General features: G+C 37.6%; 1 protein-coding gene across 1 annotated transcript; it reads right to left on the reverse strand.

Moving 5' to 3' along the window:
- Positions 1–9,719: 9,719 nt before the first annotated feature.
- Positions 9,720–50,945, reverse strand: PCSK1 (proprotein convertase subtilisin/kexin type 1). The gene is made up of 14 exons (XM_047072609.1): positions 50,766–50,945; positions 47,809–47,913; positions 44,369–44,479; positions 42,266–42,412; positions 40,905–40,981; positions 35,364–35,452; positions 32,256–32,428; positions 30,990–31,202; positions 28,381–28,481; positions 18,595–18,828; positions 15,476–15,633; positions 14,011–14,144; positions 12,310–12,471; positions 9,720–10,097 (listed from the first exon to the last, which is right to left on the reverse strand). Exons 1-14 carry the CDS (start codon positions 50,943–50,945, stop codon positions 9,720–9,722), a joined length of 2,262 nt encoding a protein of 753 aa, XP_046928565.1.
- Positions 50,946–72,089: the final 21,144 nt, after the last annotated feature.

Consider the following 72,089-nt stretch of genomic DNA (forward strand, 5'->3'; position numbering starts at 1 on the left):
GAGCATTTCTTGCAGAATAGTTTGTCCCCAAGACTCATTTGGGACATTGCAGTAAAAGAAAAAAGCCAAAAAGTGAATTAGGCAGCAAATTGGCATGAAGCTACAGAGGCAGGTTAGAGCTAAAACTTCTAGGGCTTTCAAGCCAGGCTAATTTTGGTCTTTTCCTGAGTACAGTGGTTTTTAAAGAAGAGAGTGATGTGATAGGACACAGTTTAGAAACATCACAGTATGAAAGTGAGAACTTTGTTGAAAGAAGATGGTAGTGTGGACCAGGATGGTGACATTGGTGATGGAGACAAGTGGGTAGATTAAAACTAGAGTTTATATACTTGGTGACTTAGATTAGGAAGATGAAGAGGAGGCAGATCCAGGTGTTATGAGACCTGAAGCTTATGGAACTAGGGAGCTCCTCCAGAAATCAATTTATTACATAAGGGAAGGTGTCTGGATATCTGGTTAGATCCAGGACAATGAGGTCTGGATGAAGAAGAGAGACTTCCTTCTTTGCATCTCTTTTTAAAAAGGAGCAATACTTCTTCTAGAATCTTCCCCAGCACTCACTCTCAAATGTAGGAAATTAGGTACAAAAATAGATAACTACTTTCTAATTCAGAGACTCTCTGTGGTAGCAAGAAAACAATTTAGGTAAATTCATTATCATCTGCAAGTCAAGAAGGAAAGCCATATGTATGAACTACTAACATGTTGTAACTATTGTCCAAAAAGATATTTTGAAATACTAATTTATGCTCAGACACAGAGATAAACTGAGCTTAATTGGGACAGTGGCCACTCTATCTAGTATGGACACGAGTGACTGGTAGATTCCCTCTTTTTCCCCACATCTCAGTAGTCTTCCCTCAAAAAGATGGGTTCAGCTATCCTCCTGTATTGGTTGATAGACTCTGACTCATTTCTTTGCCAACACTTGGCACCTGTTTTCTGTCAGCTGACTGGCACTGCAGCACTTTGCACTGAGGGAGGAGAAGGCATGAGCTGTAAGCTTTCAGAAGAGATCAGGCACGAGGTGATCATAAGCCTAACTTCTGATAAAACCCAGAATCAAGTTGGGAAATGATTAACTGGAGAGAGCTGGAAAATAATGCCTCCCCAGAAAAAAAGATTCTGTTTGGAGAAATTCATCCACATCTTGAACAGTCACAATTCATACTAGTATACTAAAAGGACGTCTGGAAAATACAATGAAAAAATATGAAAATATCAATTTTTAAGTCAGTGTTTTACAAATGTATGTGACTAGGGAATCCTTTTTCAATATACACACTCACACATTCACACATGCATACCCCACTGATCAATATGTTAAAGAACATACTTTGGGGAAAAAAAAGGCAAACTGGAATCAGCACAGAAAGACCAAGGAATGGGAAGAGAAATAAAATGGTTCAACATAGTAGAAACTCAGACTTTGTGCCCAGAATGTAATGTCCCAATTCTCAATATGGTTTGGCAGCTCTGGGTCTGTATAAATTCATATGAGGTTGATTTTTTATTCAAAGGATGTCTGAGCTGTCGAGCTGGCCTATTGCTCCCCTAAGAAGAGTTTTGGTTTATTTCAAGATGGGTCACAGAGTGATGACTGACAAGGACAACTCCTTCTATCACTTTTAAATTTATTAGAGTTTCCAAAATTTGAAGGAAAGAAGCAATATAAAATCTATCTAATTGTTTCTGGAAGCATGAGATTGCCTTTTAAGGCATCAACTTAAAAAAATATTTTTTTAAACAATTTAGATTTAAAGTTAAAAAGTGAAACAGTTTGGCATAGTGAAAATACAGGGTCAGACCGATCAGTTTTAAAATCCTGGCCTAGTTGTGTGACTTTGGGCAGGTGACATAACCTCTCTGAATCTCAGTTTCTTTCTTTTTTTTTTTTTTTTTCTCAACGTTTATTTATTTTTGGGACAGAGAGAGACAGAGCATGAACGGGGGAGGGGCAGAGAGAGAGGGAGACACAGAATCGGAAACAGGCTCCAGGCTCTGAGCCATCAGCCCAGAGCCTGACGCGGGGCTCGAACTCACGGACCGCGAGATCGTGACCTGGCTGAAGTCGGACGCTTAACCGACTGCGCCACCCAGGCGCCCCTGAATCTCAGTTTCAAGAGATTCAAGTAAAAATATTTCACTTGCAGAATAATGCAAACTTTAGAAATAATATATCCTCTTTTCATGAATTAACTCATCCCTCTGAAAACATAGGATATATGTATTTAATATATTGTAGTAATAATGTAGTAATAATAAAAGCTATTTCTCATTTCGAATAGTAGAGAAAAGTCAGTAGTATAAGATACACAGTACTCATTTGATTTTCATACTATAAATATCTTTTAAAATGTTAAGTCACCTTTTCATCTTGCTAATATTAGGTATATAACCTGGATTCTGGAATAACTGCTAGATTAAAATTTCAACTCCACCCCTTAGTATCTGTGTGATCTTGAACAAACTACATCACCTCTCACTGCCTCAACTTTCTCTCTACAAAATAAGGACAATTATTTATCTTCTATTTGTTTTATAATTCTTTTTTTTTTTTTAACGTTTATTTATTTTTGAGACAGAGAGAGACAGAGCATGAACAGGGGAGGGGCAGAGAGAGAGGGAGACACAGAATCTGAAACCGGCTCCAGGCTCTGAGCTGTCAGCACAGAGCCTGACGCGGGGCTCGAACTCACGGACCGCGAGATCGTGACCTGGCTGAAGTCGGACGCTTAACCGACTGCGCCACCCAGGTGCCCCTATTTGTTTTATAATTCTAAGAGAGTGCAGTTAGAAAATGTACTCACTGTACTGTGAATATAGTTAAGGACTCATTGATTTTCATTTTTGTTAATATCAGTACTTCTCAATGATTTTTAAATTTTTATATTCGAAAACTAGTACTCCAACTGATACACAAAAGAAGATTGGGCATAAGACAAAATTAAACAAATGATTTCCTTTTCCTGATACCTCCTTTCTCTTGTCACTTCTGGCTTTCCGTGGCCCCTCATGACTACTCTTTTAGTCTCAACTGTCACTTTGAGAACTCCCTTGTCATTGCAGTCTGGTCTACATTGACTACAATTAAATGGTTTTCATTGTGACCTTAGGAGCAGAAAGTTCACATTGGAATGGCAGTTCCCCAGGCAACACCATCTTGACCAGTGACAATTTATGGTATTTCTCTCTTTTTCATGGATTCTAATATTGTCTTCTTTATTGAATTTATAGATAAGAGCTACATATTTGAATCTATTTGGCTCTAAAGTCCATTTTCTTTTCATGACACCACAATACTAATAAGAGCAGTAGTCTCACTAATAAAAATGAACATTTATTGAACATTTACTAGTACAGCAACTGCACTAAATTATCTGCATTATTTTACTTAATCCTAATACCAAGCCTGTATGTGGTAGACTTCATTGTTATAGATGAGGAAATAAGGCCTAAAGATGTGAAATAACCTGCTCAAAGGCACACACGTAGGAGATGGTAGAACCAGGATTCAGCTTGACTTGTGGCTGACTGCAGAGCCCACACCCCTAGCCACTTTGTGTTGTTACATTGTCAGACTTTTTTTTTTTTTTTTTTTTTGCCCTTTAATGATTGGAACAACATCATTTACGGCAACTAATTGATAAGCTTAAGGCTTATGGCCTTTTGCTTTGTGTAAGTGCAAATCACATCATAACAAAGTGGCAGCATATTTGGGGCCATTCATGCATGTTTAGTAGATACAGAATGACTGGAGCCAGGGAGTGAATGTTCAGATAAACAAAATGAGCTTGACCCACCTGTGAGAACTCTGTGGTAAAAGATAACGTCTTACATGTGGGTTTTCTTCATTCTGGTTCCCTCTGACATGAGAACTTGAAAAAGCCCATGAATTTCTCTTTCACTGCAAGTCCCTCTTAAAAATTTCAGCTAAAAAATTGTACTATCCAAGAAGCATTCCAAAATAAACTTCCAAACAAACTGGCACACTACTGTGGAACATCCAAGTGACACTCATTGCTGTAAACTGAAAATTGTGCATGAAATAGGGAGAGCACTAGACCCTCTCTAAGTACAAGTTTTGGGCTGGGTCCTGGTGGTATCCGGACAAGGAGAAATGATGATACAAGAAGTAACTGTAAAGGATTTAAGGCAAAGCCTAGAGGTTATTTTGCTCACTTCTAAACATCATCTAGATGTTTAGAACTCTAGATGTTTAGTCACTGGGACTCCTAGGGACAGGGATAAAGGAACCAAAGGTGGAAGGGAACAATCATGACCACGCTGCAGGAACAAATCTGGGAATGTTTCCCCTGCCTTCTTCCATGAATAAGAACTCCTTCTGAACTTATGTCCCCCTCCCCAGGTAAATATTCACGAAGATACTTACAATACGGGCTTAGGTGGAAGTGGTGGGTATGTGGGTATAGAGGAGAGTAAAAGTGCTTTGTGGAGTTCCAGAAATAACACATATTGTGGAAATAATGTGTGGAAATAACACACATTGTAGAAGTTGGGCATAGAAACCAGGAAAGTGATTTCTGCTTCTCTCTACATGCCTTAAGAATGGTAGACACAAAAATTATAGTCACTTCCTTGTCCTACATTGAGGATAGAGTAATGCTTTCATAATATCTATGTGTAGCAATGGACAGGCAATATAAACTGTTTGTATAAATACAGATTGCAAGCCAAAACTCAGGTGAGCAAAAATTACTTCTTTTTTTTTTTTTTGTAACAGAACTGTGTTCTATTAAGAGTTCCCTTTCTAATAAATAGTGTGAACTTGATGTAAGCCAATCAAGTTTTCTTCTCTTGTCCTAGGGTTGCATCTAACTTTGGAGAGAAGATAATATTAAGTATTGAGGCACTGGATTGGGTAGGGATGGGGGAGTAAGGGGAGCCTACGTGTCTGTTCTGAATTATCTTCTGCCAATGCCATTATCAGCTGAAACATCAGTTCTAGTCTTTGGGAAGCCCTGAGCTGATCAGTATTATTCCATGCTACTCTCAAGTATGTGTGAGTCACTTCTGCTCTCCACTATTACCTGCAAAATAAATTACCTGTACAAAAGTCATTCATGATCTCAGCTCTGATTTCAGGAGGAACTAAGCTGAGACTTACCTTTAAAAATGAAACTTTCAAAGCTTGGGCAAGGCCTTTTTCAGCTATGGAATCAGCATTAAGAGGTGTATGATTTAATACTGCCTCTTTGTGTGTGTGTGTGTGTGTGTGTGTGTGTGTGTGTGTGTGTGTGCTCTAGGCTCAAGAAGGCACAATTTTAAAGGGATGGTACTGATAGCGGAATGAATAAATGGAATTTTTATTGTATTAGTCAGTTTTGTTGCACGTAAGGCTGCATAACAAACTATCTCAGGACTCAGTTGCTTAGAAGTATTTATTCTCATTCTCCTAACTGCCATGGTAACAGTTCAGCTTCTTTAGGTAGTCCTCATCTGGTCAGCTCTGTTTCATGCTGTGAGTTGGCTCGATTTGGATCCAGAATGTAGATCTGCTCCATATATATTTGTTCTGGAAACAGGTTGAAGAGGCAGTAGTTCCCTGAGGCACACTCTTCTCATTGCACTAGATGACCGAAAAGCAAAAGCCAGGCCAAATTGTATAAGCACGCTGAAGGTCTTTGCTTGTATCATGTCCACTGGCCAAAACAAATCACAGGGTCAAGCTTAACATAGATGGCCCAGGAAACTACCCTTGGCCCACAGGGGCAAGAAGATGGAGCAACACACATGGCAGAAGTTTGGCATAGAAACCAGGAAAGTGATTTCTGCTTCCCTCCACATACATGCCTTGAGAATGCTGGACCAAAAACTGTCGTCATCATCATCATCATGTGTATTAGTACTGTATCCTTACAAAATTATGAGGCAGTTAGGAAAACATTACTCTTCTTTCTTAGGGATTGAAATTGTAGTTAAGAATTAATGTTTATCTCAGTGTGTATTTGGATTTGGATTTGGATTTGTAGCCTATACATGGATAATCTAATAGTTACCAAATGAGCATTCAAAAGTAACCAGAGAGCTATCTTCAGCCCTCCTGGTGGGTAGACTTTAAAGATTGCTGGACTTTGAGGACAAAAGCCAGTTAGAACAGTTCTTCTGGAATTCTGGAAAAATTATTTTATTTTGAATTAATATTTGTAACTCAGAAGAAAGGAATGGAGTCTGGGGGAAAACCACCTCCTGGAAAGAAGACAGATTCTGAAGTGGCTGGGTGGCCATTCCAGGGATGGAGGTTTGAAGCAAGAGAGGAATGTGGGCCTGAAGATGGGAGATTAAACTTGGAAGTTGGGAACTTCTGATAAGTGGCCTCTGGTGGACGGGGGGTGGTTAATGTGGAGCTACTGTATCTGGCCTATAAAAAAGTCATTTTTGATGAAGTGTTGAAGTCCTTTCTCTCACACATAGTAAATCCCTTTGGTTTGTGCTTTGCTTTTTTTCCTCAACTCTTCAGTGAAGACTCAGTCAAATAACTTGGGATGTTGTCAAAACAAGTAAGAGAGGTACCTGGGTGGCTCAGTCGGTTGGGTGTCCGACTTCGGCTCAGGTCATGATCTCACTGCTCGTGGTTTTGAGCCTGCGACGGTCTCTGTGCTGACAGCTCAGAGACTGGAGCCTGCTTCAGATTCTGTGACCCTCTCTGCCCCTCCCATGCTTGTGCTCTGTCTCTCTCTGTATCTCAAAAATGAGTAAGTGTTAAAAAAATCTTTTTAATGAAAAAATAGTAAGAAACTGAGCTATGAAGGAAAATGAAACATACCTGTTGAAGTAAATTCTTAAATTGACTTTGAGAAAGTCCATTTGTCTCAAAAGGAATTAGCTTTTTTTTTCTAAAAGGAATTATCTTCTTAATGTACATCTTCAATTTTTCTTTTTTATAGTTCATTTTAGAAACATAGAGAAGGAGATTTTATTTTTGTTGGAAACATGAGCTTTTTTTCCTTTTTAACTTAGTGAGAAACCATTTATTCTTCAGATGTATAAGCATATTTTACATATTCTGGTTAATACAAGTGTATAATTTGGGAGTTCCCTTAAAAATGCTAAGACCACGCATGTTAAACACATTGTATTAGGCTATTAGACAAATGTCACTTTTAATATCATAACACATACATATTATACGTTTATTTTCACTGACAGAGGAACATGCCTTTCAAAAATATTTTATTGGATGAAACTTTCTTATTCTCAGGAAAGTTTTGGTTCTTTAATATAATTTATTATGCTTTTTAAAATTCTGATAAAAGCATTGGTACATTATAAATACCTGTAAAGAAAATATAGTTTAAAATTCTGAGGGAAATATTATATAAGTTTCCTCTTTTACGTTTTCACAAAAATCCACAGGCACTAAGAAAGACTGACAAAAATATTCTATGTCTGAACAATATATTCCAGGTTGGAAACATTCAAACGTGACTTTATTTAAATATTAAAGCTTCTCTAGAGTGAACCTTTGGCTACAATCCAATGAGTGGGTTGGGGGTTTCAACCAGGAAAAGATATTATTAGAAGGATTAAAAAAAAAAAAAAGCTTAATGCAATTAGCATGAGAGTAGGAAAGGGGAAAGGATGAGGTTTTGTTTATGACTATGTATTGGCCTCTCTGGGCCTTAGCTTTGTTTTTTAGTTGAAAACTTATCTAATAACTCGTTGGTCCTTTTTGGCTTTAATACTTTTTGATCTACTTCAATTTTCAAAGTCTGTCCAATACTCTATATTGAACAACATGTGAAACTTCCAAGGATAGTGTGATACTGGAGTTCTTTTAGGAGAACATCCTTGAAGCATCATGGTGATTGCTCTGCACATACTTTTATTCTGCACAAATGCAAACTGTAGACGAGGAGGTGAAACATCGTCTTATTCACTACACTTCAAACCATAGCAAGTGACAGACTCTAGTGTTCTCTTCCCAGTCTAGTTCAATGTAGTTAACCTCCTGGTCCAGTTCATGTGTGACATTGTGAAGTTCAAACTTTAAGAAAGAATTACAAACAGCAGACTCAGTGGGAGAATGCCTGCATCGTAGGTGACTGGAGCTTTTGTGAGCACATAGAGAATGGGAATCCAGAGGTTGTCCATTAATGAGTTAGTGTAAATGAGAATCCAGGGAAGGTGAGATTAAATGAATATGTCAAACTGGATTTCAGAGGTACTTTCAGGGGTCTAAACTATCATTTCCCCTCACCTATAAATTAACTAGATCATGGCAAGTTCTCATTATGATTGATTATCACACAGATCCTACCTGGAAGAAGTAGAGGACTTTTTTTTTTTCCTTAATGCATTTATACTTTTTGTAAGTTTGTTTAGTGCAGCAGTGGGAAAAATCAAATGCTTTTTGGGTGTTGACCAGTGAGGTAGCCACTTTAAGCAACATGGAGCAGGGTACCTCAGGGACCTGGTACTCAAATCTATCTGGGCAGCTGCTGTTCAGCTCTAGCCAACTGTTGCCAGGAAGGGAAATGCGTCTGAGAATCAAGCTTTATGTGAAATTTCATATTTTTAATAACCACTCATATGTTTAAATCATTTGATGTGCCAAAGGAAATCTACCTGAGGGACAAATGTGGCCCATGGACTGCCAGCTTGTGGCCTCTTGAACTGAATATTGGAAGCAATTTGGTAAGATTTTGGATACTATCAGCTGTAAGACTGGGGAAGAGCCTTTAGTGGCAAGGAATGAACACTCAGTTTTAAGGATCCAGAAAAACCTGTTCTAATGAATACAATTTAAAAACAAACAAAACCTACCTTTGGCTCTCCCCATTATAAATATTTTCCTATTTACATTGGTTCCTGGTGTTATGAGTGGTTTCCTGTGATTATTGTGAAAAAATATGACAAGGGATTTGCCAAATCCCGAGTGTAAGTTTATTCTAAGTAGTATAATTACTTCTCTCAGTATTCAGATTGTGGTCGAGGAAGGAGATAGGTAATGAAAATATAAGGGGAAATAGGGAAAGGCCGGAGCACGCACCTTAAGTCCTAGTCACCTTTAGGTCCACAGAGGCCTCTGCGTAGCACACCAAACAAAGAAAAATGTTCTAAAACTGCTCAAACCAGATAACACAAATTTTGAGAATTGTTTCTGGATCTAAATTACTCAGTTTCTCTCCCAAATGACGAAATCGCCATTTCCTGAATGAGTCGTACTTTGGGGTAGAAAAGCCAAGGGTATGGGTCTAATCGGGAACTCTTTCAATAGAAACTTTCCAAACTTATCTATGGCATCACAGTTCAAAGAACCATGTGGCAAAGACAAGGGGCAAGTTGTAGGAACAGTTTTCTTCCCTCTCATTCTTTGCAGATTTACTTCTTCAAATTAATATGTTACCCAGGCGATGGCATTTCTTTTGAGAAATGAAATCGTGGCTCAAGGAGGCATTCTAATGTGGTATGAGGACCACCAATGAAATGAACTGTGGCTCCAGAAAGAACAAAGCATCTCACTTGTGCAAGCAGGGAATATGTGTTTTGAAAGAGTCATTATCAATTCAGAAAGTTGGATTTTCTACTTGAGCTCATCCCTTTCAAACGCCCAGTCGGGCGAGCAAAAGCAAAAGTACCACAAAGGATATCATAAGCATAAGAATCAATGGCAAAAACAACCACTTCAGACACAGGCAAAATCTAAGGGGAAGGAAGAAGCATGAATATTTCCAACTCAGGACTCCACACTTATTTTAATTTTCTTCCCTCAGAATGTCCACCAGAGCTTGCAACAGCCGGTCATCTCTGTGCTTATAAGGTTTCGTGTTATAGAAAACATCAACATAGTCGTTATATAGACTGTCCTCGGACTCTTTAAGCTGGGAAGGCTTGTTCAACTTTTCCAGGGCTTCATAGAAAGTTTCATAAGGGATGTTGAGCTTTGCACTTGGAGGCTTCTTTGGTGATTGCTTTGGGGGTGAGTTTTTGTTGAAAGCACTTTGAAGGAGTCTCAGCATCGCCTCGGATGGGGCTGCCTCTGCCAGCTCATTCCTCCTGTCCCCTGTACTGTCGCCACTAGGGCTCTTTGACATGAGGGGGTTCTTTTTCGGGTTCTCTTGTGTGGGCTGCTCCTAAAACATAGAACACCACCGACAAAAGGAAGAAGATTCATTATTTAGAACCTGGCAAGCCAGCTGCAACACATGTCCACTGCACACTGTTGAAGAAACCCTTTGAGAAGCAGAGACAGCATGAGGCTTAGAGACATACTAACTTGGGCTTCAGTCCTCATTTTTGCATTTACTCATGTTCTCCTGGCACCTGTTTAATTTCCCTGAACTTCACTTGTAAAATGAGAACAAGAGTCTTTCATTTCTGGTGGTTCTGAAGACTGAATGGGATCATGTGTATGTATTCATACCTTATTGGCCTGCTGTACTTGTCAGCCTTCTATAGTAGAATTCATTTTAGGGAATTTAATAATTTTGAATTCCTTAATTTTAATTTTAATTTTAATGAAAGAAAACATTTTTTTAAATAATACAGTTTCATCCTATGGAAAGTAAACAGTTTACCATTCCCACTGTCTTTCCTCCCTGCCCATGTTTTGGGAAGAAATTGATATTAAAATATTTAATAACTCATACAGAAGACACCAGCAATGCTTCGTGTGAATGAAGTTTCCTGGAGGCCCCTTGTTCTGTCATCAGCTACCCTTTCAGCCACTGAGTTTGTTTTGTTTTGTTCTGTTTTATTTCATTTCATTTTATTTCATTTTTTATTTTTTTATTTTGAGGGGGGTGGTTACAGAGAGAGAGGGAGTGAGAGAATCCCAAGCAGGTTCCAAGGTGTTAGCACAGAGTCCAACGCAGGGCTCTATCCTACGAACCTTGGATCATGACCTGAGTGGAAAGCAAGAGTTGGATGGGTGGCTCAGTTTGTTAACCCATGTGCCCCTCAGCCCCTGAGTTTTATAAAGGGGTCTTGGGAGAGACCAGGGTGATAAGCCACGTGGGGTGGAACTGGAGATATCAGAGAAGCAGCTCTTTGTCAACCAGTGTGGAAGTAACTCAACTTTTTAACAACTGTAGGGTCTGATTCATACCCCTTAAGGAATCTTGGAGGGAGAAATACCCATAAAGTCAACTTGCCTCTGGGACTGTGAAGAAAAGGCCTCTGGGGTGGGGGCCCCTAGGGGGCGGGGGTAAGCTGCTTTGCAGAATGTAAATGGAACCAGAATCTGAGCTGAGGACTTCATACAACTAGTTTATAAGTTTCTTAAATAATTACATCTTTATATCTCCCAAAATACCCATCACTGAGCCAGACTTCATGAAAGGTCATTCTGGAAATTCTGATTACCTACCTACTACATCTGAGGCACTATGCTAGATGCTGGGGGATTAAGAGATAAACAAAATGTGGTGTCTGCCCACTGTCTGATAAGAGAGAAGCCAGCAGCCTCAGTAGGCTGAGTCTCAGTAGGAACAGGAATGACTGACTAGCTATCCTATGAAATTTTCTCAGAGAAATTGAGACTGGGATTCAGTGGCTTCCCTTAGAGCTGCCAAAAGTGTCAGTTAAGGAATTAGTAAAGAGAAGCCTACAGGATTTGGTCACTTGAGCCTTGGTTTTCTTTCTGGAAAATGGACATGCTAAATGTCTGTCTTCTCTAGGTTACAGGGATTATTGGTTAAATGAGACAATGTAAAAAATACTTGTAAAGTATGTGTGATACAGACATTAGGCATATGTGATCATGCATAAAGATAGCTCTTTTTTTAGGGGTGCCTAGGTGGCTCATTCAGTTAAGCGTCCAACATTGGCTCAAATCATGATCTTGTAGTTCGTGGGTTCCAGCCCTGCGTTGGGCTTTGTGCTGACAGCTCAGAGACTGGATCCTGCTTTGGATTCTGTGTCTCCCTCTATCTCTGCCCCTCCCCTGTTCATACTCACTCACTCAGTGACTCTCTCTCTCTCTCTATCAAAAATAAATAAGCTTTAATTTTTTTAATTTTTAAAAAGATAGCTCTCTTTATAATTTGATATGTCCTACATTTTGATACATGTAAGTTGATATGTTATAAATTCTCATGTTAGAGAATTTCATACCTTCGAATTCATCAACTTTAATCTCTAAATTCTGGACAAAAGAATAAACTTAAATAATATGAGGGTTTTATTTAATGGCAAACAGTTTGGCACTCTCATTCCCTTTTCTCCCCACTCATGTTTGACTTTCTCTCTGTCTGAAAATTAGATACAGCTCTACTCACTACATTGTCTACTACAGTTCAAAGAAAGATGTGCCAAGAATGCTCAAGAGAACAGAGCCACACAGACCTCCCCCGGATCCACCATCTTCTCCACCCCTCTTCTGTCATTCTGAACGGTGTTGTAGGATGTGTACACACGAGGCTGTTTCATGTGTTCTGGCTGAGAAGAGGTCCCATGAAAAATCAACTTCCAGTTGACAATTCTTCCTTCATTTTGCATTCTTCCAGACTACGGATAAGCATACACATAAGTTTAGGGTGTATTCTGAGAAATTTCAAACTCCTTAAAAGTATCTGTAAAATCTATTAAAAATTCTGTACATGCCATGTGTAGAGCACTATGTACAAAGAAGTAAATCATTGGATTCACTGTTGTCATGAAAATGGACAGTTTATAGGTTCAAGGATTTAAAGACTGATTATTTGCTTCATTTAATTAAAAAAGCAAAACTCTTTACATGAATGTTCTTTTCTATTCTGTTCTTGGAAAGTTGACTTTACTTTCCATAAATAGAATTATATTTAGTAATTATCAGCTTGTAGAAACATTCCAATGGAGAAAAAGCCTCTTTGGAGTATTATAAATAGACTTCAGTATTAATCAGCACTTAAAAACTGTAGATTTATGGGAAGAGTAATAATTTTCAGAGGCTCAACAGTTATGCCAAAAATAATGTGCTGAAATCTAAAAATATCTAAAAAGAATATGAAAGTGTAGGCTCAGATTTTACAGACTTGATATAAAATAGTCTTATCTTGGTAAACAGATTTTTCTTAGTTTTTTAAAGATGAAATTGAGTTAAAGAACAGAGGACAAGTTCAAGAATAGAACTACTTCCTAAGAACATTTTCTTGCTCTCCCTATGAGAGCAGGAATTTTTACAGATTCTGGTTCTAAATCATAATTTTTGCAGTCTGTAGGGGAAAGCTATTTTCAGAGAGAAAAATGTAACAATGACTATAGAATTTGTATTAATTTAATGGAAATCCTTAGGAATTTAAAATAATTTCTTTTAAAAGAGTTATCTAGACTTTCAAATCCGATGCTGCTGAACAGTTCTATCTTGGGAGAACTCAGACCTGAAACACTGTTTGTATATGTGCTCAACCTGTAGAAAATGCTGGAGAAATGATGCAAAAGTAGATAATTCAGCTGTATTTAGCTTTTTGCTCAGACACTCCTTACTCTATTTTTGTTATCATGAGTTACAATTTTAGAAAGATATCAAAGAGTGTTAGTAAACAGAGTGAAAGAGAAGTGAGAAATGCTTTTCAGTTTGTTTCATAACTGAAGCAAAACAAAACAAAAAAGTCATATTAAATAAGATTTCTTGTGTAACAAGTCAATAGCCACTATAGTAAGAAGTGGTAAGAGTTTCTTCATGTGACCCCAGCAGAATGTCATAGCAAGGCTGGTATAGCATTTAACTGTCTTTGTAAATAGAGGTAATTCTGGTGTCTGAGTAGGTCATATGGCTGGCGGCATTCTGACATTGGAACACTTGGATTTGTCACGTAGTCTGTAACATTATTAATACATCTTTTTTTTTCTTTATTATGGTATGGCTTATTTATTTAATTATTTATTTAGTCATTCAGTCTATAAAGCCAAGTGGGCAGGGATTGAAACATTACACCTTTTCCTTACTTTTACTAGAGAGTGACCTGAATGCCTTAGGACCTTGATTAATGATGATACCAATCTTAAAAGTACTTGAAAATGTTTAAAAGTGAGCCTGTGTTTCTATATCTTTTCATTCACACTTACCATATCCGTAATTCGCAAGGTCCAGGTGCCTATGGGATTCTCTCCCCATGTGTGAACAGACATGAAGTCCCAATTCTTGAAACCATTAGGAGATGTATCCCGTTCTCTTTCAGCCAACAGTACAGTGCTGGTGCCTATTTTCAAGAGACAAATACAAATTAATGAATGTTCTAAATGTACTGAGAGTAGGATACACTTTAGCAACTAATAAATGAAAATGAAAACTGGGAGAGAGTTGCCCTCCTAATTTTCCCTTTTTTGTATAAGATCAGGATAGAAACATTATAAAAAAAATGTTTTTACTCATAGAAATTAGCATATTGCCTGGCATATAATAAGTTCTCAGTTAATATTTTGGTAAAATAATAATGAGTATATTGATTAAGTTTTTTTTTTTTTTTGAATAAGGAGAACTCATAGAACTACATTTACAAACTATGGATTCAGAGACCTAAAATACATTTTAGTGGAACTATCATTTTGAAATTTAAGAGGAAGTCTTGAAAATTTATTTGGTGCCTGTGCCTATAATCTAGTGTAGGCATAAAAAAATAAAGCTATATTAATTTCATAATGTCTTGTCATCTAAAAACTAGTAGTGGGATTTAACTCTAAAATTTCAAATCCAAGTTCTCTGTAGATCTAGATGAAAGGGTCAAGTGATCTGTAGGGCCATCAATGAGAAAGCATTCCACTCATATTCAGGCCAACTCCAAAATAGCTAGAAAGCATGACTCCAAATCAACAGTGTCTATAGTCCAAACCTCTAAGAAGTTTATATCCTGGAAGGAGATGACAGAGGGAGCTCATCTTTCCTCATAACTCACCTATAGAAATTGAATTTAGTCTAGTGAATCCTACTAAAAAATGAAAGAGTATTAGGATAGCATTTCCTGGTTGGATTAAAGTTTATGGTTTACAACCTCTTCCCTATCCATGATCTCATCTGAGTTAGTACTTTCTCAGGAAAGGGCAATTGCCTATACATTCTATCATATGACCTTTGCAATGCCATCATGGAATATTTGTTAGTCTTCTCAATATTCTTTCATGGGTCACAAGTCCTAGTTTTTTGGTTGATTCCTTATATGTGTCTGATATATTTGTCAGCTTTATTAATTATCAGAGTAACTTTCACTAATATGTTGCCTAAGAGAAATGAATGATAGATCAGTGACCTGGGAAAATGAGCACAGTTTGAAAATGTGTAACTCCATAAAGTTTTATTAATTGGTATTATTTGAATAGACCTCATTCTCTACTTATCTAAGAACCAGTAGGAATGAGTTGGCAGAGTTCTGATGCCAAAAAAATTAAAAAATAAGCATATTTTCTTAAGTCCTGAAAACATCTATTGGGAAACTCAGCCCTATAAAAAAATCATTGATTTAAAATCATTCAATATACTCTTTAAAATTTAACTAAATGATTTAGAATAAATTTTTGAAGTTTTTAAAAAGTTTACCAGCAGCAGAAGTGAGTGTAACATGAAGGTCTCCTCTTCGGGAATATTCAATAGTTGCTTCAAATTGCACATGTTCCAGGGACTTGATGGCATTTTCTTGTTCTTCACAAGCTCTTGTTGGAATTTCAATGATAACTTCTCCATTACCTTTCAGGGCTCTAAATACATTTTGAACAAAATCACTGGATAAAGTACATCTCTTCTTCTTTGTATTTTATGCAAATACATACACATCAGTCTTGACTAGATACTCAGCTAAGCTTGTTGTCTCTCCCTGTTATGAGTAGAACAAAATTCAGGAGTAGCTAGAAATAATGTGTAGAAAATGGTAAGGTTTTTACAGAAATGTAAAAAAATTCTACAATTTTTATGCATCATAAAAGACCACAAATAGCTAAAGTAACCCTGAGAAAGAACAAAGTTGAAGGCATTCCACTTCCTCATTTCAAAATATATTTCAAAACTATAGTAATGAAAATAGTATGGTACTGGCATAAAGACAGACATATAGACCAGTATAACAGAATAGAGAACTTAGAAATAAACCCAAGATTATATGGTCAACTGATCTTCAACAAGGATGCCAAGAATAGTCAATGGGGAAAGAGCAGTCTGTTCAGGAAAGTGTGCTGGGAGAACTGGATATCCATAGGCAAAGTAATAAAATTGGACCCATATCTAACATCATACACAAAAACCAACTCCAAATGGAGTAAACACCATAAGACGTGCAATTGTAAGTCTGGAAGAAAACATAGGAAGAAACTTCATGACATTGGTCTTGGCAGTGATTTAATGGTTATGACACCTAAAGCACAGGCAACCAAAACAAAAGTAAGCAAGTGGGAATACATCAAGCTAAAAATCTTCCGCATAGCAAAGGGAACCATCAACGAAATGAAAATACAACCTAAAAAATGGGAGAAAATATTGCAAACCGTATATCTGATAAAGGGTTAACCTATAAAAATATAAGGAAATTCCTACAGCTCAATAACCAAAAAATAATAATAATAATTAATAACCTGATTAAAAAGTGAGCCAAGTACTTATATAGATATTTTTCGAAAAAGACCTATAAATGACCAGCAGGCATATGAAAAAAATTTCACCTTTGCTAATCATCAAGAAAATGCAAATCCAGACACCTGTCAGGATGGCTGTTAACAAAAAAGCAAAAGACAACAAGTATTGAAGAAGGTGTGGAGAAATGTGAACCCTTGCATAATTGGTGGGAATACAAATGGTGCAGTCACTATGGAAAACAGCATAAAGTTTTCTCAAAACATTAAAAATAGAACTATCAAATGATCCAGCAATCCCACTTCTGGATATTTATCCAAAATAACTGAAAACAGGATCTTGAAGAGATCTCATGTTCTTTTTAGCACTATTCCTAATAACCAAGATGTGGAAACAACCTAGATGTCTATCAACAGATGGAAGGTTAAATAAAATGTGGTAAAAACACATATAATCTTTAAAAAGAAAAGATAGGGGCGCCTGGGTGGCGCAGTCGGTTAAGCGTCCGACTTCAGCCAGGTCACGATCTCGCGGTCCGGGAGTTCGAGCCCCGCGTCGGGCTCTGGGCTGATGGCTCAGAGCCTGGAGCCTGTTTCCGATTCTGTGTCTCCCTCTCTCTCTGCCCCTCCCCCGTTCATGCTCTGTCTCTCTCTCTCCCAAAAATAAATAAACGTTGAAAAAAAAAATTTAGAAAAATAAAAAGAAAAGATATTCTACTATATGCAACAATATGGATAAGCACTGAAGATATTATGGTAAGCGAAATAAACAAGTCACAGAGAAATAAATACTGCATAAAATTCTACTTAAATGAAGTATCTAAAATAGTCAAATTCATAGATTCAAAAAGTGGAATTGTGGTTGCCTGGGGCTAGGGGAAAATGGAGTTGCTAATCAATGGGCATGTAAGTTACACAAGATGCATAAGTTCTAGAGATCAGTTGTGCAACAATTGTACTTAGAATCAACAATAATGTATTGTATACTTAAAAGTTAAAGAGGGTAGGTCTCATGGTAAGAGTTCTTACTACAATAAAACAAAATAGAAAAGAAAAGAAAAAATTTGGTGAGGAACAGAGATACAAGAATATAGTGCTATTTGCTGTGGAATAGAATTTAGGCAGGTTTGCCTTGGACCCATCAAAAAGTGGTCCATTACTGAAATGGGCCTTCTTAAGAAATGATATTATCTCCATAATGAATGTTCCCCAAGGCTCCCACTCTCAGATTTTTTTCTGTGAGTGGGTCTTTTTTTTTTTTTTTAGTTTTGAAATGTATGATTTACTTATTTTTTAAAGTTTATTTTTGAGAGAGAGAGCACAAGTGAGTGAAGGGCAGAGAGAGAGGGAAAGAGAGAGAATCCCACACAGGCTACACGGAGCCTGAAGCAGGGCTCAAGCTCACCCGGAAGTGGGGCTAGAACTCACCTGGTGTGGGACTCGAACTCACAGCCAGTGAGATCATGACCTGGGCTCAAGTCAGATGCTTAACTGACTGAGCTACCCAGCCACCCCAATGAGCAGATCTTTAATATAATCATGGTTTCCTTGAAAGAATCAACAAAATAGTTATACCAGATTCTGCTTCTCTGGCCAGATCTGGTAGGCTGGATGTGTTCTTATGTAAAAGCAGCATGGTAAACGATCATTGATGAAAAAAAAAAAAAAATCATGAATCACATAGGACTATAGCGTGAAGAGAGGCTCTTCTGGAAATGGGTTTTGGATAATATTGGTTGGTAAGTATTACATATAATCAATTCTAAGATACATTTTTAAAAAATACTTTAACATCTTTGACTTTGGGATTAATCTTAAAACTAATAGCTAGTAGTAGTTTAATTGGCAATGAGTTTTCTTAGTGATATATAAAACAATGAATATAGATAGGCTAGGAAAGGAAAATGGAAATATGCTAAGTTGACTTGCAGATTTCCGATCTTTCGATGATTCCCATGGGCCAACAGGGAACTATGGCAAATGCTCTCTCCATCTACTTCAGAGGGTAGGTGAGAAAAAAATTAGGCAGAGTGACAAACATCATAATCAAATAGTGCCATGGGCACACATTTGTTTAAAATTCCTGCAGATACTTACCTGGGCTCAAATTCATTGTCCTTTACAACACACTCTTTCTTCTCAGGCACACTGGTCCAGGTCCTGGGATCAGCTAAATCCACCAGAGCTTTGGCATTTAGCAACCCAAATCCAAATCGACTATTCACCATCAAGCCTGCTCCATTCTTTTTCCATCCAGGGTTATTGGCCAGTGGGTCATACTCAGAGGTCCAGACAACCAAGTGCTGCATGTCTCGCCATGTAAGATTTGGACTGGAGGGGAAATGACCCAAAATATTTTTCAGGGACAAAAAATGATGTATCCTTGAAAAAGTAAAACAAGTATCTTCTTGTTTTACTTGTAAGTAAAACAAGTAAAAAAAGTAAAAACAAGCATCTTCTATTTATAGATAATGAAGTCCTTTTTGCAACTATACTTTTATTGGTGTATTTCTTTTGGTGTATCTTTTCATTTGGAATTTAAAATACAGTACTGAAAGTTTCTCTCCATACCATATAAATTAAGCTCCTATTATAAGTAAAATTTGGGTTTCAATATGGTAGAAATATGTAATTTTGTCCCCAATTTTTACTGGAACAAAAATTTTAAATGACAAAACTTCCTTTGTGTCTCTGTTTTCTGCTGTCTATTCACAGCCTTGGCACTTTCCACATTATGCACTCACAGATGAGGCTTTGACTTCCTTCTTAGGAAGACTCAGATTTTAAAGACATAGCTTGGCTCCATAGTCTTAAATATCTTGCCTCTTTTCTTTATATATCAATGTTAAGAATACACTTATCTTGATGAGCACTGAGTCGAATATGGGTTTGTTGATTCACTATATTTTACACCTGGAACTCATCTAACACTGTATGTTAACTACACTGGAATTAAAATTTAAAACAAATTGTCAAACTCTTAGCTACTTGACATCACTCTTGCAAGACACTATGCTGAATACTGTGGAGATATCAAAGGAGGTGATTCTTATCTTTACACAATCCAGCAAAAGAACTAAGCTTTTCTATAACTGTAATGTACCTGTTGAATACTTTATTCATGGCATCATGTGTTATAGGAATTTAGAGAAGGAAGAGCTCTGGGGATGGAAAGATCTAGGAAAGCTTTGCTAGGAGGAAATATTTTATCTGAACTTTGAAGTTTGGGTAGAATGTCAAGAAGTGAAGAGATAGAAAAGGGATGAGGCAACAGAACAAAACCTACAAGGGTGAAAGTATAGGATGTGACCAGAATACAGTGAGGTGTTGGTTTTCTGGAGCAGGGAAGAGGTGATAGGGTACTGAGCTGGATGGTGAGGACCTTGGATGCCAGGAAAAGGAGCTTATGCTTTATCCCTTGAGCAACCGGGAATCAAGGATTTTTGAGCAAGGAAACGGCATAATTAGAAGTCTTGATAAGATTAATTTATCAGCAATATAAAGATACATCAGAGATACGTGGGATTTTTGGATCTATTATAATAAAGATGCAGCCTTCCCAGATCTTTCTATTTAAAATTTCAATTCTCCTCACATGCTCCTGAACTCCCTTATCCTTCTCCCCCCCCCAATAGTACTCTTCTAACATACTGTGTAATTCATTTGTTTTGTATATTATTAATGTCTGTCTCCCCTGCTATAGCTATGTAGGAAGGGTTGACATTTTTGTCTATCTAGTTCTCTGATGTATACCATTCAGAAGAATGCCAGGCACAGGCGATATTCTGAGTTAAATATTTGTTGGTTGGATGACTGAATGTGCCTAAGTATTAAGTAGCCCTAATAATTTTTAAACTTGTGGCATTTTGTCATCAGATTCTTTTAGGATCTGAAGCTTTTCCTTAGCTTTGAGACCTGCATTGTTTCTATCAAGCCAATCAAGCATTATTTAATAAATAAATACCCAAGAGTTTTGTCCTCAAGTTTTATATCTTAGCACTAGGTTGTGAAACAACCATCAGGGGAATCTGGCTTAATTTGCTCTTTTTCCTCAGAGCCCAAAATGTACTGGTTAAACAGTCCCCTGGTGACAAGAAAGAGGCAACACACATCCTTAAACACTGAAGAGTCTGGTTCTTGGTTAAAATTCCACATGTGATTTTCAGGTTTCTTTAGAGGCATGACAAAGGCTCTACCTGGCAGGCTCTATGAAGAAACTTCCCTCCCCACACCAGCCTAGATGTGGTCTCTAAAAGGAGTTGCCATCAAGGACTCAGGCCCCTACCTGGTTAGGTATATTTACTTTACCACCCCTTTTGCCTTCATTCCTAGGTCTCCTTATCTGAGGCCAAGGGTAGAGGTCTTCTTCAGACCTCTGGACTCTACCCAAGGCCTCCTTATGGGGAGAAAGGAGGACACCTTAAGATACTTCTGCCCATTCTGACTCAGTACCCAGTACCATACTCTCAGCCTTCATTCTTGCCCCACCTCCACCCCAGTCAATAAAACCAGCAGGGCCTTATGTTTGGGCTCCCTCAACAGTGACATGACTCCCCATGTCTGTGCTACTTTACCTGCCATTCAACTGGCACACTTTTCCATGGAGGAATATGGAATAGGAGGAGTTAGCATTTTTTTTCTGATTTTAGAGTCTTGTTTAAAACATTGTAGTAAGGAGTTAAAGGCTTAACTCTTTCATTTTGTATTTATTGCTTTAATCTGCTATTCTGACACCTGGCAGCTTAGTTCTCTCTCTCATCTCAGCTCCTGACAAACATAACACCTAACTCTAGTGAGTGACTGATGGAGTGCTTAGAAAGACTCCAGTTCATTGATTCTTTTGGGCCCCAGACTGCTTGCATCATAGTTACCTGTTACACTTGTGAATAGTGAAAATTTCTGAATTCCACCTAAACCTATTGAATCAAAATATGAGGGTAGGACATGATTTTGATATTTATATTGCAAAAACCTGTCTAGTTAATTCTATGTCATAGCTAAAATAATAGGAACTGGAAGAAAGCATACAAGCATATAACCAATTAAGACAATTGAAAGTCTTTTCAAATCACGGGGTTGGAATAGGGAGTAATAGAAAGCACATCAAACCATATTTTATACCAAAAAGACCTGTGCTGTCTCAAGCAAGTCACCTCATTTCCCTGAGCCTGAGGTGACTCATCTGTAAGATGAGAGGGTTGAGTATGATAATCTCCAGAATTCTTTCCTATTCATACCTCCTATCTGCCCAGTATCATAAATACCTTATTTAGGTAGTGTTTCCAAGTTGGCCAACCCACACTAAGGAATATTAATTGACTAATTAACTAATAAAAATTAATTATCTTAGCAGAAATGGCTATTTTCTCAGTATAGGAACCAATTCCATTCTATTAAGCATTTTATTGAAATTCTTTCTTCCTTCCAGTTTTTTTAGGCTTATATATTTATTTTGAGACAGAGAAACAGACAGACCAGGGGAGGGGCAGAGAGAGAGAGAGAGAGGGAGAAAATCCCAAACAGGATCTGCGTTGTCAGTGCAGATCCAGACTCAGGGCTTGATCTCACAAACCATGAGATCATGACCTGAGCTGATATCAGAGTTGGATGCCCAACTGACTGAGCCATCCAAGCACCCTCCTTCCAGTTTTTGAAAGTTAGTTTTAGGTAAAAGCTTCTAATCTTTGTGGTCAGTGGGAAACACATCAATTTTTCATTTGGACCATCAGTGCGAGCAGGTGTGTATATGGAGGTTGGGGTGAGGAAGTGTACTAAGGAGATATAAGGCAGGGTTATGAAATTAAACATAAAGCATAGACTTTCTATAGCAGATAATTTATTTTCTATTTAGGTGCAGGCTCTATTTTTAAAATTTTTTTACCGGGGCGCCTGGGTGGCGCAGTCGGTTAAGCGTCCGACTTCAGCCAGGTCACGATCTTGCGGTCCGTGAGTTCGAGCCCCACGTCGGGCTCTGGGCTGAAGGCTCGGAGCCTGGAGCCTGTTTCCGATTCTGTGTCTCCCTCTCTCTCTGCCCCTCCCCCGTTCATGCTCTGTCTCTCTCTCTCCCAAAAATAAATAAAAAACGTTGAAAAAAAATTTAAAAAATTTTTAACCTAATCTTTGCAAAAGATTCAGGGGAACTTCACTGTCATGCAGTTAGGAAAATTAAGCTTGTTTTCCTAAAAGGTTATCCTCCATTTATGTGATCGCATTTCATAAATGAAAAGAAACTGCTAACAATAGTGCATCTCATTCCTGACAGCTTTCCTTTGTTAATTAGTGCTCAACAGCATCCACAATAATTAAATTTTTAAAAACTGCATTAGGTTGCTAATCAAGGATATGTTTATAGAAAATAAGGAGTATGGAATTAAACATTGAAATTAAGCATTGCTTCTAATTAGTGTAGGTAAAGTAATCTAGAGACAAAATTCTAAAGTGGAAAATCTTACAGGCTACCTGGTTCAGCCTCTAATCACATGTAAGTAAACCTAGATATTAAAGATTTTCTAACCTGGACACTTTCCAACATTTCACAACCCACTGAGTCAAGGATTTCTTTGATGTGTTTTAACCAAAAGTTCCATTGCAGCATCGAAATCGAATCCTATTTCCCTTTCTCTAGCCTTTAATGAAAACAGATTAGTTAATCTGGATCTTTAATATCTCCACAGGTGTAAAGGGAGTCAGTGTTTTACTTCAGAATTTTTGTTCTTTATTAAAAATTATTCTGATTCCTCTGCTCTCTCCTCAGAATAACTGAGGCTATGCCAATTAAGTACCCTATTGAGCATCTTTAGAACCATACCTAGATGAGATTGTAGGAAAATGCAATTATAAAGTAACTCTTTACAGAAGTTGTTTCTTGAAATTTAGTTAAGGTACTCCCAGCACTAACACTAGCTGGGATCCTTGTTAAAAATGGGGATTCCCAGGCCAAATACCAGATATTTTTGAATCTGAGCACTGGCATTAGGACTTGGGAATCTTCCTATTAAATAAAGCCCAAAGGATTATGCTGCTGTTCAAGAAACACTCTTCTAGGAAAGAAAAATATTCCTCTACACATATTTGAGCCAATACCTATTCTTTCTCCTCTGTTCTCCCTTTCCCATTCCCTGGCATTCCAGCTATGTCATGTTTAATGTTTAATGTAGTATAATAGGTAATCCTCTTGTGACAAGGAGTCTTTTATGATAAACTCACGAGCACATGAGTTATGACAGTCCTTTATCAGCATCAATCTTCTTAACACCTCTTTCTTTGAGGGTCTGATGGACTGCCATCCAACATTTCCTCTCCCTTGCAGGCCTGTGAGAGGCAGTGTAGTATGTAGTAGCAGATAGCATAGGATTTGTGGTCAGACAGATCTGAATTTGAATCTGCTTTTGGGATCTTGGTTACGTTTCTCAACCTCTCTAAGCCTCAAGTTCTTCTTTTATAAAATGCAAGTAATAATTTCTTTTTCAGAAGGCTGTTGTAAGGGCTAGAATTAGTATTGTATACAAAGAGGTTAGCACAGTGTCCAGCTCATAGTAAGAACCTGACAAATACTGAAGGTTATTATTCTTGATAAATTTAGCCCACAGTTGTTCTCCATAGTTGTTCCTTGAGGAGTGACCCTTGGTTAAATGATTTATCCCAATCTTGATTGTCTAGAGGCACTTTTAGAAATTCTGCCATTCAACAAAAACAGACACATAGACCAATGGAATAGAATAGAAATCCCAGAACTAGACCCACAAAAGTATGGCCAACTAATCTTTGACAAAGCAGGAAAGAACATCCAATGGAAAAAAGACAGTCTCTTTAACAAATGGTGCTGGGAGAACTGGACAGCAACATGCAGAAGGATGAAACTAGACCACTTTCTTACAGCATTCACAAAAACAAACTCAAAATGGATAAAGGGCCTGAGTGTGAGACAGGAAACCATCAAAACCCTAGAGGAGAAAGCAGGGAAAGACCTCTCTGACCTCAGCCGCAGCAATTTCTTACTTGACACATCTCCAAAGGCAAGGGAATTAAAAGCAAAAATGAACTATTGGGACCTCATGAAGATAAAAAGCTTCTGCACAGCAAAGGAAACAACCAACAAAACTAAAAGGCAACCAATGGAATGGGAAAAGATATTTGCAACTGACATATCAGTCAAAGGGCTAGTATCCAAAATCTATAAAGAGCTCACCAAACTCCACACCCAAAAAACAAATAACCCAGTGAAGAAATGGGCAGAAAACATTAATAGACACTTCTCTAAAGAAGACATCCAGATGGCCAACAGGCACATGAAAAGATGCTCAATGTCACTTCTCATCAGGGTAATACAAATCAAAACCACACTCAGATACTACATCACGCCAGTCAGAGTGGCCAAAATGAACAAATCAGGAGACTATAGATGCTGGAGAGGATGTGGAGAAACAGGAACCCTCTTGCACTGTTGGTGGGAATGCAAACTGGTGCAGCCACTCTGGAAAACAGTGTGGAGGTTCCTTAAAAAGTAAAAATAGGCATACCCTATAACCCAGCAGTAGCACTGGTAGGAATTTACCCAAGGGATACGGGAGTACTGATGCATAGGGGCACTTGTACCCCAATGTTCATAGCAGCACTCTCAACAATAGCCAAATTATGGAAAGAGCCTAAATGTCCATCAACTGACGAATGGACAAAGAAATTGTGGTTTATATATACAATGGAATACTACGTGGCAATGACAAAGAATGAAATATGGCCTTTTGTAGCAACGTGGATGGAACTGGAGAGTGTGATGCTGAGTGAAATAAGTCATACAGAGAAGGACAGATTCCATATGTTTTCACTCCTATGTGGATCCTGAGAAACTTAGCGGAAGGCCATGGTGGAGGGGAAGGAAAAAAAATGGTTAGAGAGGGAGGGAGCCAAAACATAAGAGACTCCTAAAAACTGAGAACAAACTGAGGGTTTATGGGGGTTGGGAGGGGTGGGTGGGTGATGGGTATTGAGGAGGGCACCTGTTGGGATGAGCACTGGGTGTTGTATGGAAACCAATTTGACAATAAATTTCATATTTAAAAAAAAAGAAATTCTGCCATTCAGAGTTTCTGAAATAATCATCTTGGTGTAGACAATTGAATAGAGTTCAGAAACCTGTCTATTTGAGAACAGATGTCTCACTAATTTCCATGTACTTTGTCAGGACGTATATAAAATGTAAGCTACAGTATGTCTATCTTATTGACGATTGAATCAAAATGAAAGGAATTAAATTCTTATTATATGCACCATGGATTCCTAGTATCTCTTATATTATGAACGGTGTGAGAAGCTCATGGAACCCACAAACCATTCCTTCAGAAAAGTGCCATACACATACTCATAAGCAATTCTGCATCTAGTTTCAATGAAGTTCATGAACTGCTGGTAACTCATTTATGTTATTTCATAGCAACCCATGAAGCTCCTGCTTTAAAAATATTCTATTAAAAATTAACTGAAGTTAATGAGGCTAGATCATTCTTAGATCATTTTCTTCTTGCACAGAAAAAAGTTTGAAATTTTAGAAATCAGAGGTTATAATTTTAATTTTCAGTTCTTGCATGAAATTAATATTACATCTGTTCATTGAGATAGGTGTTTCTACTATACTGGTCACTAGACAAGGATGGGTTAGGCCTGGATACTTCTATTTACATGCATCTGATAAGTGTTGGGTAGAAAAGACTTAAAATTTTAAGGATTTTTTTTTTATAGCTTCCTGGAACTAACAGCTTATATTCTCAAATCACAACTATCATCAGCCTATTTCACCATCTGTGTGAAACAGCTTGCTTTCATTTGACCTTATTTTCTTTGACTCTGGATGTTCCACCACCAACTTCAGTCATTCGTGTTAGATGATACCTTCAATTTTCAAAAAGGAAGAAATTTGGAAAAAAAAAAAAAAAGATCTAACCCTTCCCTTTTAGAGCTAGTAAATTGAACCCTCAACTGGAGATTAACTTGCCTAAGGTAGGGATATGCCTAGAACTTGAAGCCATGTGTTCCTTGAACTTTTGAGTGCTTAGATTATTTTTCCTTGAATTTGGGTTGGATCTGCTGATGCGAGTCTGACCTTGTGTTCATAGACTCTGCCTTCTGTCCATTCCTCTCCTGTTACGAGTGAATTCAGATTCTCAATGCAGCTCTTCTGCTGGGCCCCAGAGCTTCAAGTTTCCCTGTTTCTGAGTGAGCCCCTGGATTTTCTCTTCCCATACCAGACATCTTCCCAGTCCCTCCAACTAGGTAAATTCTTGTGCAAAACTTCCTAGGCCTGTCTTACTTAGCCACTGTGGCCATCTCATTGCTGAGATACCACAACGAAACCACAACTTCACAGGTGGCCCCAGGGCTCCTGGATCTACATTGGACTTTCCAGAACAAATACTTAGCAACTTCAGAGTTTTTCCAGCCATGGCACAGGCCAAGGTGTTCTATTTTTCTGCTATTATGAACCTCGTCTACTGAATATTATGTGAGGGGAATGCTTTGTTCTTTCTCTAGAGAATACAGATGTTCTTCTATGATAACCTTCTTATTAGGAAGGATAACAGTAACTTGCAAATTTAACCACCTCCTCTATCATGCAACCAGAGCACCTGACTTGATATTGAAAGTTTTCTTGCCACTAGAAAGCAGAAACAAGGACAGATAAAAAGCTGTAGATACACAGTGTGCAACAGTTAGATTTTTTCCTCTGTATTAAGAGTTGTACTATTGGGTAACCAATATGAGGAAAAAAATAATGCCAAATCCTTTTTTAACATCATACACTAAAATTCCAGGGGAATTTAGAATTTAGATATGGCAAAGGAATCATAATAAAAGACATATAAATAAATGTTAATCTAATTTGAGGTCGTAAATATTTTTCTGAGCATGAAAGCAAAGGAAAAAGTCTTAAAGATACTGACAAATATAGGTGTATATATACTCATTTCATTGCAATAAAAATTACATATAAGTAAAATTAAAAGGTAAATGTCAAGCTAACCAAGCATTAATAGCTTTTCTAAACTAAGGTCATAAAACAAAATCAAGGTCATAAACAAGCAATCACAGGTGATAAATGGCCAAAGAATATAAGATATTGAGCTTCATCACTAATGAAATAAAAGCATATAAAGTTGAGACACCATTTTGCCCTATTAAAATAGCAAACATTTTAAAAGATAATAAAAGTAACTTTGGTAAGGAAACTCGCACTTGGACACAGTATTGACGGTAATGTAAAATGATATGGTCTTTCTAGATAGTAACTTGTCAGTATGTAGCCAAATCATTAAAACATGCATGCCCTTTGACCCAGAAATTCCAATCAGGGGTGTTTATCCTGAGGAAATTATCAGAGATAACAACCAATATTTATGGACAAGAGTGTGTATCTAAACATGATTAGATGACTTTAATATAATTTGCATTTATATAATGGGATACTACAAACAGATAATTCTGTTTTTAATTTTCATGTTTCCTGATATGTTAGATCAGCTCTAGGATTGGTTTATATAATCTGAAAAAAGAGGGATGTTTTATAAGCTTATTGTTCCTAATACTGCCCACAGGAAATTATCTGGACAAAGTCTTTCCTGGTGGGAACAAAATCTCATTGATTTAGCCATGAGAAAGTGCTCTTAATATATTATAGGGTAGATTTTAAAAATTACAAAATTACGTGTATACTAAGTTCCCAATTTTGTAAGATAAGTGTGTGTGTGTGTTAAATCTACATGGAGATGTTAACAGGAAGAGGACTTTAATAGTTTTCTAAGTTTCCTACTGTAAGCATAATTGAGAAAGCAATATATATTATTAAAAAGAAGGAGAGGCAATAAAGGTGATTAGAAGTTTTCTGGGCCTTACTTGGCTTCCAGCGCCAGAGCGAAGATGCCAGCAGCCAGGGGTGCTGAGGCTGAGGTGCCCGTGTGGGTCTCTGTGCAGTCATTGTGCAGGTCGGCACTGGTCTGGGTGGCATCCGGAAGGGAAGAAATGCAGGAGAGCATGTGAGGAGTGTTCTCCATCCCTGGGGGTTAACCATACCTAAGGCTGCATCTGCTACGATCAGGAAACTCAGCTGATTCGATTCCCTACTTCCTCTGTTAAACCATAGGCGGATGTTTGCCATCTGCTGATATTTTAGTTCACTCTCCTCTATATACAACTTGTGTATAATTCTGGCATCAAGATGCCTTTTCTGGGGATGAAGTACTCCCACTATGAATATTTTCTGAGATTCCCAAACGAAATACTGTCTGTAAAGAAGGGACAGTTTCAAAATCACTGTGAATCATGCTGGCCCATTAATCATCAGGTCCATTGTGTTTAGTCTGGCATATTTAGAAATTCTGCTTCATGCAAAATTCCCATTTGCCTTCAAATTGACATCTGACTGTCTCTTCAGCACGAGGATGTAGAGCCATTCTGATTTTGGCCACTTGAACTACTTGCACAAATTTGCTTAGTATGTATGTAGTGTGCACTCACTGTTGATATCATCTGATGGCCATGAGTTAGTGTCCATATTTGCACTATGATGAAAACGGTGTTTTTCAAATAAATGAAAGGTGTGTCAGATTCTGATCTGGTTACAAATTGTAAAACTGCTACTCAGTAGATGTGTCCCATGGGCACATGGTTTCCCCATGTGGTTTCCCCATCTGTAGAATGAGGTTGACATTTCCTGACTCATATTCTGAGGATGAAATGAGATCCTGTCTGTGAAAGCATTCTTACACAATATTACTGCACGTAAGGAATTACCCAGGCTAATTTTATCTTAATGAAGAGGTTGCCAAGACTGAAGGGAAGAAACCAAAAAGACTTCCAATCAGTCTGCCTTAAGGACCATAGCATTGCTGGTTTAGCAAGTAGTCGGGCCAAAGGATTACTAACAAGACACCCACCCAGGCTCCTGCACTATCGTTTTTAGCTGGAGATTTCAATGTGTGGGAGGGAGGTGTAAAAAAATAATTTGTTCTATTATCACCTCCTTTGGCTTCCCACTTTGAGTCGCTGAATTTCTCAAGTTATGGTGGCTCTGCTCCTTAGAGGGCTGCAGAAGCAAGGTTGTCCTTTTTCCCTATTGACGCAAGTAAGCCCCCAGAGATGACTGTGCTGAGGAAAAGGTTTGCGTAAGACAAAGGCTATGTTATTGCAACCATCTCAAATAGAATCCACCAGCTGTCTCTCCTATGGCAGATTTACCTAAGGAGAGAACTTTACAAAGATGGAAACTCTTCCTCCTACTTCACAGCATAATAGCTCAGATGAGGGACAGTCTATGAAATGGTGACTGAAATGTGTAACAGGCCACTTTCTGAAAAGCAACTTTAGATACCCCTAGGGACAACAATAGTCAGGGACTCTGAATATAAGTGGGATACATGTCTGCTATGCCTCTTTCAAAGGCTATAAAATATACCTGTCATAAAGATTTTCTGGGTAGAATATCACCATCTATTATTTGAGTAATTGAATATAAGGGCATGAGAGGGAGGCCAATGTTTCAAGTTGAGGCTAGAGGTTTACTGTCTAAACTAGAGTAAGTTGCAGAAGCAGGCAGAGTTCCAGAATAGTGATCCTGTATGGAAAAGAGAACTAGCAATTTTTTTTGAGACGCCATTAATATGAATCTTACACACATTCCAGTGTCTAATTATCATGGGGTTCACCTACAATCTAATTGAATCATGACCTATTATTTCATAGAGATTAGAATTTAGATACTTTAGCTAGATGGTTCTTTCTGTATCAGGAGTTAAAATTTGGGACCATACAGTTTAAAATTAAAAGTACTTCCCTTTGTTTGCAAAGCCCCCGAATGGCCCTTCATCACTGTGCCCTTGAAGGGAAATCCAATAATTGCCCTTGGCAGTCTGACTCATGGAAGTGAAGGCACAGCCAAGTGTGGGCTGGAGATGCTCTCTGAGCATATACCCTTCCTGAGCTGTTTATTCAGATGCTGAGAAGTTCATCTCGGGGGAAATTTAGACCGTTATTTTCCTGCAGGTTATCCATTCATAGGAAACATAGCTATTGTATGTTCTGTATTTTTATCATCTGCTAACGGGCATGTTAGACCATATCCCTGCTATTAAAGGATCAATAAGTACAAGGGTGGTGAAGCCCCTACAACCCTGTAATCTCCTTTAAGGCTGTTCTCAGGGAGGCATCACACAAGCAGAATAGATATTTTGATTCTTGGCTGTATGTAATGACAACTTAGTGGCTTCCCAGGGCTGGGTTTAAAGATGACAGAGAGGCAACATCATCTTGGCAGAGGCATCATTATCCTTGAGAGAGAAAACTCCCCAATAGATGCCAGCCTTTCAGGTGAGCAAAGTGTGAATCTCCCCAGCTAAGTCATCAAGCTTAAGCCAAGCAATTTTACCAAAGGTACTGACCAAAGGATCTTGTTGAATGCAAGCCCTGCTCCCCTACCTAAGCAGAGGAGTTAGACAAAAGCAACATACGATTCGCTGGTCGGTGTAATCGCCACTGCTGTATGAGGTGGCCAGGGTGGAGGAGCACTTCTCAGCATACCAGGGAGACAGGCCTTGCTGGGAGGCGCTGCTGATGGAGATGGTGTAGATGCTGTCTGTGTAGCCGTCACAATCACAGTTATCTCCCTGACGTCCCCCGTTCCCAGAAGCCCAGACGAAGATGGAGCCCTTTCCTTGTCTTCCCTAAAAGAAAAGCCAGACTATATCACATCTATCATCTGTTGGGATCACTGTCACATCCCCATAAAATCCCCAACAAATACATGCATGAAGTTCCCAGAAACATTTATTTGGAGTCTGTTTCAATGGCAGGTGCTCCAGCATCCGCGCTGGAAATCTCACAAGACTTCATATTACAAGCCACTGGGCCATGGCTCTGCTAGTCCTCCTTCATCTGGGCCCTCTCTGGGATGAGTCAGTGAGTGCTTTTCTTTCTTTCTTTCTTTCTTTCTTTCTTTCTTTCTTTCTTTCTTTCTTTCTTTCTTTCTTTCTTTCTTTTCCTTATGGTAAGGATTCACAATCTGGCCTTTAGCACTCGCTTGTATTCTCTCACTCTTTCCTTGGCTTATGTTGCTGCGTTTGAATCTTTGAACTTCCTCTCTTTCTGCTTAAATCTTCTGGCTGACTGATAGAATGACAAAATCAGACATTATTCAGATCTGTTTTGCAGCTGCATTAAAAGGGACTCTTCAGTTGAATGAAACTCGTCAAGGCTACTCTTTCTATGACTTCTCAATTTGTGCTCTCCAAAGTTTCTACTTTTGTTTTATCCTGTGCAGAACAAGGCCTTAGAATCCTGGTAAGAATGCGGTAAATGGAGCAACACAATCAAGGCACAAGTATGTACCAGGCACATACAAAAGAGGAAGTAGCATGTAGCTATATTTAAGGATGTGTCTCTAGAGATTTGAAAGAAGTCTGGGTAGTAGTTTACCTAGTGTAAAAATCTTAAAGCAGCAGAAAAATGAGAAAGGACATATTCATAGTATTTTTTAAGCAAATACTTTAAGAGTAATGAATCTCTATTGAATGTCAGACCCAATTAGGGAAAACTCCCTTAACCCTTAAGTTCCATCCCTCTGAAGAATGATTTGGCTCTCTAAATGCATTTCAAATTGTAAGCAACAATAAGAAATTCAAAGCCATTTCTTTTGATATAAACTAAGTGTTCTTCCCTTTCCTTCATATACAAATGGCCAGGTTTCATTTCAGGTAGATCTATATTAAGTATCTCACCTGCTTAACACCAAATTCAAAAGCCTTCTGGGCTAGTCGGCCAGGCCCTTCCACAGTTTTCCCATCATCATTAGGGCCCCAACTGGCACTGTAAATATCCACATGTCCGGGATTGAATCCAATTGAACTGGCTTCAATAGCATCAGTCACAATGCCATCCAGCATTCTTATGCCTAAACAGAAAGTCAAACAAAATACACGTAAGTGGATGTCAGCATGAACATGTAGAATGGCATAGTGGTCTTAATATTCATTTTATAAAAGACTCGCAAAAGAGTTTAAAAGAAGGTAACCACTGCATGTCTCAGGTGCCCATGACCAGGCTACTATGAGCACAGAAGGAAGATACAAGTCACAGTGTCCATAAACTTTGTTATCTTCCCTTCGGAAATAACTATATGCACTAAGCAGTGGCCATGATTGTTATTGATTACAAAATACCTCCCCTCCATTCACTACCTCAATAACCTGAAAATGACAGGATAGTTTTCAGAAGGAGCCAACAAACAGCCCTACCTTGACATGTCTGTTCATGACTATACCACAAATAACTGTTGCCCATCCTGTGCTGTATGAAGGATTTTGTATGGAACACTGTGCAGCTTGAAAAGATCTACCCACAATAGGAAACTAACAAATAGGGAAAGAACTCTTGTTTCTAAGCACTGATTAAAAATAACCCAGAGGCCATTCTTTTATATGTTTGCTAAGAAATATTTTCAAGGAACATGCTTCCTTTTCTTCTAAATAATCTCAAGGATGAAATCATTGCCATGGATTTTGCTCCTAAGGGGGAATCATTTTTCATCAGGAGAAGGCAGACATGGTAGTTCTTTGTGCTTTCTAACAGGCTGTCACGCATTATCAGACTCATGTATTCAAGAGCCAGGAAGGCAAAAGCAATTGAGACAAATACGAGCAGCTACCTGGTTATTCCTGGCTTCAGGCTGATAATGTAGTTAACTGCACAGCCTTAGATTTGTACCCCATTATTCACTATGGAGCATAGGTAAAAGAATATGTAATTAACATAATTAGCTAAAGTCACATTGATTAAAACAAAGTTATTTGAAAATTTATTTTGGAAAAAGAAAAATCCCAGCTGTACTTACTAGCTTTGTGATCTTGTGCAAGCCACTCAACCTCTTGTGCCTCAGTTTTTTTTTTTTTTCAGTTTTAAAATGGGGATGATAACAGATAGCAGCTTACATGCATTGAGGATGTACTATACGCAGCTAACATTCTACAGGCCTTGAACATATGGACTGTCTTCTATCCTTTTGACAACCATTTAAGGTCGATGCTATAATTTTCCCAATTTTATACGTGGACTGTAAGAGGCACAATGGCTTGCTCAGGATCATACAACTTGATATTGGGGAGCTGAGACCTGAATCCCAGAAATTTGGCACCTAAAATCAACCTGTTAACTAACAGAATACACAACCTACAATGTATTATAGGATCAGTGATGGACATACAGTAAGTCCCTAATAAATGAAAAGTATTATTAAAAAATGCATTTGGGACTAGATCACCAAAGGGTGGAATAATGAAAAAAAATCTCAGTAGACTTGCAATCGGAAGTCTTGTGTTTTGGTTCTACACTGCCACAAATAGCTGTTACCTTGAGAAACTTGTTTCTGATTACTCCTCAATAAAATGAAGGGATCAGAAAATTCTCTCACAAACTATAGCTAGATAGTACATCATCTTAAAAAATGAATTCTTTCTCTAACTGATTACCTAATTTGTGCCCCTGTCTTCATTTTCTTTAAATTAACATGGCACTTGAAAAGGAAAAAAAAAAATCCCATGGCATTTGACTATGCTAGTATCAAAGAAATCAGGAATGACGCAAAGTTTAATAGTATGCTGTATTAGTGATTCATTATCCATGCCAGGATGTATATTTATTTGATTTCTAAACAGGAAATCAAAATCAAATTCAAGGCATCCTCAGGTCGAGTTTAAAGCAGTTTTACTATCATTGGCATGTTCTACAGTTGATCTTTTTTTTATAGCAGTTTTAGAAAACAAACTAAACTCAAAGTTTGTAACCTGCGAAAGACCAAGGTAAGGACAGTGAAAAGAGGAGAGAGAATGTGAGCCAGTGTAGGTCTACTGTCCACCCTTCTTCACAGGGATATGGACCTCACCAATGAGTTCTCTTGCTTCTCACTGGGTTCAACCAACAGGCAGGAGAATGGGGGGTGGGAAGAGAATGGGCGACTCATTCCCTGGCACACTCCTTGCCTAGAAGAAGCTCTGTTGTAACTCAGGGCTACAACTCCTGTACAGTGGTTCTCTCCTATGGCCACAGCTTTCTCTCTACAGTTGCCACTAACCTCTCCTTTCCCATGCTCCTTTAGGCCCAAAGGTCATCACATCTGCTCTCATTTATTAGCCCTTGTTGGCTTCCCTTATCTCTTTTTTTTCAAGTTTTTATTTTAATTCCTATTAGTTATATTGTATATTATAATATACACAATATAATATAATGTATATTGTAATATACAATATATTATTGTATATTAAGTGTATAATATAATAATGGCTTCCTTTAAGTCTTACAAATAATTCCTTTATTAAACTGCCCCGATGGAACTTACTGTATATTTCCCAATAGAGGCACTGACTGAAACAGCTAGGGACTCTAAATCCGTGCTATCAAAGATAACCTTTGGCTTCTTCATATAACAAGCACGTATTCATTTATTTCTTTAAGACTGTTATTTGCTATGAAATGAAGAACTACAGAATTGAGAGGCAGGGAAAGTCTTTTCCTAAATTTACCTCCTCCTTCTGTTCCTTTAGCAAGTACTCAATAACAAACCCTTGTAAATTAGCACACAGAGAAAATTAGATTTGGTTCAAAAGCTTTTCAACATTTCCATTTTTCTCCCCACAAAGATGTACAGGCTGTATTCGGCTATCATTTTTTAGGAATCCAGATCCATTGATTTGTTTGCAAATCCTGCAGCACATTCTACATGGAATTCATTTCTTCTTCTGGTTGTTGAAAGCCCCCCTTCCCACCTCATTTACACCAAGTGATGCAAGAGTCAAATTGAAGTGCAGAACTGCAGGAGCAACCCTCTGCTTTACCTCCGACTTTGGAATTGTATGCAACTCCGACCCCACACTTGTGATTATTTGCTTGCATGGCAATTTCTCCTGCACATCTGGTCCCATGTCTGAAGATTAAAAAATAGATATTATAAAACATAAGTGAGGGCAAACTGTTGTTTGCACATGAATCCATGGTACATGGTCATATTAACTTTTTTGTCAACCTTTGTTGCTGGTCTCCATCCCATCAGTATTTGTTGAAGTGCAGGTATCAGATGAAAGGGTACTGGAGTTGAAGTATGTGATTCAAATTCCAGCTTCTGCCACTGACTAGTGGTGTGACCTTAGGTAAGTCATTTGTCCTCAAGAGTATTGTTGCAAACATGTGAGATATTGCATGTATAGCACTTAGAATAGTGGCTGGTATAATATAAGAATTCAGGAAGTGTTAGCTATGGATACTATCGTGAGCAATTCTGACACTTTTAGAAATCATGGTTTCTATTCCATACTTTTTGGTGAAGTAGCTCCTCACTCCATCCCTAGTGACCTCCTTGGATTAGGTTATTCTGACCAGTCCTAGTAGGGTAAGTAGAACAGAATTCTCCTCTTAAGCCCTCTTCCCTTCCTCTAACCATATACTACCAAACTAAAGCAACTGAGGGTTTTCTGGTACCAAGAGGAGTTTGAGATTTTAATAGGACACTCCAGGCTAATTGGGAAACCAGGGTTCTCCTGTAACTCTGATTGGGGCTGGAAGCCTGAAGAAGACTGGTTTTGTAATCAGGCAAAGAGGGTAATTTATGATTTCAGAGTACTTGGAGGGAAATGTCAATCTCTAAAACAGAGCAGATTCTAGCATTAAAACATCAATTCTGAAAATGTGGGGATAATAATCGTCCTTTCCCACCATGACCCTGACCTCAGGAGGGTCAATAAGTCAAGAGAACTTTAATGTGAATTTATTTCACGACGTTACTGCATTTTGGAAGCAGTGTAAAGGCTGTTGATACTTTGGAGGAGCTAACAGAAAAGAGGGGAAAAGTTAGCTCTGAGCAACTCTGTCAACCAGCTACTTTTAGACACTATTATAGTAGACATCTATTTTGCTCAGCATGGAATATAAAAATTTGAAATTGACTATCCAAAATAATTCTCTTTCATGTATCTTTTATTCTAAAGTACCAAAGATCATTTCTTGGTCTCCTTTTACTAAATGATATTTCTGCTTCTTCATGTTAATACTGGATAGGAATCCTAAGTCAGAACAATATAATTATCTTTTTTTTAAACTTTTATTTATTTTTGAGACAGAGAGAGACAGAATGTGAGGTGGGAAGGTGCAGAGAGAGGGAGACGAGAGGGAGACACTGAATATAAAGCAAGCTCTAGGCTCTGAGCTGTCAGCACAGAGCCCAACTTGGGGCTCAAACTCACAAACTGTGAGATCATGACCTGAGCCAAAGTCCCACACTTAGCCGACTGAGCCACCCCGGTGCCCCTGTAGTTATCTTTAATTCGAGGTCTTTCCTAATGTAGCAGATATCTGCCACTTTTTTTTTTTTTCCTAGCATTTTGTCCTTTTTGGGAAGGAGCTCTCCCTCACTCCTTTTGATTCTCTCATGAGGCTCCTCTTCCCAGACAGCTTTCAAGGATTGTTGTACATTCCAGGGAAGAGAATTCTAGTCTTTCTCTAAATTCTTCAGCTTTAAGTTCCATGTGAGCCATGTGGAGCTTGCCGCCAGGCAAGATTTCTTTTACTTTTTGAGAATGAAGCTAATTGGAAGCAAGAGACTAAGAGATGGAGACAGTGATTGAAGTCCTGACAGCATATTATTTGAGCTCCCAGATCTTGGAATGCCTGAAGCTAGACCATCCCTTGAGTAATTTTTTTTTAAATGCCCATTTTACTTAATCTTTGAGTTAAGATTCCCTCACTTGCAACTGAAAGTGTCCTGACCAACCACCCATGCTCTGAGAAATGTGTGCACACTGAACACATAAAAGGAAGCTTATGCTTTGATGGATTAACCCTCTTTGCTTTTGTAGGAGGAGAAACTGAGTTGTCACCTTCTGACAAGTGTGTTCCTAGAAGTCCACCACCTGTGTTTCCATTTACACAGAATGGGAACTAAGGCCAGGATAGCAAAGTCTCTCGCCTGAGCCAATAGAATCCAATTGTTGGCAAACATTCCCAGCACAGCACCTCTGTCCTAAAAATGATACACTGTGACACCACCTATTATTTCTCTCTCCTTGTGTACTGAACATTATTTTCTTGAAAGGTCCAGTAGGATCATGGTACAAAAAAGGGTAGATGTTTTTCCCTCCTCTTGCCCTCACTTCCCACCTCCACACTTTTAGAAAAAGGGAAGGCTTTATCAAAGTGGTACTATGTCATTCTTTGTCGACCTGCAGCTTTTTTTCTTTCCTTAAATTAGGCTCTGAGATAAAAGAACCCTTTATTATCTTAGAACAATGGTAGTAACTGGCATTTAAACAAATTGATTTTTAAAAAATTATTCCACAAGATAGTTTAAAGACTAATATTATACTGGTTAAAACATCCTTGTCACACATGTTATTTAACTAGAAAAATAATCTGTAATTGGTATTGAAATTTTGAATATAGATTCATGGCAGCTTAATAGTAAGAGTTACCTGTACTTTTGGGATTTTATTATTTAGTGATTCCTCTTTTGATTTGCAGAGGAGAATTCAAATGCAGCTTCTATTAATCTCATTTACATAGTAATAAAGAAGAGCAGCAACACAGATAGTTTAGAGAGATAATGCCCTTGGAATTGGGAGATAATAGGTCTCTAAATGCTATAAAGTCCAAGGCAAAATGGAGCCATTCATTTTCTAAACCCAAGGGATTTATTTCTGACAACATGCTAGAAGGGTAACTCTATTTTTTATTATACCTCTTGATAAATGATAGGGATGCTACCTTTTTGGTTGATAGTCAAGAGGACCCTGAGAGATAGTTACTTATTGTGTCATTTTCAAAGAGCAGATCCTGAATTGGCTCAGAAAATTGACTTGTCTCTGCTTCTGCTCCTCTTGGATATTATTCTTGTCATGCTGATTTCTTACTGGAAGGAGGTCTTAGTTGCTAAATGAGAAAACTTCATCGTCATCATCATCATCAAAACAAACACAACTTTTTCTATGTACCAGATATTATACAAGCCAATTACCTATATAAACCCATTTAAACACCATAATAACCCAACAAGGTAGATACTATTATTATCCCTTTTTAATAGATGATAAAACTGAGGCACAAAAGAAGTTAAGTAATTTGTTCAAGGCCATCCAACTACTAAGTGGCAGATCTAATATTTAATCTAAATCCAGCTGCAAAGCCTATGCTCTTAACTGTTTGGCTATGTCACACTAACTCTATGCTGTGTGGGAGGTCCATGGCAGGCTATGCTCTAGAAACTCACGGGTTTTTAGGCATAAAATAATTACCATCATATGGGCAACTTCTTTGAAGGCTTTGGACCTCCATGAATTAGGGGAAATGTGGCTATTATAAATGCTGGATATGAGACTCCTCCTTTGTAGGGGAGGGGAAAGGGCAATCTGAGTCCCTCTTCTCATGAGTAGAGAAACTCTAGAGAATATCATTTCACCAAGTATTCAGCTATCATGCAGCCACTACACAATTTATCATCCATATTGGATCATGGGGCCAGACCTAGAGTATGCTGCCTAGGAAGAAGGCTGACACTTCCAGCTAACAGTCTCCTCAGCTGCACCCATATGGCTGAGAGAAGATTTCTCTTTTGGTCTTGACCAAGGGGGCGGAAGGAGAGTTGTCATTTTTACTTCATTCTAAGAAGGGTGCCCCTTTCTTCCAAGAAGCTATTGTTCATTTCCTCAGGAAGTTCCTTTCAGGAGAGTGGAGAGCAAGTGCATTATCACCCATTTGGGGAGATAAAAGTGCAAAATAGAGGCAGAGAGAGGTAAGTGATTTCCTAAAGGTCACTTTCTATACTGATAATTGGCAAAGCGATGACCACCAGCCAGGCTAATATTACAAGATCATGCTCCAAAAGAACACATATTTCTCCTGGCCCTGTACTGTCCTGGCTCAGAAATATAGCTCCAAGTTTGTCTGGGGTCCCTGCCATAAGTTCCTGAGATATCTCACTTTCTTCCGAGGGCACCCATTGTGGTTCCTTTTGTATTGAGATGGGAATATTTTAACTTTTCAGCATTATTTGCAGTTAGTGCCTTTAAGAAATAAACCCTGGAAGTAAATGGTACTGAAAGAAGCAATATCTTGGAACCTTCCCCAAGTTTCCCCTTTTCTCCAAGGAGGAAATATACACCCAGAGGTTGAGGCCAAGTCCATGAGCCTCAGCTCTCTTCCTGGTGTTTGTTGAACTTCTGGAAAGGGGATCATCCAAAGAAAAACTTTAGATCAACATTACTGCACCAGCCACATAGGAATTTTGAGTGAGAATAAGAGCTAAAGAAAGAGGGAAAGAGGGAGAAAGAGAGCAAGTGAGAGAGAGCTCAATTGACCCAATTTGGGTAATAGTCCGAAAGAAAGAAAGCCATACAGAGAGAAAAAAGAACCACTTTATGTAGCATCTTTCCATCCCATTTGTAGCAACAAGCCCTGATTTTGCCTTGGCTTTGATCTATTTTGGTGCAAGTCTCTTCTCCGTGGAGCAAATGAAGAAGAAAGTGTGAAAGTTTTCCTGAAGTTATGAAGATAACGTGTGCAAAGATGAGTTCTCACATGGCCATGGACATTTGAGGCCACGTGGCTAGAGGTTGTAGTTTCTTTGCAGCTAGGAAAGAAGGTTAGAAAGTCTCCTGGCTCTGGGTTTTATCTGGCCTCTTGCTTTGGCAGGTCTGGCTCTTGGACTCCCTCATCACATTGTGACTGCTACAGAGAATTATTTTAGGAGTCAGAAGGTAATTGTCTTTCTCTTCCCTTTAGCTTTAGAATCTGCAGCAGAAACTCTGGGAAAGGTTACTGACTAGTCCAATGCCCCAGAAAACGTGTTGGATTTGAGAGCCAGGCCTCAGAGTGTATTTCTGTTGTCTGATATCTGGCTTTTGTTGTCTGATATGCTTTTCTGAGGGAACTGACGAGCATGGCTGTGGCCACTAAAAGAAGTCATGGGGAATTGTTATCTTTGTCTTCTATTTTTATTTTCACAACTAACATCAAACATGTTGCAAATAGTAAAGCATTCATTGATGGGGTTAGGGAGGGTGGGCTGGAGGATTTTACTCTTTATGACCCAAACATTCTTTCTAAAGCCATAACTATTCAGTGCCATTTGAGGGGAGCATTTTGCAACATAAGAAGAAAGTTTAATTGAACTATGGTCCTGTAAGCCAAAAGAAATATAAAAATAGAAGCATTGGTTTTCTGTTTTAAAAGGAACAAAATATTATGATATGGATTGGTACGCATGAAAACTTTTCTGAGAGCTGAAATATGGTTCATATTTATTGTATAATTTTCTCAAATGAGATAAAAGCATTTTAAAGTACTTTTTCCCCCCTCCACCACCCCCCCTCCCCCGATCCACATTTACTCACTTGTTCTCATTTGTGGGATCATAACGGGGAAATGGATCATGGTCATTATCGTTAAAATCATAACTAGCCTCTGGATCCTAAAGAGAATAAAAAATCCTGTAGCATCATTAAAAAAAGTTAACACCTCCCAAGCCCTCTACCCCTTCCATCCTGGCTGATAGCTCAAATTCTGCATTTCAGAATTTCTGACCCAGTTTCTGATCATTCATTATACCCATAAGCTAGGCAGAGATGATATACACAGAAGAGTGAGCAAGCATACAATTAGCACTGAATGTCACCAAACCTGTAGCTCATTAAGCTCATAGTATATTACAACCGGAAGGAATCAGAGTTAACTTATTTCAACTGCCTCATTTTTTAAGTGAGAACACTGAGACCCAGAGAAGTTGAATGACAACTAAGCTATAGAGCTAGTTAGCAACACTTGGATACTCATCTTTCTTATGATTACAGGTACAAATAGGTGACCGTGGGGTGGAGCTCAGGTCCACAGTGATCTCTTCAGCCTTACCAATTACACTAAGCATCTAACTTAAATAAAGTGTGCTTGAAATTTAAGGCATGCTTCTAGGTCCCACCTCCTTTTCCAATCAGATTGCTACACTTAAACATCTCCCATATAGGAATTCTACTACCACTATAGCCTCTTCTCTACACTTTCCATATCTTTTGATAATTCCTACTTTCTACTAATCTTTTTCTTCCTTTCTTTTCCTTTAATTTTCCTTTGCTCTTTAGCTGGAGAATTTTGAATGAATGGAAAGGGTGAGAGAAACACATGGGACAATTTTAAAGATGAAACACTGATCTAAAGACCTAAGATATCACTTAGAACTTAACAATTAAGTAAATAGTTTTCATTTACTTATTTCCATTTAAGATAAACTTTTCTCTTCTCTGAGAGCCATTTTTGCATTATTTGAATTTGCATGGAAGGAATCACATTCACATAATTGTACAATGTTAGAGATATTCACCTATAAAGGATGTGAGTGAGGAAGAAGACTGTGAAAAATGATCTAAGGCATTATTCTTTATTTGATTGCTTTAATGCCCTAGATACTGAGTGATATAGAGTCTGAATGGCTTTTAATAATTTAATTTGTATAGGTGCCTTCTCCCTCCCCAGCACACAAGCTTTTGTACAATCCTTGGCTCCACTGAATTCTTTAAGTGCCTACTCATACAAAAAAAAGTTCATATGTACTGGCAGGAGGGTGAGGGAAATAGCAAAACCTTGGCCCACAGTTCCTAGGGCCAGTATTGGAGAAGTCTTCCACTTGAGGAAAGGAAAGCCTTAACTATGTGTCTGTGTAGACAGCTCCCTAAGTTGCAGTCATGGGAGGGCCCAGACTCACATAATTGGCATAGATGTCTGTGTGATTCCACTCCAAACCATCATCCAGTACTGTGATAACAACTCCTTTGCCTGTGATGCCTTTTTGCCAAACAGGTATCACATGGAGATCCAGCTTGGGCAGGGCTGCAGTCATCCTAGTATCTTGCTGGTAAAGAAAAACAAAGAATTGGTAAAATCATGATTTGCTTACTGCAAAATGAAAACTGAAGCTCTAGTCCGAAGACCCATCTTTCTTTTTCCTAGGGTCACTCTACTTTTAGAAAGAACGCAATTAGGTGACATAAAAAAATAAAGTTGATGGTAGGGCAAGTGAATCATAAGAGTGCTGTTCTTTTCCCAATTGTTCTAATGGAAAAATCATTCGAAAGGATGAATCACCCTGTGCCCCTTCTCACTGAGATACATGGCTTCTAAGAAGTTGATCCCTAAGTTTCATTCATTTATAATGATATGCTCAGGTTTTTTATCTACCAAAGTTTTATGTGATGTCCCATATTTCCATCTCTCCCCAAATCCTGAGCTTCCCTTGCCACACTGAACCTACTTTACATTGTTTGGTTGACAGTTATTCACGGATGTTTTAATAACTTTTCGGAAAGAAAAAGCAGAACCTGGAATGCCCAGGAGGCTGCTGTCTCACCAGGACTTGCAATTTAATTGCCTCTTTCCAAGTATGAGTGATTTAGAGGGTAAGTATCTATGAGAGGAGATGTGGAGTTTTCTTTTTTCAGATAAATTTTCTGATAGTTACAGTGTATGGGACTATAAGGGAGAACAGCTGGACAGCAAGGGAATAGAGATATGAGCTTGGGAAAGCATATAAGGGAGATGTTTTAGAAAAGTGCCAGGTTTCTGGTGAAGGGGACAGTAAAAAATTTATAAATAATAACAGTCAAAAAATGTCTGAATGAATTGTGCCCTGGCTGATGCTCCTCAGAAGGAAGTAGGGGAAAACTCTTACTAGGCCAAAACAAAGCTGAATCACAGGAGGTTGGAACTACAGATAGATTTTTGGACAAAGCCAGAGAAGAAGACCTCTGTGTCAATTGCAAGAACAATCATATGGTGTGGTCGTTAAGAGTATGGCCTCTGGAGCCATGAATTATGGCCCCACCACTGGTAACCATATGATTTTGGCAAGTTACTCAACTTGCCCTTGTCTCTGTTTCTTCATCTGCTAAATGGGTATAAGCATCGTATCTACAATATAATGTGAGAATTAAAGGAGTTAATTCATGTCAAACACTTAGGATAGTATTTGGCATAGTCAATACACAAATGTTAATGAGTTTCTTTCACTGCAATGAGCAAGTACTACCTAGGTGAAGAGAATGTCGAGAAGAATTGATCCCTTCTCCCATCTTTTATGCAAAAAGGACGTGTAACCTTAGCTTATGGTTGTCATGAAAACTTATATTTTATAATACTCTCAACAAAAGAACACTTCTATCAATATGTATGACTGCCGTAGAGTCTTAATATTAAAACAGAAGGGAGAATATTCTGCAGGTAAGAAAGAACACTTAAAATTTCTCTACTCAACACTCACATACCAATGAAGATTTGGTATCTTAAAAGCAAAACAGTTTATAAGTCTATACATCTGCATGTAGATGTCTTTTGTCTCCTTGTATTCTTTCCTTTAGCTTAGCTCAGAAATTCTCACTTGTTAGCATGTAAGAATTGCCACTCAGGACCATATATAATGAATCATGTTCACTCTACCTTTTGGATGATTTAAAGGTTCTCAAGAGTAACTTTGACCAAATGTGATTTTTGCCACGATTACTGTTTTTGAACCCTTAACTTGCAAGACACAATTCTGCATTTACTCCAGATAAGCTTAAGAGAAGAAAGTAGCAAACTTTCTTCTCTTTCATAGCAGCTTTCAAAGATCATAGCTTTCATAGCAGCTAAATATCTGTGTTTCAGACACTTTCACCTAGTAAAACGGGAGATCCAGATGATGGAAGTTCCCATCAGCCCTAATTTCCAGGTAACATAGCCTTCTGATGAATTCCCCATCATTAAAAAAATCTATTGTGCAGATTTAATAAAATAAGTATCCCAGGTCCTATACAGTCTTTTTGGAAGTACTTACCAAGTACCACTGCTGATTCCACATCGGATCATTGAAGAGATTTAGTGCTGAGTCTCTTAGAACTGAACGCTTACTTCTCTCTTTTTCATATTGTTGTTCAGCCCATATCACCTACAAGGAGTTAAAATAAATATTCATAGCAAGAAAATCAGCACTCAGATACCCACCTTTGTGTAACCATCTTCCCTTTAACTAGTTACAGTACCCTCCCCATCAGAGGTGAGGCAGCTCTAAAATGTTTTCATTTGACTACAGATAACACTGGCAGCTCAGTGAGAAGACGGGATTGCCCACTGGGCAGTAGGAGATGAACATTTCCTCTATTACAGTAAACTGTACCTTTAGGGGGAGGAGAAGGAGTCAGTGAAGTGATGATTCCCTCAAATTATTTACACTGTGATTCCAGTGGAAGTAAAAGTTCAGACTGCTTTCATCAGCAAATGGACCATAATACCCATTTTTTATTGAGGTCTCAGAGTTTTGTAGCTGAAAATTTGTCCATTTTCATGGAATGAGTCAACAGGCTAAGAGATTCCAGAGACTGCTGTTAAGGTGCTCTTACAGCTTAATTTCTCTTTCTTTACATGCAAAAGGTAGAAGTTGCAAATGTTATGCATGACAAGAAAGGTGCTTTGTCTTTGCAAATCTGAAACTCTGGCTCCCCTGTGCTTCTGCCTCCTGCTTAAGAGTATTTAATATGAGAAACAGATCCAGGGTGATGAATGAGTACTACTGACCATGCACACTTACCATTAATTTAGTCTCATGTATTATGCATAGAGATTTGACAATACAAAAATTACCTTTCCCACATTTATGGCATAATCCTGTTATACTTGAGACCCTGAGGGAGAGGGACTGCCTTATGGTTATATTCATTATGAAGTAATACCATGCTCTTATTTCGCTGGGCAACATGACTGTTTCCTACCCAAAACATTCTCTCTGTCATACACGTGATGATAGTCCAGTGTCTGGTGGGATGTTTTTAATGTGAGAACAATCTGACACGAGTAAGAATCAAAAATAAAAACTAAACCATAATTTGCAGCTAAAGAATAAAACTATCCACTAAGACTGTCCTGAATTTGTAATTAGAAAAATCTACTGCAAACCTATAATAAATATCGGGAGGTACTTGAAAGCTAGAAATTAGTCACTGTGATTTATTTTTAAAGAGTCTGTATGTTCAAGCTTAATTGTTTTGGTTTAAAATACCTCAATGCTTGGAATATACTGCCTGTCATCTGAGTTGGTCTTTGGAAGCTGGCTGCTAGGGAACAAGTACTAGTCTTTGATGAAGAGAGTCACTTACAGTTGGAAATTTCATTAAAAGACTTGTAACGATAGCCTATTGCTGCATTACAGAGGGCTAATTTGAAAGAATATTATCCTCCATCAAAAAGAAGGCAATAAAATGAAAATCAAAAGCAATTTTTAAAAAAAATGGAATATAAGAAGAGGTACTCTGCCATCTGATCAGATAAACATCCAATTGTTGGAAACAGTGTTATGATTAATGTCATTAACTCCAAATCCCATATTAATCTCTATAAGAACAGCACAAATGGAATAGAAGAAATTGGTGGTGTATTTCTATTATGTACATAATAGGTAGCATGTACTTAATTATAAATAATCCTTTTGATATGGGAAGAGCATTAAAGATCATCTAGTCCAACTTTCCACTACTGGCTTCTATGGGTTCTAGGATTTTTCCTAAAATAAAGTTATTCTGTGGATAATTTTTCATAATATTATATACACTCCCTTCTTTATGAAGTTATATGGCAGACTAAATTCTTAGCTTTTCTTCATTATTCCTGAGATATTCCCCTCCAAATCAACTATTAAACAATATCTAAATAGCCCAATACAACTGGGCTATCTGTTCACTTTAGTGAGACACTTGCAGTAATAATAACAGGTATGCTCCACGCTGTCCAATTTTCTTCTGTGAATATGAGAAGGGAGTTAGTTTGACTTCTTGTGCATTAATGTCAGGCATGCATTTAGGCAGACAAGGAAATCTCTTTCTTGCTATGCCCAAGGACTAAGCTTAGCCAGAGTCTTGGAAGTTGTCCTACTTTACAGAGCCCATACAATGAGTCATCTGCTCTGGGATGGCAAAAGGAAGACTTCACTGGACAAGAACCCTTTCAAGTAATGTTGAGCCTTTGAATTGGTCTCACACATCTAGCCATTAACCTTAGTAAAGGCTAGCCTTAGGTGCATAGGAGCTGTGGGTCGCTATACAATGTACTCATACAGCATTCTTTGCCCAGGTGTGGTTGCTGGTAACCCAGGCCCAGTCATTCCTTACCCTCATAATTTGTCTTTTTATTCTTCCTTTTAAAATTCTATCAGTTTCAGAACAAATGAAATAGCAAATTATCTCACAGGGTTTATAAATTCCATGTACTTTCAACAGTTCTATCACCTTTCTGTACTTATATTTTCTTTCTAGCAAGTTGAAAGGATGTATTCTATCTCTCACAAAGCTTCCGTAATTCTCTAGAGTGTCCTAGACAACAGATATCATAATAACAGAAAACAGGCCAGCCAGGTTACATTTCTACCAGTATGGCACATTCTTGAGAAAATGCAACACTGTATGCAGATTTCGATGCTCCTGATATAGTCAATATTTCTATTGATATGTTTGCTGACCTTGAAAACAGACTTCAAAAATCATTAGGTACATTAGGTATACATTCAAATCATCCTCACACTATTTACCTAGACTCATTCTAGACATTTCCTGCTCTTTTATATATACAAACCAGGATAAAAAGAAATCAAATGCTTTCAGTGAAACAATATAATACTTGTGGAAACATTTGGCTCATGAAGGCATGGATTTAAAGTGCCCTCATAAACACTAGTTCTCCATATAATGAAATCAAAGACATGGCAGAATGTGTTTTCAGTTATTCTGCAATGTTATTAAAATCAACGATCATGTATTACATTTCTTTGGCATCCCCACATTGGATATCAAAGTGCTTGGTACATAATAGGCATATAATAACAGGTTGTTAATTGATTGTATTGGCAAACATTTTTATTAGAGCTGCCATCTAATTTTCACCATTCATTTTCATACTCTTAGACTAGATTTGTGAGTTAGTGTTTTAAACATATTATATATATTAAATGTAATTAAATTGAATAAATTAAAATAATTAAAATTAAATACAATTTAATATATTAATATATCAAATATATATAGTACATACATTTTATTTAACTGAGTCTATCCAATCCAGTTTTAATAATGTGCAATCATAACCCTATGGAAACAACAAGAAGCACTACAGATAAATATTTGTGATCACAATAAAAAATATTCATATTTGCAAAGTGCTTTTTGCTCTTGTCAGAAATCATTAAACAGGTAAGTCAGGTTACCAGTTTGAAGACAAATGCACAACACTTACACGATCATCATCAGATAATCTCTTAGTAATATGAAAAGCACTCCTTCGAGACCTTCGGGGATGGTTTTTATGTTTGAATAAGTAGTGATTTTCAAGTGATCCAATCTATGAAAGAAAAATAAAATAAAAATTCACTTTCCAAAATAAGTACATATGGGTTAGCTTGTAACCCAAGTAACTTAGAGACAGGCAATTTTTATTAAGCTCATTCAGTGTGCTTGAAGTTAACTTTTTTTTTTCTTTATGAGGAAAACACTGATAGAAGCCTTCCCTCTCTTGTCATTGTGTTGAGTGAGAGGAGCTCACAATATTATCGCTTGAGCTCATAGTATATTTGGGCACTGGTGATACTTCTTTTTCACAGATTTCAGAGGAACTACACTTGTTTTGGTGTGAGACAATATTGTGTAGATAGACATTTCTTTTAAAAAAAATACCCATTTTATCAAATTTATCCTGTCAGAGAAGAATAATTTGTGGAAATCTGGTAAACCCTTTGAATACTATATATGGTCAGTGTTACATCCAGCTAAAATGATTTGTTGTTGTTGTAAAATATAGCTATTGAATCTATAGCCATAATTGTTATAAGCTACTAGTGGAGACTATTTGACTTTACACTAGTTCAAGGCTTTCCATATATGGAGTTGGGAAGAGGGAAGAGTAGCCATACAAAAAGATCACCAATGCTTAGCTCTTTTTCTGCTATCAACTGGTTTTGCTTCTGGTCACCTCTTTAATTCTAGCTTTATCCTGAGACCTTCAGGAGCTTAGGATAGTGATGCTAAATTACTGTAAACAAAGGGAGAAATAAACAGAATCAAGAAAGCACTGTCTTTCACAAAAAATTATTTTTTTAAATGTTTTTAGTAATACCATTTTATCTGGAAGTGGCTAGAGAAAATATAGCATATGCAAATCATATGTCAATGTAGATTTTTCCCCCCTCTATTTCTTAAAGCTTCTTGTGACTATTCCATCCTTTCTTTGGAGATCCTACCAAGAATGCTGATTTGTTGTTGTTTGGTTTTGGGATTTATAATTTTGAAAGCAGTTCCCATAATGAATGGTCCAGGTTAGGATGTATGTGTGGAGCTAACAGTGAGTAAAGAAAAAAGGGATTTTTTTTTTTTTACTGTTACCCAATCTCTTTCCACATAGTTACCAGTGCTCTTTAACTGCCCAGAGGATATAGGATTAAGTCCCCAGCTACCCCCCATAGGATGCACAAGATTTCCATAATGTCCACAGTAACTACCAGTACAATTCCACCTACTGCTTGCACTCTGTTTTAAGATGCCAACAATTCCCTGCTGTTTCTTCTAAGCTGCTTTATTTGTATCTTCTTGGTTTGCCACATTCTGGTTTCTATGCCTTGAGTGCCTCTCCAATCTCAACATGTTCTCCTGGCTACTTTTGAGTCTTCCTAAACTCTGTTCAAAAATGTTTCCTCCACTGGGCAGTCATTTTTTCACTCCTCCCCAATTCCCTTCCATCTTCAATCCCTCCATCAACAAATGTTAAGAATCCAGGTGCAACTTCTCCATCAGTTACATGCAGTTCCAATTATTTGTTCCTAAACGGTCTCTTCTAGATTCTTGATTCTTTGAAAGTTTCTTTTCCTATTATTCCTCAGCCCCTAACATGGAGCCTGGCACAGAACAGAGTCTGGGCAAAAGCAAAAAGTCTTGGTCTGCTACTAGGACATGGAGAAGTCAATCTGCGTATTGACTTTTCTGCTGGGCACTTTAAAGACAATTTAGCTCATAAAATTGGAGAATGAAGCCTCTGGCAAGGACAGTCGTATTCCCCAGCAGATTTGATCTATGGATTCGCCAACGCCTACACCGATTACGATTACTCATCCGTGACTTCAGCGGCCTCTCTAAAACCACCTCCAGAAAAAGAAAAACCGCGCCAAAATGTTTTACAACTCCCTCCTCCCCCGCTTTGAAAGCACACTTCCAAGGCAAGGGGAGAGGGCTTGATTCTAAGCCAAAGAAAATGAAAGCTTAGATTAGAAATCACGCTCCCTGGGATTCCCCGGAAATCCCACACCTAAACTGTCACTCTCATAATGCTTTACGCCCTACCCTTCCCCCCAGCTATCTATTAAACCAGCTGTCACTTGGACAGGCAAGTTTTTATCACAGGCTGAAATCCTCAGGGAAGCTATTAGGCATTTGGCTGAGGAACAAGAAAAAAAGGATAACCTTTCCCCACAGTCATTTTGGCAGCTTGACCCTTCAGGGAGACTGACCCAGCAAAGTTGTGAAGCTCGGACTTTACAAGTTCCCCGTGAAGACTCGGACCTCCCAGTAGAGGCGCGGAGAGTTGGTCCCCTGTCTTTCACCTACCTCTTCTCCCACCGGCTCCCCAGGCTATTCCGCAGGCCCCCAGCCTCTAGGTCTCGAGTCTCTGCCGCAGGCGTTCTCCCAACTCCCTGAGCGTGCCTGAAAGGCTGCCGGCGGATATCACCAAGCTTGCTTGACCCCATGCATCAGGACTTGGATCTGATGCTGCCATATTGAAAAAAAGGAAACAGCCGGATCCTGACGCAGAGACCAGCTGAGTCCCAGGGGGCAAGAACAGTAAGCCTCTCCCGGGGGCGCTTGGTCGGTAAGAGCCCGCGTGCATCTCAAGTTCGGTGAAAAAGTGTGGAGGGATTTGTCTCCCAAACCACGCGGGAATGGATTTAAATGCCAAAGCGGACGGCAGCAAGAATAGGCTCTACCCAGCTGCAGCGGCTTCGTTCTGCCTGGCTGCTTCCAGCCCAAACAATAAATAATGCAAGCCTTCTTTCTCCAAGCGCGCCAGGGGCGAGAGCTGCAGAAGCTCCGGCTCTTTGCCAGTGGGTTCAGGAGAGTGCGACTTGGGGCTCCCACTTGGGAGATCGCGCTTCAGTCCCGCCAGTCCCCTTGGGCCCCAGAAAGTTTCTGGAAAGTGCAAACTCTTACCTGACCCAAAAGGTCATAGCCCAGCTCCTCGGCTATGGCTGAAGCTGCCTCCGGTCCCCCGGGGATCTCCGCTGCCCATTCATTCACAAACTGCCTCTTAGCTTTTACACTGTTCAATGCATACCAAGCGCAAAAGAGAGCGAAAGCAGTACACTGCAGAGTCCAAGCTCTTCGCTCCATGGCTCACACACTCGCTCTCACACAAGTCGAAGGAGACGAGGAAAAGAAGCAAGACAAGAAGCAAGAAAGAAGAAAAGCCAGAAAGACTCGCCCTTTTCACCCTCGGACTCTAGACCACTTCTCGCTCGGGGTTGCTCTGCTAGGAGATAGGAGGCGCGCGAGTAGAGGCTGGGCGGTGGCGAGCGCTCTTTGGTCTCCCGGCTGAGTGGAGCCCCAGCCCTTCCTAGCCGGAATGGAAATGAGTGTTTACACGTCAAATCGACGAAAGCCATCTCTTGACGTCAGATCTACCTGGACTAAGATCTGGATGGTATTCCCGGCGGGGTGGAGAAGCGGCTAAAATAAGCAGCGAAGGATTAAGAAAAGGAAGGAACCGTTTGCTGGGATCAGTTAAGTCGGCTCCCTGACTGACTGTAAATTCTGTAGCTATGAGAAACACCTTCACTTCTCAAAGAGAAGTGCCCCCATTTAAATGTAACTACTAAGAACCAAAGGCTGGGAGTTAAGCACACTTTCCCTCCCTTCTGTCCGTTTTCTTTATATTTACTTAATTATCTCATGGGTTGGGAGGAGGGCAAGGGGTGGATTCTTATAATAGCCCTCTGGACATCAGCACTTGGTAGGAAGAACAGCAGTCTTAAATCCGAAATTGGACAGAGGCTGGTAGAGCAGAAAGGAGAAAAGCTCCTATTGCCTAGATTCTGATTTAAATTGCCTAAGAAAATGAGCATGTCTGGAAGACATTGTTAAAGCAATACTTTTAAAAATATTTTTTAAACCATTGAAACCATCTTAAAAAGCAAGTTTACTTCCTCCTCTCCTCTGTTTCTCAACTCAGTAAAACAATATCTAGAATTCTAGAATTCTATTCCAGATATTGCAAAGCCTAGCATCACCCCTTTTTTACTGTGCTTATCTGAAAATGATTAGTGACGTGATTTTTTAACAGAAAATTATTTCATTTATCCATCAACAAGGGGGTCTAGGAACCCAAAACCTGTTGTGTTAACTCTGGAAGAGAAAAAGCAGGTTTATTAACTCTGAACTTTCCTTTTTTCTTCAGTAGAGGTCTTTACTTTGGTGTTGAACTGAAGCTGTGCCATTATTTTTCCATAAAATGCACAGTGTCACTTTGTGGAAGAATGTTTTTTTCCTGGAAAGAGAAAAAGCAAAAGTCTAAATGACCCCCTCGCACCCCACCCCACCTCCTATCCCCCGGAAATGAATTCAGTCTACCGTAGCTGAGCCTATTTTGATACTGAGGGCTTGAGCTGGCTGGAAATGACCCGGTGTGTAGTATTCAGCACTAAGGAATGGACAGCGCCACACGCGTCTGTGGTCAGTGCTACCCTTCCTTTAGAGCTTCAAAAACTGCTGTCGTTTTGCAACTAGCCAGGATCAAGCTATTTCTCATTTCATCTGTATCTTTCCCCTCTTTTAAAAAGAACAATAGGAAATTGACTGCAGGGGGGAAGCGTGGTTAGGTTCATGATCGTGACTACTTGTGTCGAGCTCCGGGAAGCTTGTTGAACTCAACCCAAAAGTAAAATTGTGGAGGATTAAAAGTCTTGTCTGAGAAAGGTTTTTCTTCTCTTTTCTTCTATTTTTTTCTTTTCCGTTCTTTCTTTCGTGTTTTTTTTTTTTTTTTTTTTTTTTTTTTTTTTTTTTTTTTTTTTTTTTTTTTTTTTTTTAGCTCCCAACCACCGGGGGGCGCAGCTTATTATGGAGAAAGAAGAAAAGGGATAAGATTGGAAAGAAGGCATAGGAGATTGAGGAAAAAGGAAGTGAGAGATACTCTATACAGAAGGCAAATGAGACTTGGTGGAGGATGAGACTGAGTAGTGCTAATTCTTCGTTTGCTCATGTTTGCAAAAATGTAGACTAGGTTGATAATTTCTTTAAACATAAAGCTTCTCAACAAAAATGCCAAATGCCAAGGTTAATAAGCCATGTGATCCAGTTAAGTGTACAATAATAATGTGTAACCCTCACACAAGATGTTGTGGAATGGGCTCAGATTAATAGCTCTTCTACCTGTTCTGTAAATTCACATGTGTGAGTGTTGATGGCTGGGTAAGCTTTCTTTTTTTTCCCCCTTCATATCTCAGCCTGAGTGGCCTCAAGCTCTCTAGGGTGTTTCATTTTCACAGCAGACAGATGCTAACTGTGTGCTAGTAAGGCAAAAGAAACCCCTGGCACATATTCAATAAAGGTAGGTATGGTTAGAACAGGAACATATTTGCCCCTTTCTTATTATTGATCTAGTAAATCAGAGTGTTGGCAGTGAGTGTCTAATTAATGAGGCATTTGTCTTATATGGAGCACTGTACAGATCTGAAGTAAACATTTGATGATATACTTAATACGGTAAATTAAATTCTCACAGCAAAAACAGAATATCCCCATCCAAACTATCTCTCTCTCTCTCTCTCTCTCTCTCTCTCTCTCTCTCTATATATATATATATATATATATACATATATGTATATATGTATATATATATACATATATATACATATATGTATATATATAATCAGTAATTTATTTTGAAATTGTGTCACTTTATGGACCTTATTTGCCACAATTTCTGGGATGCAGAAGAAATGAATGTTTGCCAAAGCTAAACATGCAAATAGATGCAGAATCCATCTTTGTCATATCAAGTGCTAACCCAATTCGGCTATGTGCATCATGGTAATAACCTCCAGGCCTATCAGTGTTGTATTTTATACCATGAATTAAAAGACCAAATTATCTCCCTTAAGTTGGTTTTAATAGCATTTGATTCATCTTATTAATTTATGTAGGAAACAGGATAATTCAGAAACTAAAGAAAACTATGTGTCTATTATGAATTATCAAGTGAGTGTTACGCCTTTCATGACTGCTCCCAACTGCCTGCTGATATGGTTAATCATTTATTAACTTTTCTTGGACAGTAATAAAAGCAAGGCTAGTATAAGCAGGAAGTAAAAATATACTCAGAACCATAGTCACCATATCTCTTCCGTCTTAGAGAACAAATTTTTAATGTGTTTTTTTCTACTGTGAAATAAAATATGTACACTAAAGTGCACAAAACAATGTGCTCTATGATTTATCAAAAGTGAACACTGTGTAACCATTCGGGTCAGGAAAAAGAACATTGCTAGCTCTTCAAAACAATATCCCAGTATTTTCAAGGGGCATAGAAGGAGTAAGGAAATAACTTAGGTTTAGCATTTTTCCATTGTTATGCAAACTTACTTGTTTCCTTTGAGTAACAGTAACCGTATATTAAGGTAAGTATGCAATTAATTTGTTTGCAATTAAAGTAGAAAATATTTGGTAACAGAACATATTGTGGAAGTAAATCTACCTATTGCAGTGTTTCCCGACATAGAAAATAGCAACATTTATATGGAGTACTGGGGTACACTAAAGAAATTTGGGGGCATATGTATGGGACACAGTAAAGAGATTCATTACATTGTCTTTATATGATGCAATTTTGATGAGAAAATAAATTAGAATATTTGAGGAAGGACATTAAAATTGAATGTAGATAAGTTTAAATTTAGAAATATAAATATACTCCCATTGATATTACTTTTTGTTTCAGTTTTTGTGCTTGAAAACTTATATATCATTTCTAATCAAAACATTTTAACAGTGATCTTTTCAAGTTTATATATAGCTGCTGTCTATAAAAAATTTTACTTGCACAAGTAGAGAATAAAAATTTTGAAGCAACTTTTATAGCTATTAAAATTTTTTCGACATTTTATTTATTTTTTTCAACACTTTATTTTAAATATAGCAACTCTTCCATTTATTTCTTTTCCAAATTTACCCTTGGAATTTCATGAAGGTGCTATAGATTGAAATTTTACCTTAATTTATATGTCAAGTATTGAAAAATTAATATTGAAGTTTTAAATTAGAAAATATATGTCCTTTAGAGATGTTACTATGCACCTACATTACGACAAATTGATAAAAGTATTTAATGTATGGGAAAACGCCTAAAGATACACCTAACAAGAACTCTTAGCTTTCTTTTTCATTATCTGTCCTCCTGTGGCCAAATTTTTGTAGGTATGCTATGCTAATTAATCACTCCTTCAGCAAATCCACAGATCCCTTTTTCATGATGAAAAGGGACATGCTTGCAGCAAGTTGCTAACATAGATATTAAGGTGATAGACTCATAGGTAGGTTGAGCTCACAGCCTTGAGACCAGACCAATGAGTGCTAATTATGATTGCCTAAATGCCAATCCAGTTGGGTCTTGTTCTCAGAAGCCCAGGATAGAGCTCTTTTCCCTGGCCTTCCCAAAAGTTGAGAAGACCAAATATACTGAGGGACATCTGTAATGCCACCATTTGGAAAGTTCTGATCTATAGAAATGGAGGCAAGAAAATAATGGAGCAAAGACTGTACACTGGAAGGCTATGAGATGGATGAATAATTATGAAGGACTTTTGTTGAAGAAACTAGACAAACACTTAAAGTCTTGACTTTAATACAGAATTGAATTATTAACATTGAAGAAATAAGTGCTATTGATTCCAATTCTTAAGAATGATGGGTCATTTATAGTAAAAGTAGATAATTAAATACAGTCATATATAAGTGTTTATTAACAATTTTTCTTTCTTTAGAGTAGGTTCTTTTAAAATATGCATTTACTGAGTGAGTTTTGGAATATCCCTTGTTCCATTTCCAAACATGCTTTTGCTTCCTTTATACTCTCAACCACTGAAACTTTCATATGGAAAGCCCAAGATAGAACTGCTTTCTAGGTTCCAGAAGTGTATTTTCTATGAGAATGGTAGTAGTGAAAAGTGATCTTAAAAGTTATCTAGTTCCTTGGTTCTCAGAGTGTGGTCCATATGTTAGCATGATAGGCATTGCTTTGGAGCTTGTGAGAAATTCAGTTTCTCAGCCTCCATCCCAGAACTATTGAATGAGAATCTGAATTTTTAATAAGTCCCTGGTGACTCACATGCAATTCAAGTTTGAAACGCATTGATCTAGTTAACCACCTCCCACCCCAAATACATGATATTCCTTGGGAATATTCCTGTCAAGAGTTAGGTAACTCATGGTTTCCCAAAACAGTCCTTTCTTTAGTTTGGATTGGCTCAAATGGTTACAGAGTCCTTCCTTATAATGACATAAATCTTCTCGCATTACCTACTTCCAGTCAAGCATGCTAATTTTGCCCTATAGCACCACACTGATAAGTCTCAATCTCTTTCATATGTGACAGCTCTTCAGACTTTGAAGACATTATTATGTCTTTCCTAATATTTTTCTACTCTCAGTTAAACATCCTCAGTCTTTTTTTTTTTTTAATGATTTTGCACCCTGGTTGGTCTTATCTGAATCTTTTTACATATACTTTTTAAAAATATGGCATGTAAAATGAAATGTAGTATTTTTGGCTAAACCTGTGCTGATTAGGGCAAGAATTTCACCTCTTTTTGGAAGCTATTCTTCTGCCACAATAGCCTAAAATTGAGTTAGCTTTATTTTTTTCTTATTGAACTTATAGTCCACTAGAATCTTTATTTGTTGTCACATGTGCTACTAAGTCACATTTTCCCCCAGACTGGTACAGTTTTTATGTTTTTGTTATCTGTGTGTTTGGAGGCAGGGGTCTAAGTATAAGACTAATTTCAGCCTCTCAAGATATTGTGAATCTTGACTTTACCATCCAGTTATTCTCTCCTAGCTTTATGCTATACGTAAATGTAGTCAGTTTTCTACTGGTATCTTCATTCAGGCTATTAATAAAAAAGATTTGCAAAGACAGGACAGAAGATAGAGCCACCAGAAACTTCCCTACAAGTTAATTGACTTAATAATTATTATACATTAGAAACAGTTACTAATTGGGACAGCTAGGTGGCTCAATTGGTTAAGTGTCCAACTTTGGCTCAGGTCATGATCTCACGGTTTGTGGGTTCGAGCCCCTCATCGGGCTCTGTGCTGACAGCTCGGAGCCTGGAGCTTGTTTCAGATTATGTGTCTCCCTCTCTCTCTCTTACCCTCCCCTGCTCACATTCTGTCTCTCAAAAATAAATAAACATTAAATTTTTTTTAAAAGAAACAGTTAATAATTTATCTTACTGATGACTGTTCAAAAGGATAGCAGAAAGACCTTGCCACATGACATGCTGAAATCCAGATATTTAGTGACTGTAGGACTAACTCTCATTGGCATTAGTATGACTTACTCTATGTAATGCTGGGTGCCAGTGATCAATATTTATATTGCGAGTAATAGAAACCAAAATTTTAATAATTTATTATGAAATTAATGGTAATCCACTGATCTAGTTCATGTAATTTGCTTCTTTTTATTCTTGAAAGAGAATTTTTTTTATCATATCCAGTCTTTGAGTACTGATCCTTGTTCTGCTTTCTAGTATTCCTCAGTGATCTCTGGCACTGGGTTCAGGTGCCTCCTTTTTAGAATGAATTCATTCTTGAATAGAAATTTACCCATATTACCTGTCTCCTCCTCTTGAATCAGCCCCAAGTGGTAATGGTATAAACAGTATCATCTGATACATATAATATTTTCATCTATCAAAACAAAAGTCATCTTGTATAAATCAAAATTACTTTGGTTTCAAAAGACCAAGAGGTGTATCATACTTGAATCTAGCTTAAGCAAGAAAAAAGAAATGTATTGGCTTATGTAATTGAAGCATGAAAAAACAGCTAGCCAAGGACATTGAACCCAGAGATTTAAATAGCATTAGTGAGTGTCTCCTTATCTTTCACTTTTCCATTCTCTCTCTCTCTCTCTCTCTCTCTGTCTCTGTCTGTTTCTCTCTCTCTGTCTCATGCTTTCCCTCTCCCTCTCTCTCCCTCCTCACTTCTCAGTTGCTGTATCTTTGCAGCTTTCATTTCTAAGGCTCTTCTACTGGGTGAATATGTAACTATTGTCACTTCTGGGATCAGGAGCTATCCAGTTCATAATTCAAAGAGAAGAAGATGGGGCGCCTGGGTGGCGCAGTCGGTTAAGCGTCCGACTTCAGCCAGGTCATGATCTTGCGGTCCGTGAGTTCGAGCCCCGCGTCAGGCTCTGGGCTGATGGCTCGGAGCCTGGAGCCTGTTTCCGATTCTGTGTCTCCCTCTCTCTCTGCCCCTCCCCCGTTCATGCTCTGTCTCTCTCTGTCCCAAAAATAAATAAACGTTGAAAAAAAAATTAAAAAAAAAAAAACAAAGAGAAGAAGAGGATCTCTTTTCCATGCTCAATATGTAAATCCCAGAGAAGAACTCTAGGTTCTAGGCGTGGTCAATATGTTCACTTTGGACCAATCACTTTAGCCAAGAAGTTTTAATATTGTGATTGGCCATATGTAGGTCATGTGGCCAAGCTCACTTTTGAAAGTTGGGAGGATGGTATTATTTGCACTGAACTTGAAGACACATCATTATTTCATGGAATAATTCCCCAAAGAAGGGGCAGGGTGGAGGTCCCTATAATAATGGAATAAAAGTGTTTAGAAACATGAACGACAATCACTATGCAAGTAAAGAACAGACAATGTAAATCCTTATTTTTCCATCCTGAATATTATCCCTTCTATAGTTCATGCATTTAAGCATCATTCAAAAATTTTAAAGTAAATCTCAATTTGAATTAATTTAGATAAAATAATATAAATATAACATAATAGACTTAAATTCTTTAAATTTATTTAAAGTAGACAGGGTTATGAAAAAATTTTTTTCTCACTTTTAATTTGACACAATTTTAGGTTTATAGAAAGTTGCAAAAATAGTACACATAGATCTTATATATCTTTTCTTAAGCTTCCTCAAAGGTTTCCATCTTACCTTTAGTACACTTAGTAAACAAGGACATTAATATTGATAGAATACTATTAACTAATCTTTATCTTTCTTCAAGTTTTCTCATTATTAGATTGGAGTTATGCATTTTTTAGCAATAAGTGATGTTATGCTCATTCTCCCTGCCCTTTATCAGAAGGTATAGATATCCATATGGCTAATTACTAGTGATGCTACCTCTTTTTATTTTTTTAAAGCTTATTTATTTTGAGCGAGAGAGAAAGGGAGAGACAGTGTGAGTGAGGGGCAAAGAGAGGGAGAGAGAGAATCCTAAGCAGGCTCCCTGATGCCAGTGCAGAGCCCAACACAGGACTCAATCTCAGGAACCATGAGATCATGACCTGAGCCAAAATTAAGAGTTGGACACTTAACCAACTGAGCCACCCAGGTGCCCCATAGTGATGTTATCTCTGATTATTTGATCAAGATGGCATTGGCCAGGTTATTTTCCACTATCAAATTACTATTTGAGAAAGAATATTTCAGTGCAAAAATAGTTGGTGAAGTCATGATGAGAAGAACCACACACAGTATATGAATTTCCAAATTTATATTTTTTAGATAAAATGAATGTAATTTAACTTCCATAGATATTTGGGTTTATGACCCTAACTACTTATTATTCTACATGTCAGGAGTTTGCTTTTCAGTCTTGCTGATTGTATTTCTTGCCTGTCATATTTGGGATCAAGATTGGCCCACTCCTTTAACCACAATTAGAGACAATTGTTTGAGGGCTGCTTTTTCTGCCTATTTACAACAGCATCAGTGCAATCCTTCAAGGACTGAAATTTGTTTAAACAATAAGCAGATTAATTCCAACATTGACTGGAGGGAGAGGAGAAGTAAAGTTGGGTTCAGTCCATTGTTTTTATTCCTCAGTGGCCTTGCTAGAAATAAAGCCTAAAGATGAGCAATCCCACAGCTGGTGGGGGGAGTTCAGTTGCTTCCCACCCCAGCACAGACAACTAAGTTCTCAGCTGATCATATCTGCTCTCCCCTTCTGGGCCTCTTTGTGTACCACCTACCAGAAAGAGAAAACTAATCCCTGAATGCAGAATTGGTTAAAGAATTCTAAGTTAGTTTCTGATAAACTCAGGAGATGTCTCATAAAAATATGGAAAATATGAGTTTGAATTCCTTTGGAAGAGGAATCCCCACCATTCTTAAAGTGTCAATTTCTGCAGATATGTTTACCTTCCACTTTTTCTTCTTATGGTTGAGTTCAGGTATCCTTAATTCTATCGAAAGTGGGAAAACAAAACACAGTGGAGGGAACCAAGAGTTTGAAGACAATATTCTCTTAAACCTGACTTACTCCATTCAGTTATTGTATCTTTCTATTTACTCTGAACATTTGTGTTTGCATCCCTTTTCCCAGAACCACCTGCAGACTCTTTCCTATACTGTTCGGTCTTGGCCCTGCTGTATACATAGCTCTTTAGACATAGCAAGAAAGAGGCAAAGACCAGTGGGTTCAATATCTTAAGCAAACATGAATTAGCCAGGTCTGGGTTGTTAGTTCTCAGGGAGAAACTAACAGGTGGCAAGAGTTGGTTCCTAGCCCATGAACTTAGGAAAGGTGTATCTTGTGTGTGTGTGTTGGGGTTGGGGGGGTATGGTGTGAGGGATGTTAGCAAGGCAAAGAGGTCAATTTAAAGCTATTTATGTTCTTCTGACTCTCCAGTTCAGACTTCTGAGAGATTTAGGGTGGGCTCCATACCTGTGCATGAGGAAATGTGGTGGTTAGGCATTGGGAAAGCTGGTGAAGGGGGGGGCGGTGGATAGGCATGAGAAATGCTTTGTAGGGTACAGTAATGGTGATCCACTTTATCTTTTTCCTGTGCTCTGTTGTGGGGCATAGCAGAAGCAGTGGCTTTAATTTTATTTGCAAGATTAGTTGAAAGTTGACTGGAAAATTGGCATCATTTGACAAACTGGCCCCAACTCTAGATGAACACTATTTCAAAAAAAAAAAAAAAAAAAAAAGCACAGAATTAAGAACAGAATCTGGAGCCAGATTTACTGGGTTTGAATCCCAGTTCTGCCACTTAATAGCTGTGGACGTTTGTACATGTTTTTGACCTTTCGTTGCTTTAGTTTCCTCATTTATAAAATAGGGCTGTAATAGTAACTTTCTTGATGCAGTTATTATATATAACATTCCTATAATATTTTCTCATGCAAATAAATAACAGTTATTTTTACTGAGAAAAAGAGCACCCTGAAAACACCTATTTGTAATATAAGTGTTTTTCAAATGGGGAGGAGGATGTGGGGTTGTGGAAGCACATTGAATAGGGAGGTGATTTCAGCTTAAAACTGCCTAGCTCTGGCAGTCACTTCTCACATCTCTCTCCTCTTTACCTGCTCACTAGTTTCCAATATGCTCCCCTTCCTCTTTTAGTTTTTTCTATCATAGTCTTGCATATTCTCAGTTGATTTTTCTCATAAGCCTGCCGAGAGAAGCAGGACAGATTTGATTAGCTCCAGTTCACTGAAATGCAAAAGAGTGAAGTAATTTACCCACAGCTCACAGCGCCAACTTCGGGTAACAGATCCTTCCTCTTGGAACATTTGGCATTTGATTTCATGGTGGAAGATAAACAGTGACTGAGTTAAAGGTAATGGAAGGACCTAGAGAGTTGCTCCTTCTAAACACATTCTCTAAAAATGGCACATTACAAAAAATAAGATACTATGTTGACTCAATATTGTCAAGTACCTGGAAATGTATTGTGTGACAGCATGAGTCAGTGTGTCCAACAGCCAGCATCAAGAGCGGTCATCAGATTTTGAGGCACAAAAGGGGGAACCTTTTTAAAAACTGTACTTACCCCTTCCCCTCATCCTCCTGATATTAGAGCCAGCCTGTGATTCTGTGTGATTGAATAGTAACACAATTACCTCATTTTTATTTCCTAACATCATGTGGGAAGGTCTAGATCCGGCTCACATGAGCCATGATTACAGAAGTATAACAGTAACAGGCATTTATATGGTACATTATACTTTTCACAAAGATTTCACATCTACTGGATTCTCACTCCATAATTTTTTCCACTCTCATTTCACAGACAAATACCGGAAGTCTCAGGCAGGGAGGCTACCAGAGTTTACATAATTAACCTGACAGCTAAAGCTAGAGAAGTCAGGTCCATAGTGCTTCTATGTCTATTTGCATGGAATAGTTTGAGGTTTAATAGTTTGAGCAGCTGAGGGTGTGAGTCCTTTCTGTCCCTTACTAGCAATGTTAATTAGCATAATTCAGTTACCCTGAAGCTTCAGCATGCTCCTCTCTGCAATTGGGGAAATACTACTAACTACCGTTTATGAGAACTGAAAGCGGCTAGATCATGTAAATCACTAAGAACAGGGTTTGGCACACAGTAAGTGCTCAGTAGAAGCTAACTGTCATGATTACTGGTCTGTCTTCTTCTGTCACTTTATTGGCTTTGCATCAAAGAGAACTGCCCATTTTCTGAGATTAATCCCAGAAGCACTATGTCCCTGGATTTATATTATCTTAAAATATTATTGCCCTTTGTTGCTTTGGAAGATGAAGCTTAATAGCTTCCTTGGCATTAGTACCCAGTCTATTGTTGGCTAATAATTTTCAAACAGTTTATAACGCATTAAATTCACCTGGGCAGCATGTTTAAAATGCAAATTCCTAAGCATCCCTCCTTCCATTATGATTTTGAGATACTGTGGAGCCTAGGAATCTGCAGACTTTTAACAAACGTATCCTGAAAGGTCATGAGACACATGTGAAAGACCCTTACCTGGAGTTGGCCCATACATACCCTTGCAACCGACTCCTCCTTTTTTCTTTGTAATTGGCATGTCATCATAACCTCTTTTCTTTTTTTTCTTTTCTTTCTTCTCTTTGCTTCTCCTTCCTTCCTTCCTTCCTTCCTTTCTCCCTTCCTTCCTTCCTTCCTTCCTTCCTTCCTTCCTTCCTTCCTTCCTTCCTTCCTTCCATTCTTAGCATTTCAAATAGACTGCCTGAGGTTATTTTCCACTATTAGGATAGCTCTATTATTATCTCTTTAAGGAAAATGCCACTGAACCTGGGGGAAAAATACAGAGTAATTACTCAAAGAAAAAAATATATGTATAAATTCCCCGGAACCAATTAGAAAGGCAATCATTAGGTTGAAGTGATCATTTGCTCACACATCACTATAGGGTTCTAACCCTACAATGAGGAAAATAGCCCATGTTTGTTTCCAGGGCTTATTAATGTTAGACCCAAATTTGGTCTGCCCTGACAATGACTTTCAAAGTCTTCCCTGTAAAGATGCATAACTAGATGAAGATCATTATTCATACAACCCAACAGAAAACCATATATTAATCTTTTGCTTCAAGACAACCAGTGACTCCAAGAAAGACATTAGTTCCCACTTCCACCCAAACCCCCACCTTATTGTAGCTAAGCGCTGGGAAACTAGTGAAGAGAGACAACTGCCAAATGTGAAACCACTTAAACTAACAAAGTATGATCACCTATTTGGGCGTTATATCTATAGTTTCAAAAAAAAATGTAGATACCTGGCAATAACTGGCTTTTAAAGAAATATAAATAGACAATCCAAAGCACAGGCTTCAAAGTGTTTTTTTAGCCTGAATTATAGATTTGATTATCAATGATGGTTGTCAATTCTTAATGCACATTAGTATCATTTGAGTAGCTTTTAAACAGCACTGATGCCACACCCTAAGATTAATATTCAATTGGTGTGGCACAGAGCATGCTAGGTGATTCTACTGAGCACCAAGGCATGACTGTGAATATATATAATCAGATTTACTTGAAAATTGCCTGCTCTCTGCACTCCTCTGCAAGGTTTAGACATTGATAAAAACTAGAAGTAAAATAAAGCAGAGAATTTTGAGAACATTTTAGTCTCAGTTCCTGCATATTTTAGGGAAAGTGAAATATTAGGTCTAGAATTTCTTCCTGGTTGTCTCAGTTCTCCATTTTATTTTGCTAGAATATACTCAATCTTGTCAAAATACTCTTAGCACCTAATAACACATAGAACCTCACAAATATTCCAAATTAATCTAAGCAATATAAGGAATGAAGGTAAAAAAATATGAAGTCTGTTGGTTAATAATTTCTCTTGGCTGAATCACAGTAGTCATAGGAGAAGTCACAGGAGTTGAGAGTTTATTCACCCCACCTCACCCTTTTTGGAGCTTGTAAAGATTAGCGAGGGAGATCTATATAAAGAAGGTATGTTTTGCCCTTGTCTGTATTTCTGGTTTTGTCCTTTTAAGTTCTCATCAAAAATAGGCGCATTGAGATCATGATTTGTCTGTAAGCCTTATATAACATATTTTTCATTGTTGTTGCCAGGCATAAAGTTTATTTAATTTAGAAAGATCTCTTGGGGTGCCTGGATGGCTCAGTGGATTGAGTGTCCGACTTTGGCTCAGGTCATGATCTCATGGTTCATGGGTTTGAGCCCCACATTGGGCTCTGTCCTGACAGCTCAGAGCCTGAAGCCTGCTTCAGATTCTGTGTCTCCCTCTCTGCCCCTCCCCTGCTCATGCTCTGTCTCTCTCTTGCTCTCTCTCTCAATAATAAACATGAAAAAAACAGAGAAAGATCTCTAATAGAGTTCTGGTACTTGCTTTTCCATATTTTTAAAGACCTTTTATAAACTACATTCTTTCCTGATTTTATCTCATGATGCAAAATCTGCTGGTTTATATAATTAACATTTTTTTCTTTCTATATTTTCACCAAATCATTATCTCTTATTTATATTCCTTTTTCTTTTTGCTGTCACTTCCGGGAAACTTTTCTTAATTTATATTCCCTTCCTCCCACTGACTTTTATTTTCATTTTTGCCATCATATTGTTTATTTCCAAGAGATCTTTTTTGTTTTAGGAATATTTGTTTTTATTTGTCCCTGTCATTCTCTTATGGTTCCAGTTTTCTTCATGTCTTTGGGAATATTCACACCAGGTTTTTGGGTGTTTTTTGTTTGTTTTTAAGTTTTCCTCCCTTTCTGCAGCCCACCAAGTTATTTTTTTTTTCTTTTTGATTTCAGCTCCGTCTATCATTCCTCTGATCTCTGGTGATTCTTGGTTGCTCAACCTTGTTTAAGAATAAGGCAAGGAAAGGCTAATTAGAAGTGATTATTTCAATAAGGACTGACGTTGGCAAGATTTGATGTAGGATGGTCTAGCCTAATACTTAAGTAGAGAAAATTTGAATGTCAGAATCTTTAAGTTTTTCCTCTTGGGTCAGTCAGATCCTACAGAGAACCCTTGCTAACCTTCAGTGTGGAGGGAGAAGGTTTGCCTGTCAGAGGAAAAAGAACCCTGGAAAACTCAGCATTCATTATGCCTAACTTAGTTCCATATGAAACCTCCATCTTTAACTGTGCCTGTGTCCCTGGTGAATCTGTTTTACTCTTCATGGGGAAGAAACCTTCTGTCTTTGGCTAGGGTTGCAAATAAGTGGTTTCCTGGCAGTGAACCAGGGGTCTGGTTGCTTATAAAACAGACTTTCAAGTAATCCTTTTCATTTTAGCATCTCTTTTTGTTCCAGCTTCCAACTTAAGTGAAACTGTTATAGATGTAAGTTTTTATGTATAACCTATGTCACCACAAAGCAAAAACCTATAGTAAACACACAAAATATAAGGAAAAAGGAACATAAATATACCATTAAAGAAAGTCATCAAAGCATAAAGAAAGAAAACAAGAGAAAAAGAAAGAAACAGAGAGGAACTTCAAAAACAGCCAGTAAACAATTAACAAAATGGCAATAAGTACATATCTATCATAAATTGCTTTAAGTGTAAATGGGACTAAATTAGCCAATTTAAAGGTATACAGTGGCTGAATAGATTTTTTAAAAAGATCTATCTCTATACTGCCTACAAAAGACTAACTTCAGATGTAAGGACACATACAGACTGAACGTAAAGGGAAGAAAAAAGATAATCCACGCAAGTGGAAACCAAAAGAAAGCTGAAGTAGCTATACTTATATCAGATAAAATAGACTTTAAAACAAAGACAGTAATAAGAGACAAAGATGGGTGTTACATAATGATAAAGAGGTCAGTCCAACAGGAGGCTATAACATGTGTAAATATTCATGCATCCAACATAGGAACACCTAAATATATAAAGAAATATTAACAGATTTAGAGGGAGAAATAAAAACAGAAATACAATAATAGAGGATTTTAATATCCCACTGACATCAGTAGATAGATTATCCAGACAGATAATCAACAAGGAAACATCAGCCTTAAATGATACTCTAGACCAGATGGACTTAATAGATATATGCAGAACATTACACCCAAAAGCAACAGAACATTCTTCTCAAGTGCACATGGAGCATTTTTCAGGATAGATCACAAAACAGGAAAGGGCACAAAGCAAATCTTAATAATTTTAAGAGGATTGAAATCCTATCAAGCATCTTTTCCGACCATAACTGTATGAAATTAGAAATTAATTATATGAACAAAAATGGAAAATTCACAAATATGTGGAGATTAAACAGCATGTTACTAAAAAAAAAGTGGGTCAAAGAAGAAACCATAAGAGAAGTAAAAAATACGTTTATGGAAGTATAAAAATAGAAATAGAACATACGAAAATTTGTGTGGTGCAGCAAAAGGTAGTTCTAAGGCACAAGTTTGTAGCAGTAAAAGCCCACCTTAAGAAACAGTAAACATCTCAAAAAAAAAAAAACAACTTTATACCTAAAGGAACAATAAAAAGGAAAAAAAAACCAAAGTTCAAAATTAGTAGGGGAAAGAAATAAATAAATCAGAGTAGAAACAAATGGAGACTAAAAAATATAGAAGAAATCAATGAAACTAAGAGCTGGTTTGTTGAAAAGATAAATAAAATTGCTAAATCTTTAATCAGATTCATAAAAAAAAATGACTCCAATAGATAAATTCCTGAAAACATAATACACTTCTAAGACTAAATCAATGAAATAGAAAATCTGAACAGACTGATTACTGATAAGGAGATTGAATCAGTAATCAAAGACCTCGTAAGAAAAAAAGTCCAGGACCAGATTACTTCATTGGTGAATTCTATAACACATTCAAAGAATAATTAATATCAATATTACTTGTATTCTTCCAAAAAAATAGAATTGGAATAGGAGGGAACTCTTTCAAATTCATTTTATGAGGACAGTATTATCTTGGTACCAAAACCAGACAAGGACATCATAAAAAAAGAAAATTACTGGTGAATATCCATGCTGAATAGATATAAAAATCCTCCACAAAATATTAGCAAACAAAATTTAATAATAAATTAAAATGATTATACATAATGATCAAGTGAGATTTATTCCAGTGATGCAACTTTTGAAAATCAGTCAATGTGTTATACCATATTAACAACATCAAGGATAAACATCATATGATCATCTCAACATGCAGAAAAGGCATTTGACAAAATTCAGCATCCATTTGTGATACAATCTCTCAACAAAGTGTGTAAATAGAGAAGTCACCTCAACGTAAAATTTTTTAAAAACCATATATGACAAACCCACAGCTAACATCCTTCTTAATGATGAAAAGCTGAAAGCATTTCCTCTAAGATCAGGAACACAAGAATAGCCACTCTCATCACTTTTATTCAACATGGTATTTAAAGTCCTAGCCAGAGCAATTATGTGAGGAAAAAAAAATCTAGATGCAGAAAATATAATAATAATAATAATAATAATAATAATAATAATTGTAATAGAAAATCCTAAAGACTCCATATAAAAACTCTTAGGACTAATAACTGAATTCAGTAAAGTTGATACCAAATCAATACACAAAAATCTGTTGCATTTCTGTAGACCAATAATAAACTATTGGAAGGAGAAATAAAGATAACAATTCCACTTACATTTGCATCAAAAAGAATAAAATACTTCAGAATAAATTTAAGCAAGAAGGTGAAAGAACTGTCTATTGAAAACTACAAAACATCAATGAAAGAAACTGAAGAAGACCTAATACATGGAAAGATATTCCATGCTCATGGATTGAAAGAATCAATATTGTTGAAACGTTCATACTATCCAAAGCAATCAACAGATTCAGTGCAATCCCTATCAAATTTCCAATGCAATTTTTCAAAGAAATTGAATAATCCTAAAATTTTTATGCAACAATAAAAAAATCCAAATAGTCATAGGAATCTTAAGAAAGAAAAAGTTGAAAACATCACATATCCTGATTTTGCACTATATTACAAAGCTATAGTGGTTAAAACAGTATGGTATTGAAATAAAGCAGATTCTTTATTCTGGATACTAACCCTTTATCCAGAGGGTTATTCATAGATTAATGAAACAGAATAGAGAGTACAGGAATAAACCCATACATACAGGGTCAATTAATTTACAACTCCGGATATAATTTACAACTCAAGAATATACAATGGAAGGATAGTCTCTTTAATAAATGGTGTTGGAAAAACTGAACAGCCACAAGCAAAAGAATGACACTTGGCCACTGTCTTATACCATACACAAAAATTAGTTCAGAATGGATTATAGAATTCTCCCTTCTGCCTATAAAGTTTTTTCATTCTGTACAGTTCCTAAGAACTCTTTTCTCACTGTTAGATGGAATGCTACTCAATTCATGAATCATTGGATAAAGCCAATACAATCTTAAAAAAAAAAGGATTAAAGACTTGAAACCTGAAACCTTAAAATTTCTAGACAAAAACAGGCAATAAACTCATTGACATAGGTCTTGGTGAAGATTTTTTGAATCTGACATCAAAAACAAAAGCAACATAAACAAAAATAAATAAGCGAGACTGTGTCTTACTAAAAAGCTTGTGTATAACAAAGGAAACCATTAACAGAATGAAAAGGTAACCTACAGAATGGGAGAAGATATTTGCAAATCGTATATCATGAGCTAATATCCAAAATATATAAAGAACTAATTCAATAGCAAAAACAAACAGCACAACAACGAAAAACAATCTGATTTGAAAAATGGGCAAAAGATCTAAAAAGACACTTTTCCAACCTGTGTGAGGAGGTATCTCATCATGGTTTTGATTTGTATTTTGGTGATGATGAGTGATGTTGAGCATCTTTTCATGTATCTGTTATCCATCTAGATATCTTCTTTGGAAAAGTCTATTCATGTCTTCCTCCCATTTCTTAATTGTGTTATTTTTTGGTTGTTGAGTTTGTGAGTTCTTTATACATTTTGGATGCTAACCCTTTATCCAATATGTTGTTTACAAATATCTTTTCCTATTCTGTAGGCTACCTTTCAATTTTGTTGATTGTTTCCTTCACTGTGCAGAAGTTTTTTTATCTTGATGAAATCCCAATAGTTCATGTTTGCTTTTGTTTCCCTTGCCTTCAGCAACATGTCTAGAAAGAAGTTGCTCTAGCCAAGGTCAAAGAGGTTGTTGCCTCTGTTTTCTTCTAGGATTCTGATGGTTCCCTGTCTCACATTTAGACCTTTCATCCCTTTTGAATTTATTTTTGTGTATAGTGTAAGAAAGTGGTCCTGTTTCATTCTTCTGCATGTCACTGTCCAGTTTTCCCAACACCATTTGTTGAAGAGACTTTTTTTCCATTGGATAATTTATCCTTTGTCAAAGATGACTTGAGGTCAGTGGCAGATGGGCTAGATGGGTGATGGCTGTTAAGGAGGGCACTTGTGATGAGCACTGGGTGTTGAATGTAAGTGATGAATCACTGAATTCTACTCCTGAAACCAATATTGCACTATATATTAACTAAAATTTAAATTTAAAAAAAATTTAAAAAGATTTTTCCAAAGAAGATATACAGATGGCCAACAGGTATATGAAGGTTGCTCAGCATCATTAATCATTAGGGAAATATAAATTAAAACTTCAATGAGAGATCACCTTACACCTGTTAGGATGGCTATTATCAAACAGACAAGAAATAACAAGTGTTGGCAAGAATGTGGAAAAAAGGGAACCCTCATGCACTGTTCATTGGAATGTAAATAGGTGCAGCCACTATGGAAATTTCATTAAAAAATTAAATATGGAACCATATGATCTAGCATTTCCACTTCTGGATATTTATGCAAGGGAAATTAAAATGCTAACTTGAAAATATATATATATATATATATATATATATATATACACACACACACACACACACACGCTTGTTGTAGCATTATTTGCAGTAGCCGAGATATGGAAATAGTCTAAGTGCCCAACAGTGGATGAATGGATAAAGAAATTGTGGTATATATAAAGTAGAATATTATTTAGCCATAAAAAGGAATTAAATCTTGCCATTTGTGACCACATGGATGGATCTTGAGGGCATTGTACTAAGAGAAAAAAAAAATCAGAGAAAGACAAATACAGTATGACCTCTCTTATATGTGGAATCTAAAAACAAAGCAAACAGTAACAAAAAGCAAGTTCATAGATACAGAAAACAAATTGGTGGTTGGCAGAGGTAGGGGTGGAGGGTGAGAGAAATGGGTGAGAGGGGTCAAAAGGTAAAAAGGAAAAATAAATAAATAAATTTGCTGCATTGCTGAGCAATAAAATAAAACAAAACAAAGAGCATCTTACACTGAATGTTTGTCATGTGTGAAAGCAATGGATTCTCAGTTGTGCAAGAACACATATATATCCATCTTGAATAAAAAGTGAGAAAAAGAGCCTGGCTTATCCACTATTGCGACTATATAAAACAAGTGTCGTCAAATAAACATGGAATAGTTACATTCACAACGATTGGATCAGAGATCTGAGGTGAATATGGAGGTGAAGCAAGTGGAACAATAAAGGTTCAGTCAATGTGTGGTTCCTTGAGTCTGAGGTAATTTCAGCACCCATGCTGGCTGTGTCTTCTCCCTGCAACCTGACGTATCTGTTGGGCTCTTCATTTACATAGCTCTTCCCTTGTTAGCAGGAACTGTCTTTCTTTTAAAGTTGTTCTTTAAAAAAAAGTTCCATTTTCTTAGGTCTGCTAAACTATTTGCTTTTCTGCTTCCACAATTTTCTTGTTACTGCTTCTAATGCTGTTCTCACCATTTCGTGAGTTTATGCTGTAAAGAAATCCTTTCACTGTAGTTTTTGAGAAGTTTTGGGAGGAAGTAAGTGTAAGCACATATATTTAGTCAGCTAAATTTTACTTGGGGGTATAATAGTCAAACAAGTAGGCACAGTCTAAATGACCCCCAATATTTGATTAAATAAACCATAGGGCACTCATATAATAGAAAACTTTTCAATCATTAAAAACTATGCAATTGAGTACTTACTGACATGAAAACATATTGGTTTCCATATGGAAAGTGACAGGTTAATAACATTAATAATAGTAGCTAACAAAGCACTTTCTCTGTCCTCACCATTCTGCTAAAATATTCTAATGGAGCTCTCCATGTAATCTCTCTCTTTCACACACAAAATTCTATAAGGAAGCTACTATTTTTATCCATTTATAGATGAGGAAACTGAGGCTCAGAGAGATTAAGAAATTTCCTCATGGTCACAATGTCTTTGGCACATATTTGAAGAGACTGTAACTGAGTTCAAAAATGACAGAAACAGAGCTTACAGGCACCAATGAGTTCTATTCACAAGCTTATATCAAGCATCAAAAAAATAGGAGAACAATATTGACAAGGATGCTTCTGATCAAACATAGCCTCTGGTGTTCTTCTCCTTCCCCCATTGACAAGGCAGTGGTCAGTGGCTTGAGAAGGTGAGAAATCTGACAAGTCCAAGAGGCTCAAGGCAAAGAGTAGTCAGGCTTGTTTTCTTTTCTACTTTTCAGGCTGTTTCATTGCCCAGAAACATATTATTCTATCATGTAGGGTGAAAATTCTACAATTTAGCAGTCCTAATGTCTGGTTTTGTCTAGGTTCTGGATCCAAAGATGTTTTTTTGTGAAACACTTATGTGATTTACTTTACACCTAAATTATGGGAATCTTCTATTTATATGCATTTAGTGGCTCTCCATAAGCAGGTCTGGCCATAGCCTATTGTACAGAATTAATAAGCAAAGTTTATGGTCATTCTGGTGCATGTTGACTGAGTAAGAGACCTAGACAGAGACCTGGACAGACCTGGATATTACCTGGAATAATGCCTGATTCCCATTTGAGAATTCAGGGTGGTAGCAACCTTGCATATGTGTTTCACAGGACAGTGGCAAGGGAGGAATAAAATAAAATGAACCAAGGCATTAGAAAACATGAGATACCTGTTTGAGTTTCTCTCAGATTTCCATTAATATGGTGA

The sequence above is a fragment of the Lynx rufus genome, unplaced genomic scaffold (assembly GCF_022079265.1).
Source record: "Lynx rufus isolate CCGP_SWC_20201006 ecotype Redwood Valley unplaced genomic scaffold, mLynRuf1.p SCAF_1, whole genome shotgun sequence".
Lineage (NCBI taxonomy): Eukaryota > Metazoa > Chordata > Mammalia > Carnivora > Felidae > Lynx > Lynx rufus.

Coding starts and splice junctions, on each gene's coding strand:
- PCSK1 (XM_047072609.1), bottom strand. CDS start 50,945: ATGGAGCGAAGAGCTTGGACTCTGCAGTGTACTGCTTTCGCTCTCTTT. Junction 40,982..42,265: donor CAGACATCTATGCCAATTAT/GTGAGTCTGGGC, acceptor TATTCTCTTTAG/GATCCAGAGGCTAGTTATGA. Junction 12,472..14,010: donor CCTTGCGAATTACGGATATG/GTAAGTGTGAAT, acceptor GCTTATCCGTAG/TCTGGAAGAATGCAAAATGA.